This window comes from Camellia sinensis, chromosome 11, assembly GCF_055761805.1.
Source record: "Camellia sinensis isolate YWXY chromosome 11, ASM5576180v1, whole genome shotgun sequence".
Classification (NCBI taxonomy): Eukaryota; Viridiplantae; Streptophyta; class Magnoliopsida; order Ericales; family Theaceae; genus Camellia; species Camellia sinensis.
Window position 1 is genome coordinate 152515955 of NC_138971.1, and position 72089 is coordinate 152588043.

General features: G+C 40.1%; 3 protein-coding genes across 8 annotated transcripts; 2 read left to right on the plus strand and 1 right to left on the minus strand.

Annotated features, from left to right (window-relative positions):
* Positions 1 to 25205: 25205 nt before the first annotated feature.
* LOC114276877 (putative gamma-glutamylcyclotransferase At3g02910) lies at positions 25206 to 26000 on the plus strand. Its single transcript, XM_028218715.2, has one exon. The coding sequence runs from the start codon at positions 25288 to 25290 to the stop codon at positions 25834 to 25836; it is 549 nt and encodes a 182-aa protein (XP_028074516.2). The 5' UTR covers positions 25206 to 25287; the 3' UTR covers positions 25837 to 26000.
* A 979-nt stretch (positions 26001 to 26979) lies between these two features.
* On the minus strand, positions 26980 to 32378 carry LOC114276878 (uncharacterized). 6 transcript variants are annotated; one of them, XR_014344822.1, is made up of 5 exons: positions 31992 to 32378; positions 29182 to 31323; positions 28353 to 28988; positions 27581 to 27902; positions 26980 to 27384 (listed from the first exon to the last, which is right to left on the minus strand). XR_014344822.1 is itself a non-coding variant. In XM_082895908.1 (4 exons), exons 2-4 carry the CDS (start codon positions 30019 to 30021, stop codon positions 27858 to 27860), a joined length of 1167 nt encoding a protein of 388 aa, XP_082752034.1. In that variant the 5' UTR covers positions 30022 to 31323; positions 31992 to 32378; the 3' UTR covers positions 27507 to 27857. The 6 variants fall into 6 exon arrangements, 2 of the variants coding, with proteins under 2 accessions (XP_082752034.1, XP_028074518.2); XR_014344823.1 differs by lacking the exon at positions 28353 to 28988 and having other exon boundaries at positions 31192 to 31323; XR_014344820.1 differs by lacking the exon at positions 26980 to 27384 and having other exon boundaries at positions 27507 to 27902; positions 28503 to 28988.
* Positions 32379 to 52774: 20396 nt separating this feature from the next.
* On the plus strand, positions 52775 to 53795 carry LOC114276876 (uncharacterized). Its single transcript, XM_028218714.2, has one exon. The coding sequence runs from the start codon at positions 52781 to 52783 to the stop codon at positions 53612 to 53614; it is 834 nt and encodes a 277-aa protein (XP_028074515.2). The 5' UTR covers positions 52775 to 52780; the 3' UTR covers positions 53615 to 53795.
* The last annotated feature ends 18294 nt before the right edge of the window (positions 53796 to 72089 follow it).

The following is a 72089-nucleotide window of genomic DNA, read 5'->3' on the forward strand; positions in this document are numbered from 1 at the left end:
TAAATTTTATCTTTTATTTTTTGTGTCAACCATCTTAATTTGACATATACTTGTATGTCTTATTCAACACAGGATGAGTTTAATCGTCAACTCTTCATGCTACTTGAGGATTGCCAGACTTTAGAGGCTAGGAATGCCATTTTCCATGAGTTGATAGGTCATGATGGACATGGATATTGTTGCACTTACGGGAGAACTGTGCCTCGGAGCGCGGTGTATAAAGATGGTGCTGGGCCATCACGGTCAACACCCCAGCCATCGACTATTGTCCAGATCACCCAATAGGTTCGTGCGGAGCTAAAGGATGAGTTGATGGAGGAGATACGAGTAGAGTTTTCTACACATTTACAGCAGATGAGAGTTGATATGATGGCCTTTCTGTCACAGGAAGGCCGAGTATGGATCCCAACAGACAAGTTCGACATAAATTAAATTGTTTGATAGTTAAATTTTCACATAACATATATATACATATATATAATAAAATTCGAATATGATTAACATATTATGTATGGACTGTCATACGCTCCTGAAGCATCGAGTGGCCACCAGATATTTAGGGAATCTGCAGGAGATGAGACTCCATATACACCACCACCAAAAAATCAGGTATAAAATGTATCTTTGCATTCTAAGCTAAGAATAACCATACAATAACTATACACAACCTAAAATTATAGAGGCTAATTCCATAATTAGAAAGAAAGACAAAGGATTTTCCATTATTAGCACAAAACTTGGCATACACGACTGCCTAGGCATGAGAGACTAGTGAGAGAAGACAGGACTTGAATCAGGTTCCCAGTTTGGGAGTTAGAGCTAGATTTCACTCTAAACAAACTAGTTTCTTAAGAAACTTAGAATTCGAGCAGTTAACGCCCCAAAATCACCAAACGGCGTTGGCGTAGCATGAAACTTGGCACACACGACCGCCTAGGCAAGAGAGACTTGTGGGAGAAGACGGGACTCGAATCGGGTTCTCTATTTGGGAGTTAGAGCCGGATTTCACTCTAGACAAATTAGTTTCTTAAGAAACTTAGAATTCGAGGTGTTAACGCCCAAAAATCACCAAACGGCATTAGAGTAGCACGAAATTTGGTGCATACGACCACCTAGGCACGAGAGACTTGTGGGAGAAGACGAGAATCGAATTGGGTTCCCGGTTTGGGAGTTAGAGTCGGATTTTACTCTAGACAAACTAGTTTCTTAAGAAACTTAGAATTCAAGGTGTCAACGCCCCAAAATCACCAAACGGCTTCGGAGTAGCTTGAAACTTGGCACATACGACCGCCTAGGCACGAGAGACTTGTGGAGAAGATGGGACTCAAATTGGGTTCCCGGTTCGGGAGTTAGAGCCGGATTTCACTCAAGACAAATTAGTTCCTTAAGAAACTTAGAATTTGAGGTGTTGACTCTCCAAAATCACCAAACAGTGTCGGATTAGCACGAAACTTGGCACACACCACCTCTTAGGCATGAGAGACTTGTGGGAGAAGACGGGACTCGAATCAGGTTCCCAGTTTGGGAGTTAGAGCCGGATTTTACTCTAGGAAAACTAGTTTCTTAAAAACCTTAGAATTCGAGGTGTTAACGCCCCAAAATCACCAAACGGTGTCAGAGTAGCATGAAACTTGGCACACACGACCACCTAGGCATGAGAGACTTATGGGAGAAGACGGGACTCGAATTGGGTTCCTGGTTTGGGAGTTAGAATAGGATTTCACGCTAGGCAAACTAGTTCCTTAAGAAACTTAGAATTCGAGGTGTTGACATCCCAAAATCACCAAACAGTACCAGATTAGCACAAAACTTAGCACACACGACCGCCTAGGCACGAGAGACTTGTGGGAGAAGACGGGATTCGAATCGGGTTCCTGGTTTAGGAGTTAGAATCGGATTTTACGCTAGGCAAACTAGTTCCTTAAGAAACTTAGAATTCGAGGTGTTGACACCCCAAAATCGCCAAACAGCATCAGATTAGCACGAAACTTAGCACACACGGCCGCCTAGGCACGAAAGACTTGTGGGAGAAGACGGGACTCAAATCAAATTCCTGGTTTGGGAGTTAGAACCGGATTTCACTCTAGACAAATTAGTTTTTTAAAAAACTTAGAATTCGAGATGTTAATGCCCTAAAATCACCAAACAGTATCGGGGTAGCATGAAACTTAGCACACACGACCGCCTAGGCATGAGAGACTTGTGGGAGAAGACGGGACTCGAATCGAGTTCCCGGTTTAAGAGTTAGAGTCAATTTCACACTAGGCAAACTAGTTCCTTAAGAAACTTAGAATTCGAAGTGTTGATGCCCCAAAATCACCAAACGATGTCGAATTAACACGAAACCTAGCACACACGACTGCTTATGCACAAGAAACTTGTGGGAGAGGACGAGACTCGAATCGGGTTCCCGGTTTGGGAGTTAGAGTCGAATTTCACTCTAGACAAACTAGTTTTGTAAGAAACTTAGAATTTGAGGTGTTAACGCCCCAAAATCACCAAACGGCGTCGGAGTAGCACGAAACTTGGCACACACGACCACCTAGGCACAAGATACTTTTGGGAGAAGACAGGACTCGAATCGGATTCCTGGTTTGGGAGTTAAAGTTGGATTTCACTCTGGACAAATTAATTTCTTAAGAAACTTGGAATTCGAGGTGTTAACGCCCCAAAATCACCAAACGGCGTCGGAGTAACACGAAACTTGGCACACACGACCACCTAGGCACGAAAGACTTGTGGGAGAAGCATGACTCGAATCGGATTTCCGGTTTGGGAGTTAGAGCTAGATTTCACGCTAGTCAAACTAGTTCCTTAAAAAACTTAGAATTTGAGGTGTTGACGCCCCAAAATCACCGAACGGCATCGGATTATCACGAAACTTGGCATAGACGACCGCCTAGGCATGAGAGACTTATGGGAGAAGACGAGACTCTAATTGCGTTCAACTTAGAATTTGAGGTGTTGACGCCCCAAAATCACCGAACGACATCGGATTATCACAAAACTTGGCATAGACGGGCCTAGGCATGAGAGACTTGTGGGAGAAGACGAGACTCTAATCGCGTTCCTGGTTTGGGAGTTAGAGGCAAATTTCGCTCTAGTCAAAATTATTTACTTAATTATTTTTATAATTGTATAGTGGTTAAATTTTTATATTTTTTCGTAATTAACATATTAACACATAATTAATTATTTTTATTTTTTATTTTCAGATATTTCCCGAGTAAGAGTTTGCTTCTTGTGGAATGCATGCCTGGGAAATATGCGACTAACTTTTGTTTTTGTTACCCACGGAGAATGATGAGGAAAACTTTTAATTTTGGTTTATGTTATTTTGAATTATGAATAATATTATGTATTTAAACGTTATATATGTATTATAGAACAGTATGTAGTGTGTGGGTGAAAATCTGACCACACTGCCCGTTTAGTGATCAGCTGGAGAGCACAAGCAGAATAGATGACTTAAGCAACCTGAAACAGAAAGAAAAAAGCTCCGGCGGTGGTTCTTCCACCCGGGGGCACTTCGACGATCAAGTCAGTATATCTCTCAAAGATAATCAAGTACTAAACGGAATACTCAAAGTATAAATTGCATACCTTAGACCCACGGGGGTGCCTCTCTTTTATAATATACTCAATCCAAGTCCCACTAGAAGTATGACTTCTATGAACTCTAGTTCACTGCTTACTCTGGACTCTTTTAAGTGATAAAGATAAACTCCTTGAGAGTTTTATCCTTATCTTGGTTCAGTCCCCTTTGTGCCTTAGGACTCTTGCCCCTTATCTCGGATTCCGATATCTTCGGAGATGACCTCGGCTTCTCCGAGATTACCTCGGCTTAACTACCAGGGCACGTGGCACCTCGGCTGACACGTCGGCGTCACCATGCCACGTGTTGGTATTCAGAAAATACATCCCCACAACTGCCCCCTAGGTTCTATTACCTCGGCATTATGAGGTGATGGAATCTATTCCGATATTCTGCCACTTCTTTTCTGAGTAATGGTGCATAAACTGATTTGGCCAATATTATCCCCCTTTAGCCGATGTGTTCTCTTCGGAGAACAAGGCTTCGATCGTACTTTCCCACGCGCATGAGCTGTCACGCATATCTAACTGTTTCTTTTACGTGTTTCGTCTTTATTGGAGCGTGTCAGTGACGCGCCTGAAGCTGTCTGTTCATTTCGTCTGCGCCGTCTGACGCGTGCGTTACCCTAGGCGTAATGATTGCCCTAATTTTGCCGCCGTTTCACATTTTTGACAAAACTTTTCTTTTGCCTCTATCTTTTCTTTTACTTTTTCATTCCGTCTTCTTGCTCTTTCTCCTTCTGAAAGTTCATTCTTCTTCGAATCTGCCATTGCTTCATTCTTTCTTCTGGAACTGCTCTTAATCCTTCATTCTTGCAAAAGCCCTCTTTGCTGTTGCAATCAATTTCTGGGTTTCGGCGAGCACTGCCTCGGCTTCATTTGTCCTGGTAAGACCCTTTCCTTTAATTTTTTCATTCTCTTTATGTGCTTTTGTCTGTCTGTTGCCATTACTGATCTTGTTCGAGGTCTTGGTTTTATTTGTATCTTGAATTTGTGGCTATGCTTCGAACTTCTATGTTTTTTCATCATTCTCTTTGCCGCTGTTCTTGATTTGTTTCTGTATCTCTATTGTTTCTGAGAACTATACCTCTGTTCTTGAATCTGAAACTTCGTCTTTGTTTTCTCTTTTTTGTATCTGCCCCAGATCTGTGCCCTCGATCTTTACCTTCATAGTTCATAGATTTGGGATTTGTCTGTAGAACCCTTAATCTTTTAGGGAAACCTGAAAAACGCCCATTTCCTGAAACATATTCCTTTTAGTTTAAGCCGACATAATGGGTATGTGGGGGCATAGGGTAAATACCCCAACAAAACTTGAATACTTTAGGCAAGAATTCTCTATCCCAGCCGACGTTCATCTTAAGCTGGCTGGGGATAATGATACCATCGTGCCCACAGACCACACAATGCCTTTTCCAATAGTTGCTTTTACCGAATGTGGACTTCGGCTTCCACTTGATCCCCTTTTTCGTCAAGTTCTCCATTTCTATAAGCTGAACCCTATGCAACTTACTATCAATTCCTATAGGGTAATCAACGGTATTATTGCCTTAGCTAGGCAAGAAAACCTTAGAATCACCCTAGCCGACCTTCAATATTGTTATACCATGTGCCCTCTTGATCTGAAGGATAGGGGTTTTGTCTATTACCTTAAGCCGAGATCCACTCAGTACAAAATTATAGCCGACCTCCCAGACTCCAACAAGGGGGCTGGAGATGATTTCCTCATTGCTTCTGGAAATTGGGAATTTGGCCCAGATGAAGATGTCCACCTCTACCCTCTTCCTCGAACAATTACAGAGGGCAAGAGTAAGAGCCCTGAGTCAACACTTTAGTTGTTTTTATTTAAGACTTTAATATTTTTTGTTTCTGACGTCTGTTTCTTTGCAGATCTTCATCAGCCACCGAAAAATTTTCGCCAATCCTTTTTCCCAGGAACAGATCTGAAAACACTTCTTGGCCTTCCAATCCATAAACGAAAAGCCCCAGTATTACTAAACTTCATCCCTACATACAAATCCACCTTACCCGACGTCCCAAGAAAAAGGAAGAAGAGTCTTTCTCCACCCACAGCCACAACCTTAACTGCTTCTACATCCCGAACAGATCAAGAGTCCACATCTGACCCAGCCGATCTTCCATCAACTTCGGCCCCCTACTTAATACCAATTCCTGAACGTAAACGCCGACGAAAGCTCGTAAAGACTGCCGAAATGGTTCGTCCAAGGCCTGTCGTCCAAGACCTTCTCACCGACCTTCCAACTGACGCCGAAGCCGCACCAACGCAATCAATGCTTCCACCCAAACCAAAAAGAGTAAAAAAGGCTCAGCCTAAGGCCAAGGCTACAGATGCCGAGGCTGAGGATGCTTTGCCGATTTCGAAGCTAGCTGAAAGCAAAAAATCAGCCTCTACTTCAACCAAGAGGTCTGCTGAGGGCCAACCCTCAGGGTCTACACAAACAAAGAGGTCGAGATCATCGTCTGCGACGACCTCGGCTTCGAAGAAGCCCGACTTCCCCTGGGCCCCTGATCTATCCCTGGAGGATAGGCCCATTATGGCTAGTGAAAGTGCTGACGACATTAATGTTGCTGTCGCCCTTAGCACCGCTCTTCTTCTACCAAATGACTTGGAGCGAAATAGCAAGCTTAGTGAGTATGAAAATTACGCTCTTATGCTCCAACACTCTGCTCAAGTAAGTATTTCTGTTTGTACTTGTGATTTTTTCTTCCGTTCTTCACTGAGAGTACTGTCTCACATTTCTGTTTTTCTGCAGGCCATTCAGCATGCCCACTCATTTTCCATGCAATCCTTTGAAAATCGTCAAAGGTTGGTTGATATGAAAAGGGAAGCATCTTCTATGAAGAGAGAGATCAAGTCTCTTGAAGCAAAAATGAAAAAATTAGAGGATCAAGCCGAGGCTGCAACTAAAGTTCAAACTTTAGCTCTTGAGAAGGCCGAGGCTGCTGAAGCCGTTAAAAAAGTAGCTGAAGCCGAGAAAAGAGAGGCTGAGGTTAGGAAGGCCCAAGCGGAGAAAGAACTCCAGCAGGCTCTGGCCACCAAAGAGGCCGAAGTCAAAGAGGCCGATGAAAAGGCCTATGCTCAAGGTATGGCCGATGTTGCAGAAGACTACAAGCTTCAAGTTAGGCAGGCATGCAACAGGGGATTTCCCTTGGTTGGATGTCCTTGATAAAGAAGCTTGATCTTCCTGCTGACTCGCCATTGCGCCAGGCCGACGCTATTCCTTTACCATTTCCTCCACCTCCTCCTGAAGGTGAATCAGAGTCTGAGGCCGATGCTGTGGATGAAGATGAAGAAAAAGATGATGGTGACGCCTTGGTGAGAAAACCCAAGGGTGCTACCGAAGCCAAGTCCCCTTCTCCTGCTGAACAGGTTATGGATTTGACTTTAGATGAGTAGGGTGATGAGGTTGAGGGGGCACCCAAGGAGACTGCCCCTGGGCAGCTATCGTCCAATCTTCTCTTGGTAGAAAGAAGTGTTGAGTCAACAATCGCTGAGATTGATGCCTAGATAGAAGCGGAGAAAGTGGCCGATGAGGTACCACCAGAGTCGTCCGAGATCCCAGTCCCCGCAGTGGCTAATACTGAAGAATCTTGAAAAAATTGTCCTTTGTACTTTTTTCCTTCTTTTTTCTGTTTTTTTGCGCTTTGTACTTTTTTACTTTCTGGATTAATGCAAAACTCTTTCTTTTGGCCGACGTGGTTTCTTCAATATGTAACTGCAACAGTTCTTTCTCTAGATGTTTTGATCTTGTGATATTCTGTTGACTACTTCTGCATAGTCTTGTACTTAGAAAAAATCCTTTGTATGTTGCTTCCTTTGTGCAATCTTCTCGGGGTTACATACCTCGGGTATAACCATAAAACTTTTACTTCGACAAGAAACTGTCCTGCAATCTTTTCATAAATTTCAACAAGTATAGAACATATAATTCGGAATGTAAACTTTTGCAAGCTTCTTCTTAAGTTTCAACAAGTTTTAAACGGTTATCTTAGTCTTACCTACTTGTAAATTGCTACAAATTTCAACAAGTAATGAACAATATACTTAGCCTTTATTTTAACCTGTAACTTTCTGTGTACCTCAGCGGGTGATCGTATGTCGGCTTAACATAAACTTGTAAATTGCTACAAATTTCAACAAGTGTTAAGCATCTTCCCTTGGGTTTAAACAACCCACATATTGCTATGAAAACTTAATCAATAACCTCGGCCTATCTTCGACTTGTAAATTGCTACAAATTTCAACAAGTGAAGATAAGGAATCAGCTTAATTCCAACTTGTAAATTGCTACAAATTTCAACAAGTGTATTAAGGAATAACATCGGCTTAACTTCAACTTGTAAATTGCTACGAATTTCAACAAGTGAAGATAAGGAATCAGCTTAATTCCAACTTGTAAATTGCTACAAATTTCAACAAGTGAATTAAGGAATAACATCGGCTTAACTTCAACTTGTAAATTGCTACAAATTTCAACAAGTGAAGATAAGGAATCAGCTTAATTCCAACTTGTAAATTGCTACAAATTTCAACAAGTGAATTAAGGAATAACATCGGCTTAACTTCAACTTGTAAATTGCTACAAATTTCAACAAGTGAAGATAAGGAATCAGCTTAATTCCAACTTGTAAATTGCTACAAATTTCAACAAGCGAAGATAAGGAATCAGCTCGGCTTGGCTTTGCCTGAGTTTGATATGTCTTCAATATGCATAACTTTATCAATCAAACATGTTGAAAGGATTCTGAAAAATACTTTATTGATGATATCGGCCAAACATTGATGTTTTATCTAATGATAGAAAAATTTCAAATTACAAGTATTCCAAGGTCTGGGCAATGCTTTGCCCTCATTGTCCTCAAGCCGATATGCTCCATTGCCTAGTACTGAAGTAACTCTGTAGGGTCCTTCCTAGTTTGGGCCAAGCTTGCCCTCCCTGGGATCCTTCTTGTTCCCGACGACTTTTCTTAGGACTAGGTCGCCAACTTGAAAATCTCTTGGATTAACCTTCTTGTTGTAAGCTCTGGCAAGCTGTTGCTGGTATACTGCGAGCTGAATTGCAGCTTTCTCTCTTCGTTCTTCCAACAAATCCAGGTCTCGGGCTAAGAGTATGTCATTGGTGCCATTCTCTACTCCCTGGGTTCTGATCCCTGGGATGCCGATCTCTAATGGGATGACTGCTTCTGTGCCATAGGCCATGGCAAAGGGCGATTCTCCTGTTGATCTTCTTGGTGTAGTCCGATATGCCCAAAGTACGTTGGGCAATTCGTCCACCCACTTTCCTTTTGCTGCCTGCAGCCTCTTCTTTATTCCATCCAGGATTACTTTGTTGGATGCTTCTGCTTGCCCATTGCTTTGAGGAAAACTTGGTGTTGAGAAATAATTCTTGATCTTGAATTTTGCACAAAAGTTTTTGATGAGTTTGCTGTCGAACTGTGTCCCGTTGTCGGCAACAATTGCTCTTGGAATCCCAAATCTGGTGATTATGTTTCTCCAAATAAAATTCTTGACGTCCACATCTCGGATTTTGGCGAGAGGTTCTGCCTCTATCCATTTTGTAAAGTAGTCTGTTGCTACCAGCAAGTATTTTCTCTGCCCAGTTGCCTGGGGAAGTTGTCCAACCAGATCCTTGCCCCATTGGGCAAACGGCCAAGGGCTGGATACTGGGTTTAGGTCGGCAGCTGGCTGATGTATCAAAGGTGCAAACTTTTGACATTGTTCACACTTCTTTACATAGGCTTCGGCATCCTTTTGCATGTAGGGCCACCAATACCCCTGGGTAATGGCCCTGTGGGCTAACGATCTGCCCCCAGTATGGCTTCCACAGATTCCTTCATGAATCTCGTAAAGGAAATCTTCAACCTGCAAAGGGTGTACGCACCTTAAAAGTGGTCCAGTGAACGACCTCCTGTAGAGATGACCTTCCGCTGTTAGACTGAATCTGGCCGACTTCAGCCTTATTTTATGCGCTTCTTTATGGTCTTCTGGCAGCTTTCCCTCTTTTAGGAATGCAATGATTGCATCCATCCAGCTTGGTCCAAAGTCCACGCACATTGCTTCTTGTTCGGTGCTTTGTTTGTCTATGCTCGGGGCCGACATGTAGTCGATCATAATTGTCCTTGTTTTTCCCATTTGAATTGAGCTGGCCAGGTTGGCTAACGCGTCGGCGTGGGTGTTATCATCTCGGCTTACTTGGAGTAATCTGCAGTTCTGGAATAGGGCTGCCAGTCGGATGACTTCCTTTGCATATGCCGACATTCTTTCGTCTCTGGCTGCAAATTCTCCTGTTGACTGGTTAACAATCAGTTGTGAATCACAAAAAACAATTACCTCGTCTGCCTCTGCTGCTGCTGCTAGCTTTAGCCCTGCAATTAATGCTTCATATTCTGCTTCATTATTGGAGGCTTTGAACCCCAGACGGATGGACTGTTCTACGATTTCTCCATCTGGAGATATCAGCAGTACTCCTGCTCCTGCTCCCTGGCGGTTTGAACTTCCATCGACGAATAGTCTGAATGAATCGCCGATGTAGATGCTGCATGGTCTGAGCTTTTCTTTCTCTTGCTTTTTTGTCTTTGACTGGGATTCTTTTTGCTTGTCGGGGCAATGTTCCTCTTGGCTCGACGGAGCCTGAGGTGTGATGGCTTCAGGTGTGAGTTCTGCGACGAAGTCGGCCAAAACTTGGCCCTTTATTGCTGTTCTTGGCCTAAATTCTAAGTCAAACTGGCCTAGTGTTACTGCCCATTTTGCTATTCTTCCTGTTAAGTCTCCTTGATGTAATAAGGACTTCAGTGGGTGCTCTGTTAGAACCACAATCTTGTGTGCCTGAAAGTAATGGCTCAATTTCTTTGAAGCCATTACCAAGGCTAGCATTAATTTTTCCAGTGGTAGGTATCTTGTTTCTGCGTTAGCCAGAGTCTTACTTACATAGTAGACAGCCTTCTGCTCCCCTTTTTCCTCACGGATTAGCACTGCGCTGACTGCGTGCTCAGAGACTGCTAAGTACAAAAACAATTCCTCCCCTGGAATTGGGTTAGAAAGGACCGGGGTTGTGGTCAAGTATTTTTTTAGGTCGGCTAAGGCAGCTTCACATTCTTCTGTCCAACGGAAGTCTGTGGCTTTTTTTACCAGGTTAAAGAAGGGTCTGCACTTGTCTGAGCTTCTGCTGATGAATCGGTTTAGGGCTGCGGCCCTTCCAGTGAGCACTTGAACTTGCTTTGCCGATGTTGGACTCTGTAGTTCCAGGATGGCCTTGATTTGGTCTGGGCTGGCCTCAATGCCTTTTCTTGTTACCAGATATCCTAGAAATTTACCTGACCCAACTCCGAAGGCACACTTTGAGGCGTTGAGTCGGAGCCGATATCTTTTGAGTATGTCAAAGACCTCTTTTAGGTCGGCAAGATGACCTTCTGATTTCTTGGTCTTTACGACCATGTCATCGATGTAAACTTCTACCGTTTTACCAATTAGATGTTTAAACATCTTTGTCACTAACCTCTGATAGGTTGTTCCTGCGTTTTTCAGCCCAAAAGGCATTACCTTGTAACAGTACAGGCCTTTCGGGGTGATGAACGCAGTTTTCTCCTCATCTGGTGGGTACATAGCAATCTGGTGGTACCCTCTATATGCATCTAAAAAACTCATCCTTTCATGCCCCGAAGTGGCGTCTACCAGTTGGTCGATTTTGGGCAGAGGAAAGCTGTCTTTGGGGCAAGCTTTGTTGAGGCTGGTAAAGTCTACACAAACCCTCCACTTGCCATTCTTCTTTTTTACTACTACTGTGTTGGACAGCCATGTTGGGTACTGAACTTCTCGGATGGCTCTGGCTTCCAGGAGTCTGTCTACCTCTTCTTAGCGTCGGCCTTCTGGCTCGTTGAATTACAGGCTTTGCCGATCTGTCGACATTCAGACTGTGGCAGGTGACCTCGGGGTCAATGCCAGGCATTTCATAAGGTGTCCAGGCGAACACCTCTATGTTTGTCCTTAAAAAATCTTCCAGTTCTTTTTCTTCTTCTCTAGCTAAGCCTGAGCCGAGAAGAAAAAATCGTTCTTCGTCGCCCTCCTGGACGAGGATTTTCTTTAGCGCCTCTTCGCTTTTCTCGGTTGGTTCCTTCCCGACGTCTTCTAGGACTTCCATGTCCTCATCTTCAACTTCTGCTTTCTTTGGCTCCCGTATACTACAGGTGGATTTTATTGCTGCCATGGAGCAAGTTTTGGCTTGTAGTTGATCCCCTCTAACTTCTTCAATCCCATTCTCTGTTGGGAACCGGAGTAGTTGATGCAACGTCGAGGGAACTGCCCCCATTGCATGCAACCACGGCCTTCCCAAGATGATGTTGTATGGTGAGGGTGTGTCAATTACCAGGAATTCCGTCCTGATCTTCTTAGTGCCGGCTTGTACTTCTAAGCTTGTTGCACCCAGTGGCCATGTCGGTGTTCCGTTAAAGCCGACCATCGGGCCGCTTGATTGTTCTAGGTCATCGGGGTGAAGGCCTAGCTCTTTGTAACATCTGACATACATGATGTCACAGGAGCTGCCTTGATCTATTAGGATGCGTTTTACTTGGCACTCCCCAACCTGGAGGGATACTACCAAGGCATCATTATGCGGATGTTGGACCAGTTCTAGGTCGGCTTCAGTAAAGGCTATCATTGGCCCTTGGCATTCTTCTGGCCGATGTCTCTTTTCCCCGACTTGATAGATATGCTGTAAATGTCTTACCCTCTGGGTTTCTCCTCTGACTTCGTTTTCGTTGACCCTTGAGTGGATCACATTAACCACACTCGGTTCTCCTGCTTGTGGTAGCTGTACTGGGGGAGGGGGTGCCGCTGGTGCTTGAGGCAACCTTGCCTGTTCTTCCCTTGTTCTGGCCTCATCGACCAGGTCCCTCAGAAGGCCTTGTCTTACTAGGTCTTCCAAGTGTGCTTTTAAGGCTCTGCAACCTTGAGTTGGATGCCCTTCTTCATTGTGGTAGGCACAACGTCTACCAACGTTCCTTCCCATGAATTCCCCTGGTGCTCTTGCTGGAGCCCTGAAATAAGGTTGATTTCGAATCCGATCCAAGATTTTATGGATTGGGATCCGGAATACTGTGGTTACCGCCTGTTTGTTTCTTAATTCTATTTCTTGTTTGGTCGGCCCATTGTTGACTCGGCCTCGCTTTGGCGAGCCGTTTACCTTTTCTTGTTTCACCTCTTTGTTTCCCGATGTATCTTCTTCGGCCCTGGCGTATTTCTCAATTCTTGCCATGAGTTCTTCCATGCTTTTTGGCAATGTTTTTGCCAAAGACTTCCGTAGAGGGCAGTCATCTTTCAGGCCGTTCTTAAAGGACACGATTGCTACTTCCTGGTTGCATTCGGGTATTCGGTTGAACACCTCGTAGTATCTCTTCGCATAGGCCCTGAGGCCTTCTTCCTTGGTGATTCGTAGAGCCATCAAAGCATCAACCCTCAGGGGTTGCAGCTTGTTGGTCACGAATCTGGCCACAAACATCTCGGCCAAGCCTTCCCATGTCTTTATGCTTCCTTTTGGTAACTTGTGGAACCAATCAGATGCAATTTCCCCAAAGGATGAGGGGAATACCTTGCAGAGCAACGGCTCGTTCCCGCTATATAACGCCATTGAATTCAGGTATAGCCCAACGTGAAAGTTTGGATCTGACTTACCATCATAGATTTGAAACCTCAGCATACTGAATCTTTTGGGTGGTTCGAATTTGTCCAGTTCCACCGAGAAGGCCGTCTTCGGTTTTACTGGGGAGTTTACCTCGGCTTCTGCATTCTGCTGCCTCCTCTTGAGGTAGTCCCTTAAGTCTTCTTTGCTCCCCCCTGGAGCTCGGCTGTCTTTGGATTTTAGTCTTTTTGGTACACTGCTTTCGGCCTCGTGGTGGGGTCGTTTGGATCTTTCTTCATGGGTTGTGTCAAAATAGAGTACTTGCCCCTGAACATGTCGATGTTCTTTGGGGTCTGGATTCTCCACGTGGTGTGTCCTTCGGGACTCTTCTTGCCTCGGGTTTTCCCGTCCGACTTCCCTGGAAGGCCGGTGAGAATGCCTTCCGCTTCTGGTATGCTGAGGGACCTCGGGGATTGTTTTTCTTCCATTCTTCTGAGTGTTGTTTGCCGGCATCGGCGTATCTTGCAGCGGGTATGGTGGCTGCATAACATTATTCTGCATCATGAAGTTGACGACTGACTGGAGGTCCGCCAACTTGTTTGCTAGTTCTTTCACTTCTTCATCCCTCCATAGGCACCTGTCCCTCCATACCTGGAGGTTATCTTCATTGTAGTACTTTCCTTGGTTTGCTCTTTTTGACGTGTCGCCTTCTGGGATGACGTCGTTCTCTCTGTCCCTGGTCACGGGCTTCTGCATTGTGGTTATCTCCTTCGATGTCAAGGTCAATTGGTCTGCCACTCCCAGTGGGAGCGTCATCCCCAATATTTTCCTGCTGTCCGTTACTGGCCATCTATTCTTCCTTCGTTCCCACAGACGGCGCCAAATTGTGTGGGTGAAAATCTGACCACACTGCCCATTTAGTGATCAACTAGAGAGCACAAGCAGAATAGATGACTTAAGCAACCTGAAACAGAAAGAAAAAAGCTCCGGCGGTGGTTCTTCCACCCAGGGGCACTTCGACGATCAAGTCAGTATATCTCTCAAAGATAATCAAGTACTAAACGGAATACTCAAAGTATAAATTACATACCTTAGACCCACGGGGGTGCCTCTCTTTTATAATATACTCAATCCAAGTCCCACTAGAAGTATGACTTCTATGAACTCTAGTTCACTGCTTACTCTGGACTCTTTTAAGTGATAAAGATAAACTCCTTGAGAGTTTTATCCTTATCTTGGTTCAGTCCCCTTTGTGCCTTAGGACTCTTGCCCCTTATCTCGGATTCCGATATCTTCGGAGATGACCTCGGCTTCTTCGAGATTACCTCGGCTTAACTACCAGGGCACGTGGCACCTCGGCTGACACGTCGGCGTCACCATGCCACGTGTTGGTATTCAGAAAATACATCCCCACATGTAGTAGGGTAATTTTGTTGATGTGTAATTATGTATGTAAGAATATTTTTATTATAGAGAAATTGTTATTTCTATACATGAATTTTTATATTATTATGTAATTATTGGTTTCTTTTTCAATTATTTTTCATCTAATACAGGTAATTTTAATATTTTTAATAATTATATTGCAGTTTTTTTTTTTTTGCGACAGCACCACACCGTCGCAAAAAAAAAAAAAGAAGGTAATTTTAATATTTTTATTAGTATTATTGCAAGTTTTTTTTTTTTTTTTCGACGGCACAACACCTTCGCAAAAAAACATTATAACCATTGGCGACAATGGTCATACTGTTGCAAAAAAACACAATTCGCTACAGCATTTCTTGTCCTCTCAAATAAAACTTTTAGCGACGGTAAAACAGTGCTATCGCAAAAGGTCTCAATTTTTTACATATTATATACGACAGTAAAATGCCGTCGCAAAAAAGGGCGACGACATACTTTTTTGCAACGCCCTCTATTGTGACCTCGCCTTTGCCATCGTTAAAAGTCATTTGTCGTCGTTAAAAGTTTTTTCAGACAACATTAGGAGTATTAGCGATGACATTTTACCATTGCAAAAACTTGAAATTTTTGTAGTGTTATGCTTCTAAATACTAATGATAAAAAAGTTATATTATGTACTTATAAATCAATTACAGAATTAGACACGAAATATATATAAATAAAATTACTGAGTTCATTAGTTGGGTTGCTTTTGTAAAATCTTAGTTGTCCATATACATTTTGTGTTTGTTTCTATCACTACAAGAAAAGAGGGTATATAACATGAAAGCATTTGCGACGGCACCATTTGCCGTCGCAAAAAGTGATTTTTTGCGACGGCACCACTTGCCCGTCGCCAATAAATCGGATTTCAGCGACGACATCATTTCCTGTCGCAATGAACAAGTTTTTGCGACGGCAACAACGACAGTCGCAAATAATTCAAGTTTTTTGTGACGGCAACTCCTGATGTCACAAATAAAAATATTTTTGCGACAGTATGAAACTTGACGTCGCAAAAAAAAAAACCCCTAAAATCTGGGCTCAGCTATTTTTTTTTCCTCATTGGCGCTCGTTTTTCCCTCCTTAACCAAAAATCCCTAATTTTCCCCCCTTGAACCAAAAATCCCTAATCTTTCCCCATCTCTTCTTACGACTCTCTCTCTCTCTCTCTTGATGGCGAGCAGCGGCAGACGACGGCAAGCAGCGGTAGACGACGACAAACAGCAGTGTGCGACGGCGGCGAGCCAGGGACGACGGTGCGGTGTGTCTCTCTTCAACTCTCTCAGTCAGTCTCAATCTCTGAACCAGGTTAGCTCTTCTTCTTCTTCTTCTTCTTCATATTCTTTCTCTCTCTCTCTCTCTCTCTCTCTGGCCATCTGTGTGCTACCATTTTCCATAGCTTTGTTGTTTTTTGGAAACATAATGAATATTCTTGAGATTGAGGCACTTCTTTCAAGTAAAATTTTCTAGCCATTTTTTTATTTGTTTTATTTATTTTTAAATTTTTAGGGTTTTGTGTTATATCCCTCTCTCCTTACATTTATTTGATTTTTTTGTTTTTTGGGTGTGTGCATATTTTTTGGTACATTTCCACCTCATTCTAATTTTTCTAGGTCGTGTTGTTGGGGTTCAGGTAATTGGAGTTTGGAGTCCATGAAATTACTCCCAAAGATGCCTACCTTTCTAATTTTCAGTGTCTTTGCTTGATAGATGGGTTTGGCCTTGAATTTTTCTTTTGTTGAATCTATTACATAGAGTGGTGTGGGTTATTAGATATGAACCCTCACTGTATGAAATTCTGATTAAGGTTCCTTCTGCTTTCTTTGGGAGTAATTTGCTCTTTGAATTTACTGGCATATCCTTGTGCATTTTCCATTTTTGGCTTCTTCAAAATCTTTGTTCCCTTTCCAATTTGGCTATCTAGAATGTTTCTGCTATTAGGAATTTCTCTCTTTTCCTTTAGTTGTATCGTTGTTGGATGGTAGCTAACTTCATTATCTAATAGGGCTGTTTATGAGGAACTTGGGAAATATGGGGACCTAGAGAATCAGGTTTTATGCCGTGAGCATGTTGAGGAACTAGAACCAAGTATACGGTACTATCTACACAAACTTGGTGAGTCAAATTTACAAACTTCTGAACTCATGCACATTGGTGTAATGGAAGGACCTGCACTCGATCTTTTCAAAGCTAAACTAGAGGTAAGTTTAGTTGTTTCAGAGGTTAAGCTATGAATAATGTTGTATCCTGATCTATTTATGGTCATCTCCTTTTTAATAGTGGTTAGATTATATTTGCTTCTTCTCTGTAAAATTGGAAAAGAATTTCCAGACTTTTGTGACATTACTTGCCATTTATCTCGTGTCTCGCTTTATCTCGATTTGCAGGCTGTTATGGCTGAGGCAAGATCTCAGCAGGCTGCATCTATGATAGAATTTCATTGGCTTGGTCATAAATTTCCAATTTCTAATGCGAAGACACGTGTTTCCATATTGAAAGGTCAATAATCAATCTCTATTTATAATGATACAAATGGTCAGTATGGTCCAACAATCAACGGACTTGGAAAGTGTGTGCAAGGGTGTCTCTTAACTTTGTCATTTATCCTGCATAAACATAATGGTCAAGAGTTTGCAGTTGTCATTATCTGATGGCCTGTTGATACGTGAATTAGTGACTGTAACCCTCACACCCTTTGCTTTCCCATTCCGCAATGTGCATCATAATTTTGCTTGCTTGAGTTCTACACTTAATATTTTAGTAATTATAAGTTGTGAATACATGAACTAGGTGGGGATGTTAACGGCAATACTCTTAGGAAATATCATAACTTGTTTGTTATCCATTGAAAAATACAAAGTTGGTGTCAAGCCCAAAGGCAAGTGTAGTAATTGATCCAGCACAAGCACAAGCTTGCATGTTGTCTCACTTGAGTTGCTGGTTGAGATGGTTTAGCTTAGGCGCGAATGTATTCATTTTGGATGTTATATAGAAATGACATTTTTTACATTGTTTCATTTAGGAAAAGCCTGTAAGATGTGTGAAGTCTAGTCTACCCTATGTTACACAGACTCTTCAAAATAAATTATTATTTGGTTTATTAATTATGATTAAGGTTGCTTTCCGCTTTCTTTTTCCCTTGGTTTGTTGGTATTCATTGGTTTGCTTGGAAATTGTCTCTTGTTCTTTGTGAAGGATTAGGTATTCATCTCTCTCTCCTCCTTCTCTGTCTCTATTTTGTACCACATGGTGAATACTTATCTTGTGTTTGTTTTATGATTCATTCCAAACCCAATCAATCAGGTGAGGTCAGTTACTTGAATTATTTTTGCCATTATGCTTTGTCAAAGGGTACATGAATAAATAAATACTGAAAGCTATCACAATGATTCCAACCCATATAGTTGTGAGACCGCATATTTTATTTTCCTCTTTCCCCCCGTCTTCTTTGCAAGCAAGCAAATGGAGCATAACATGGGTTATGGAGAAAGTAGAAATTTGTAAGGAAAAAAACAAAGAGAACCTCGGTGGATGGAATGAATTTGTGCTTAACATTCATACTGATGCTGCTTTTGCTTTACTATATAAATATATTAGCATCCTCTACTTGTCAAACTAGACTCGAATATGTCCCAAAAAACAAAGCATTTATGTCCCAATATTCGTTTTATAAATCCCTACTGATATGTTTCATTCAAATCTTGTGAGTTATCATGGAATATGTTCCGTTTGTTATGCTTTCTCTCTATTCTGGTTGTTTTCCTTAAAAAGTGGCAACATTCAATATGCATTGCAACTTTGATTATTAAAATTTTCTGGTGTACTAACACTAGACCACATTCAGTTTCTCTTTTATTTTATTTCAGGTGTCTCTGGTACCAGTCTTCTCAATGCTGTCAATTTGATTGCTTATAATGTGTTCTACACTAGTATCCCTGTTTCAGTCAGTCTCGTGGACAAAGATCTTAGTGAAGGAACTGTGATGCAGCAACCACAGATTTTATATTACTGCCAAGTAGGGAAGTTAGGATTTTTCTGCACTTTATCCACATGATTCTTTTTCTTGCATGATTACAACGGAAGAGATGGCATGGACAGTGATATATTAGGACTTGCCTCTTTGAATATGTATCATCACTTTATTATATTTGATGCCTTCTTTATTGTTCCAACAATATGGTCCCACAATCTAAGGTGTTGGAGTCCACTAGCTACCTAATTTAAGAATCTGAAGCCCTTTTCTTATGAGTTGTTGAGATGTGCCATTTTCTAATTAGACTAGATCAATGGCAACTTGAAGATTTGGCACCGTTTCACCCATCAGAAACAATTGTCTTTCTATCTAAAAAGGTAACTTTAAACAAAATGTGAACACAAAATCCTTTTGTATTTAAAATATCTGTTTGTTTAATGTCTAATGTATGGTTTTAAATAATGCTATTGAGATTTGTGTCGGTAATAAGGTCATATATAGGACAATATCAAATGATATATGGGTGAATTTTGGTATCAAAAGTCTAAAATCTTGATACGTGTCTCTATCAATGATAAATTCATATATCAAATAATATACGGGTGCACAATAATTTTTTTTCAATATAGAAAATCATAACTCGAAATGTGAGTTAGTTTGGTAATCAACAACCCATAAAGATAATTAAATTAATTACAATAGCACCATAAATGAAATCAGACAAAAGTCTGGATTAGTTAAACATCAAGAAGACAAATAATAGGACAAACTGTGGAAGGCAATAGTAATACATAGATTAATAGTTTGGTGTTGCATCCACTTATTTAATTTAACTTGATTTTGTCCAATGTGGTTACTTAGTTCATGCAAAACAATGCTACAGTATTGTTAAGAATACGTCGTATAATAATTTTAGAAGGAAAATGTTATACAAATTGTTTTAATTTTTAATTTTCATCCGAACTGATATGACACATGTCATTTTATTGAAGTGAGTCACCTAATTTTTTATTAAAGTAGATCATATTTTAATATTTAAAATTTTATTATTGCATGACATTAACTACTAGAAAAATTTATAAATTTCTTTTGTTTACATAAAAATTTTGATCTATAGAGATAAATATACACAAGTAAGATTAAATCAATCGTTCATCTTGCTCAAATGTTCAGTGTCGCTTGTGATATTGATATAACAATGCCACAAACACATCTCCACTCTCAATTTTTTGTGAGATTGATGTGGATTCCATGTGAGTCTCACAGAAATTAGGAATAGAGATGTAGTTATGACATTACTTACACTGAATAATTTTGTATTTTACCTCAATCTCTATCAATTATTGAAATGTATCATTTCTGAATTAGAGCAGATAAGTGGGAGCTAGCCGTGAAGATTTGGACCGGATAAAAAAAAAACCCATGAAGATTTGGACCATTTCACCAATCAGAACCACTTTCTAAAAGGTCAAACAAAATGTAGGTAAGATAAAACATCAAGATGACAAATAATGGGACAAACTGTGGAAGGTAATAACAGTAACATCTAGGGATTACAAATTTATAATTACTAGTTTGGTCTTTGGAGTTATATCCACTTATTTGTGCATGTGTAATTAATTTAACAAGACTCTGTACAATGTGGTACTTTGTGCATGTAAAAGAAGCATGAGTGGTAATAATCATGAACTGTTAGTTAAAATTCTGGTTTTAGATCCTGAAATTGTGCAAGATTTTATAAAGGGATAAACAAAAATGAAAAATAAAGGGTATGTTTGGTTTGCATTTAGGAGATGAGTTTTAGAAAAAAATTTCTAAAAAATTGTTTGGTTTGAGTTTTTCTCAAAAATTTCCAAAATTACTTTCTCTCTCTTACACATCAATCAATCACTTTTTCTTTCTCCTCTCTCCTTCTCAATCACTTTTTCTCTCACACACATCTACTCAAATTCTCCCAAAATATAAAATCATTCCAAACTCTCAAAAAAACAACTCTCCCAAAATATACAACCAAACAAACCAAAAAAAATTCTAAACTCTCTCCCCAAAATTTTTTTCAAAAACAACTCTCCCAAAAATAAACCAAACAAAATCTTTACTTTATAAATTTTTTCTTGAGTAATGATAAGGACTAAAAACTCAAAAAATTGAAAAATACCAAGAAAAACAATGTTTTGTACAAGTTCAACTCTTGTTTAGTATAACTCACCATACATAACTTTTCTTGATGTTTTTCTAAATTCTTGATTCCTAGCATTACTATTTTTTTTTCACCTTTCTATTTTTTTTTTCTTCACAAATCTATAATCCGAACACAATATAAATAAATTGTAAAAGACATAAGCATTGTAGGGTCTCAAAGCCAAGCTTATCACAAATTGATCATATATCCACACTTTCATATAATTTGATTTCAATTATAGGAAATATTGCATTTCTTGGAACTTGGGAACTGGGTTCTTGCTGTCTGTTGCTCAGATTCTTGTTGTTGTCGTTAAACTAAATTTGGATCATTCTTGAAATAGGCTTCTTAATCCTTGCACATTTGCTGGATGGTTTGAGCGGTCTCTGTTCCATGTGAGTGCTGTTCATTTCTTCGTGTTTCATCAATCTATTTCTATTACTGTGTGAATTTCCTTTTTGAAGTTAAAAACATGTTAAACTGATTGAAACTCATCAAAATCAATCATTTTTTGTAATACGCATGTTATATCTTAAGTTCTGATAGATCTCAAGCTTCCATAATAGGGTTGGATTGCTGGAATAAGTGATGTTTTATCGAAATCTAGTTCCATGTGAGTGTTGTTCATTAGCTTCAAACGACTTCGGTTTAGCACGAAACTTGGCACACACGACTGCCTAGGCACGAGAGACTTGTGGGAGAAGACGGGACTCCAATTGGGTTCCCGGTTTGGGAGTTAAAGCCAGATATCGCTCTAGGCAAACTAGTTCCTTAAAAAACTTGAATTCGAGGTGTTGACACCCCAAAATCACCAAACGGCGTCGGTTTAGCACGAAACTTGGTAAACACGACCGTCTAGGTACGAGAGACTTGTGGGAAAAGACAGGACTCCAATCGGGTTCCTGGTTTGAGAGTTAGAGCCGGATTTCACTCTAGGCAAACTAGTTCTTTAAGAAACTTGAATTGGAGGTGTTGAGTCCTCAAAATCACCAAACGGCGTCGGTTTAGCACGAAACTTGGCACACACGACCATCTAGGCACGAGAGACTTGTGGGAGAAGACGGGACTCCAATCGGGTTCCCGGTTTGAGAGTTAGAGCCAGATTTCATTCTAGGCATACTAGTTCATTAAGAAATTTGAATTGGAGGTGTTGACGCCCCAAAATCTCCAAACGACGTTGGATTAGCACGAAACTTGGCACACACGACCGCCTAGGCACGAGAGACTTGTGGGAGAAGACGGGACTCCAATCGAGTTCCCGGTTTGGGAGTTAGAGATAGATTTTGATCTAGCCAAACTAGTTTATTAAGAAATTTGAATTGGAGGTGTTGATGCCCCAAAATCTCCAAACAGCGTCGGATTATTACGAAACTTGGCACACACGACCGCCTAGGCACGAGAGACTTGTAGGAGAAGACGAGACTCCAATCGGGTTCCCGGTTTGGGAGTTAGAGCCGAATTTTCGTTTAGCCAAAATTATTTACTTAATTATCTTTGTAATTATATAGTAGTTAATTTTTTTTATGTTTTTTTGTAATTAAAATATTAACACATAATTATATTGTCATTAATTATTTTTATTTTTTGTTTTCAAATATTTCCCGAATAGCAGTTTGCTTCTTGTGGAATACAGGCGTGTGAAGATTGTGATTTACTTTTATTTTTGTTACCCACGGAAGAATCATGAGGGAAACTTTTGTTTTTGATTTACGTTAGTTTGCATTGTGAACAACATTATGTATTTAAACATTGTATATGTATTATGCAATATTATGTAGTGGGATAATTTTGCTAATATGTTGTAATGAATGAATGCAATAATATTTTTATTATGGATGGATTGTTATTTTTATACTGAAATTTTTATATTATTATGTAATTATTAGTTTCTTTGTCAATTATTTTTCATTTAATACAGGTAATTTTCATATTTTTAATAATAATAATTATTATTATTATTATTTTGAGACGGCACCACATTGCCGTCGCAAATGATATTGGCAGAGTTGAGACAAAAGCCTTTTGCGACGGTACTCTTTGCCGTCGCAAATAATCTTTTAGCGACGGCATATCGTGCTGTCTCAAATATTTTTTTAGCGATGGCAGGTATCTCGTCACAATAAAAATTCTTTTGTGACGGCATTTTTGCCGTCGCAAATAACACCTTTAGCGACGGCAACACAGTGCCATCTCAAAAAATCATAGATTTTTTTCATATTAATGGCGACGGCAAAATTCCGTTGGAAAAAGGCAACTTTGCCGTCGCAAAAAAATGGCGACGGCAACGTGCCGACGCTAAAACCTTTTTGCAACCCCCTTTGTTGCGACCCCCACTTGCCGTCGCTAAAAATCATCTGCCGTCGCAAAAAATCTTTTGAGACAGCAATTTGAGTATTTGCGATGACAAAACCGTCGCAAAAGGTCAAATTTGTTTGTAGTGTATAACGAAAGTCTATTTCTTGTAAACTTAATTTAGAGTAATACTAAGAACACAGAGACCGAACATAGAATGAGACACAAATGCCTTACGAGGAGTGAGTGAAATCTTATCTCATTCTATATTTGATCTCCTGTGCACTTAGACATATCGCTTAATTTATAATAAATACACCACAGTATCTTTTCACATGAGGTTGCGCTCTAATAATTGTGGGTTTACACATCTTTGCAAAAATGTATAACTTTTACTATGTTTTTTTTTTTTTTTTTTATACAGGAAAGAGTTTTACCTCCATATGTTTATAATTATCAATTACCCTAATTTATAATTGCCTCTTAAAAGAAAGAGGAATAATTAGTTTTCGTCCACTCTTAAAGTAAAAATGAATTAAAAAGTTGTATATAACAAACCACATGTTTAACAGTAAATATCTTCTACAACATCGGTGTAAGAGATTCGGTTGGATTGAGTTTGAAAAAAAATTTAACACTTTCGATTTGTTGATTAAGAAATCGAAACTAGACATATGTTACAATTCAGATTAGTACAAAGAAAGGATTCATATGAGTCTTTACATATTTTATAGAAACATGTAAATCTCACATTAGGAGTAAATGAAACGTAAATGTGAAGCCTCTCTAACTTATTGATCACTTTTATATTTATTTCAATAATACTCAAAGAATCAAAATATGAAAATATTTAACTATGATATTTCGTCACACTTCAAGAAAAATGGCCTTATCCAAGTTTTGAAAAGTTAAAATCTTCAATAATAAATATTTTATTTTATTTATTTATTTATTTAATTTTTTCTTTTTTGGGGGGCATGTCTTAAGCTATCGTCGCTTAAGTGACTTGATAGTATTTTGTCTTAAAAGCTATATATAAAAAATAAAAAAATTAATTATTTACCGGTCTTGCTATAACGATTTGTGTACCATTAAATTCTATAAATATTTGTATAGACAAAAAAATCTTAACAGTTAGACTTAAATTTTTTTTTGATGATTTTATGAATTTATTGTTAAAAACTAACAATTAGTTATTTCATTAAAAATTAACAATTAGTGACATTTTTCTGTAATGATTTTCTAAATTTATGGTTAAAAATGACAATTAGTGATTTTTTGTGATGAATTTTTTAACTACTGTTAAAAATTAATAATTAGTACCTACCTAAAAATACGGCTAACAAAAAACTATGTGATAACAATCAAAAGTGAACACAATTTTTTAATGCACCAAAATATCAAGAGATTTATTGGCGCATCCGTTTTCCTAATAAGACTTTTCAATCCGGTCCCCCCCAAAAAGGTAAATTATAAATGTTCCTTAAATTTTTTTTAAAATTGTCCCTATAGTTTTAGAAATTATATTTCATCTCTTCAAGTTTATGTTTATATAACAAATGACTCATTTTATTAATAAATAATTAAATTAATTAATAATTTTTAACGATATTATAAATATATTTCACTTGACAATTAAAATAATTTTATTGCTATATAAAAGAGTGGTTAAAAATTTTATTTTTATGTTAATTTAGGTAAATAAAAAACTCTATAAAGGGCATTTATAATTTTCAAAATAATAGATAACAATTGATATTAGTAAAATATGCACATTTTAACTATAGAAGAAAATAATATAATTTTATATTTTTTGAGTCGTAATAAAAATAAAAATAAAAATAAAAATTCATAACCAAACATAAAAAGTTGTAACTAAAATATTTCAAAATAATATTATAACTTAAAAAATAACATAACTAAAAATATAATGTGATGCGTGATATGTATAATAAATTTTTTTTTAATTATTACATAAATATAAATACATCATTAATTCACGTAACTGTAAATAGTGATTCTCTTTCTTCGTTATTATATTGGAAGCCAATTTCAAGGAATTACCCAAAAAGCAAACAAAAAAAAAAAAAACTGCCTCATCACTCCTCCCTCCCTCTCTGGATACAGTTGGTTATAACTGAAATCAGAAATAGAGATACAGAGAGATGTCAGAGAGAGAAGAAGAAGAAACTGAACAAAAACAAACCCTAATATTCTTGTACGGCACTCTGAAACGAGGCTTCCCTAACCATCGTCTCATGCAAGACCTAATCTCCTCCAACGACGCCTACTTCGTCGGCGACTACCACTCCCTCCATCCCCTCCCCCTCATCTGCGGCCCCCACGGTGTCCCCTTCCTCCTCAACCTCCCCTCCTCCACCGCCGCCCGCCACCGCGTCCACGGCGAGCTCTACTCCATCTCCCCACGCGCCCTCCTCCCCCTCGACCACCTCGAAGGCATCTCCCTCGGCCACTACGAGCGCCTCCCTATTCAACTCCTCCCTGCCAACGACGGCGGAGGAGCGGTGGTGGAGGCGGAGGCTTATTATGCCCATCGGAGCTACGCGGAGGAGATGTGGAGGAGGAATGGGATGGTAGGGTTTAGAGTTTATTCGGAGAAAGAGGCAAAAGATTACGTGAGAAGAGATCTGAGGCCCAAGGATAGGACTTTTCTCGAGGACATCCAACTGTTTGTGTCATCTTCTTCGTCGTGAGGGAATTGCAATGAATTTGTTGATTACGTTTTTAAATATTGTCTATACATATCTGTTCATCTGAATTGTTTCGATTTGGTTGCCATTGCCAAAGTCTTTTATTTGTGACATTGTGAATTAAAAATAAAAAAATAAATTAAAAACAAAGAAAAAAAAATTGAATCGGATTATGCATTGATTTTTCTTTTTAGTTAATACAAACAAAAGGATCGTCAATTTAATTTCTAAACTTTACAGTTTTGTTGTTTTGAATCGATTTTATGAATGATTTTTTTTTTTCCCTTTTCCTGTACAACATTTTCCTTTTATGTTCATTGAATATTATTATGCATCTTGTTAATTAAATTATGTCCCAAGTAGGAAATTTGAACATCATTGACGTCGTCAAAACTTATTCTCTGCACTATGATGAACTAGAAGGTGTGCACACCCGATGGGTGTGCTATGAAATAATAGATTGATCTTTTACTGATTGACCCAAAAAAATGTAGATGATGAGAAAAGAAAACTGGAGAAGTTATAAAAAAAATTGAAATTTAAAAATTAAAAAATGAGGGAGTTGCAGGTCAATTTGGGAATGAATAAATTGTGACGAAGCTTCACTGAGGGAGTTGCAGGTCAATTTGGGATAGAATAGATGATATTAGTTTTTTAGTCCCTATCCACTCTGAATCGGACAAGTTGCAGGGTACAAGTGCTCCTTTCTGGCTTGAGCCATAGCCAGACCGATTAGGAGTTGGGACACTTCCTCGTATGTGCTCCCAAGTTGGACTGACCCATTATTGTTTAATCCCAAACGAGCCAATAAACGTTAAGTTTTCTTAGTTTCTATATCTAATGCTAGCAAAAATTTTGGTGTCATGACCACACCAACTTGATGTTTGTTCAATTGCTGGACTATTTCTATTGTGATCTCGCAGTTGTACAAACAAGCCACTTCTCTCATTTACCAAACAACACATATCCCTCCATATTTAGCAACATTAAACCAGTGACATGCATATAGACATAATCAAGTACAGCAAATAATCACACTTCAGGCAGCTTACTAGCCCTCTATGATGCACAGAAATGGATACGGATACGGACACAACACGGACACACAAATTTTTAAACAATGGGGGATAACACACACTGGGGACATGTTTAATATATATAATTTTATTTATTTATTAATTATATGTCCAAAATTTAAAAATATATATATCATTAGTTTCTATACAATTACAATAATAGTAAAATTAATATACACATTTCTTAAATTTTTTTAATAAAAATTGATTTTTTTAAATAAAAATAATTTATTTTATGAATTTTAGGTTTAACAAAAATAAGGATAAAAAAATAAAAAGACGAAGGACAGAGAAGACGAAGAAGAATACCTCAAGTTAGGGCTTCTTCGATTGATCTCTTTTGAACAGGTTAGGGCTTCTTCCTTCAATCAATCTCTCTCTCTATCTCTTTCTCTCTTTCTCTCCAACGGGTTAGGGTTCTTCGATCCACCTCGCGTGTGTCCGAAAAGTGTCACCGTGTCCACCCCGTGTCTGACTGGAAAAATTCAAAAAAAAAAAAAAAAGAGGACGCGTTAGAGAGTGTCGGACACGTGTCCACAGCGTGTCCGACGCATGTCCATGTCCGACACCCGTACCTAGGCCTTGGGGATGTGTCGGTGCTTCATAGCTAGCCCTTTATTTAAAAAACACACATATATTACATGCACATATGAGTTCTTTTTACAAGTGACCTTAGTAACAGAGTTGGTGAGACAAATTCCTTGACAAGAACCAGCCAGGTGTTGACATCAAACACATTATAGTTAAATGTATGCTACATTTTCGGATGGTCCACACTCCACAGATCATGCAGATGCCAACTTCACTGCATTTGTTTCATCAATCAAGCATGTGCAACCTTCACCACATTGGAGAAAGGTTGCGCCTGCATCTGGGCCTTTGGTCTTGGTGATGGTACATGTCCACCCTTCGCCACACTTGATGAAGACCTTGCTTTCTGTAGAACTTTCAAGAGTTTTCTGCTGGTTTGATGCCTGACCTGCACTTGCATCCCTGCAAGATAAATTAATAGCTTAGTTCAAATCGCTATTTGATGCCTTCTGAAATTAGAAGGTACGCCCGTGTATTGTACATGTTACTCTAAGAACTCCTAATCAGGACCCTGGTTTCATTTTTTGTTCTTTGTATTTTCCATGGTTACATTCACATTTTTGTCTTCACATCATCGCCATTGTAAGTGGTATCTTTTGTTCTTTCTTTCTGTTTGAAAGTGGCTTGAGCAAAATTTGGGGTGTAAGAGAGTGACAGGATAGGACTCTTCGACTGTTTTTTTTTTTTTTTTGATCGGCAAAAAGAAGACTTTATTGATGAAATATAAGAATAAGTAGATTAATAAAGAGGAGCTTGGAGCTATACCAAGCTCCAACCTCCTAGTTGGTGAGAGACCAACACAAAAAAAACCAAGCAAATAAAACCAGAAAAACCAGAAAGATAAGGCATTACAGCATTGCCATGAATAAAAACCAGATAAGACACTTCAGCAGCCCTTCCAAGCACCAAAACAGAACAGGCAGAGAAGACAATCAGCCCTTCAGGCAGAGAATCCAAAACAGAACAAAAATGCCATGAATTACTATAACCCAGCAATCATACCTAGCACACTGCCTTGAACTACAGCAGCCCTGGATGATTAGGTGTTTGCTAAAAAATCTGATTATTGATCTCCTAAGCACCAAGCAATAACTGGATGATAAGGTGTTTGCTAAAGAATCTGTGTATGTTCCCCTAAGCACCAAGCAATAATTGCAGCAAGAAGCACAGAGCAACAACCAGAAAATAGCTATTTGCAGACCTTACCATATCAGATGCAACAAACCAGCAACAAACCAGCCATACCAGCCATGCTATTTGCAGACCATACCAGGAAATAGCTCTATGCCACCATAACAGATGCAAACCACCAAAAAGCACCCAGCAACCAGAGCATATCATACCACCATTCTTGAAAACAGCACTAATGAAATCAATACAGCCAAAAAGATGCAGAAAGCTTTTGACAATCTGTGCTTTCATTAGGCAGCCACCAAGACAGACAGCTTTCCCAAACAATTCAGCCCTTAAACCATTAGCATTCCAGATCTGATCAGAACAACAAATCAGTCTACCCATATAAGAAACCAGCAGAGCAGATCATTAACAGAGAAGCAGATCATAACTGGCAGGAAGCAGATGATCAATGACAGCCCCTAATTTGCCTCTAATTCAGAACTATATCATTAACAGAGTAGGGGAAGTCCTTAAGGGAGGCTTTAAGCCAAAAAGCTAATCTAACCTTGATGAGGTCCCACAGGTCAGCTGAGTTAGGAGGGACATCAGAGAAGATACACTCGTTTCTATGTTTCCAAAGAGACCAGAGGACATCTAGGGGAGTGGCTCTCCAAAATTGCCTGAGAAAGGACTTAAAATTCACCCCCATCCACCAGGAGAACAGATCTGAAACAGATAGAGGAATGCACCATTGGAGACCCCAATCCTGAAGCACAGAGGACCAAATGGCCCAAGAGAAGGAGCAATGTAGCAGAATATGCTGGGCAGACTTTGGAGCAGATTTGCAGAAGATGCAAGAGGAGGAAATGTTGTTGTCTAGGATGCCAAGGTTGTGCAAGAATTCAGAAGTTTTAATTTTGTTTTTCCATGCCAACCAACCAAACAATAGGACTTTGGGGGGTAAGATGTGGTTCCAAATAAACTTGCTTAGAACTAGTGGAAGCCCAAGAAGAGATGTACTGAAGGAGTATAAGGAGGACACAGTGAACATACCAGAACCAGCAGCTGCAGCAGACCAAGACAGACTATCAACACACTCAGGTCTTAGAGAAGGAGCAGAGGATAACAAATCGAACAGTCTAGCTTCATCCGCCAACTCCCAAGCATATAATGGTCTTATGTATAGGAGATTCCAACCATTGGGGCTAGATTTCATAGCATAAAAAAAGTGAAGGGAACCAGACTTGGCAGAGGAGAGGGTGAAAAGAGTAGGAAACTTGTTCTTGAGGGAGGTGGCACCACACCACTTTTCATGCCAGAATTTGATCCTTCGGCCATCACCCACCTGAATTAGGCAATTATCCAAGTAGTTAAAAATGATTCTACTCTGAACCCCTATGAACATGATATCCTTCCACACCCTAGAAAGTTTATAGGAAGGTTTCACTGGAGGAAGCCAACAGTCAACCTCTACCTTATATTTACTGCATATAACTTGCCTCCAAAGAGCATTAGATTGAGTACCAAATTTCCACCACCATTTGAGGAGCAGGCAAGAGTTAACATCCCTAATCCTCCTAATGGCTAGACCCCCTTGAGGAACGCTTTTTGTTACTTCCAGCCATTTGACCAAATGAATTTTCTTTTTTAATTCAGAACCACCCCACAGGAATGCAGCCTCTAGTTTTCAAAGTCACGAGCCACACCTTCAGGCATCCTAAAGAGAGAGAGATAGAACACGGGTAGGCTTGAAAGAACGGACTTAATCAGAGTTAATCTTCCAGCGAAGGACAGTGTTTTCCTCGCCCATCCTGAAAGTCTAGCTCTGACAGAGTCAAGTACAGGTTTCCAAGTAGATTTCCTACCAGGGTTAGCACCTAGAGGCAGCCCCAAAAATTTCAAAGGTAAGTCGAGCACCTTGCAATTCAAGTGGTGAGCAAAAGAGTGTAGTGACTCATCCACCATACCAACTCCACAAACAACACTTTTGTGATAGTTGATCTTAAGACCGGATAGAACTTCAAAGCACCTGAGGATTCTTTTGATTATAACCACCTGTTCCAAATCTGCTTCACAAATCTTCAAAGCACCTGAACATTCAGTTTGTATAGGACTCTTCGACTGTAATGCAGACAACTTTATGAATTTAAATTACACCACTTGGAAAACTAGCACTGGTGGGTGATAATCCTCTTGCACACAGAAGTGTAAAGGGACTTCCAAATATTAAGAATTTCATTAACTTTTTAGACAATAGCCAGAGATATCTTGAGAATCTTGATGCTGGCATCTTCTGCCTATTGAAATGTGTTATCTCAATGTTTCTTTTCTTCAGAAAATAATATTTATGTTGATTTTTACCTTCAGTTTCAGTGAAAATTTTCATCATACTGAAATGCATCATATGGCTATATGCCTAAATTTCACCATTCTTGTGTATTTTATTTGCGAAGACATGAGATAGAAAGAAATTAAGTCTTCTTTCAACAAATTGCAATACTGCTAGGCTACTGAAAGCTAGCTAGTCTTATGACCTTAATTTGATAGAAGTAAATTTAAAGGATGTTAGATATACGTGATACAGGTGCAGCTGTTTCCACAATTAGAGAAGGGTTTGCCCACTTTAGACGCCTCTGTCTTGCTGAACTCGCATGCCCACCCTTCAGCGCACTTGCAGAATGTCTTGCCCTCCTCCATTGTTACACACCTGCTCAATTAAGAGGCTTTAGTATTTATTATGGCACGTAGTAACCATGTCCATATAGTTTTTACTTGTCAATAACAAGACATTAAAGAGAACAAAACATTATTAGACATCTATGGTAATTCAGTATATTTGCTTGCTTGTTCACTATTTTATTGATCATAATTGTTTTGTGAAACTATATCTGCTGTCTTTTCTTGACTGTGGTTACTCTGATTCGTCATGACAGTACTGGAACTTTTTCTGGCAATATGACAGACCTTTCACATGATTTACACATTTGATAAGAGATTTCTCATTTAAATTTCTTCCCCGATTTTCTTCTACTGTGAATCTGACATATTTCTAATGTCAATCAGTAAACCTAGCTCTTTTCATCAATTCTTTTTTAATCAGTCAAGGTTTTTTGATAACCAGATTCTAGTTATGTTAATGCATTTTTGCATGCCTTCAGCTTTTATACTTCTGGTGAATTTTTGCCTCAATTTTTTAGAAAGCCCAGAGGCAATAATTTTTTATTTCTATATCACTTTTTGATTTATATTTTGGAGAATTTTTAACTCTTTAAGAATGAAAAGTAACACACACACACTCACACACACACACACATATAGGTATGTATGCATGTATGTTTTTGCATATAACTACTTCTAGGATGAGAGAAGTGAAACCTGAGAGACTGTTGGGCAGTGCTTGAAGCCTCCATATTCTTGCAGCCTCCTACTTTCCCTTCCTTTTATTGCAGCTCTCCTTTTATGAGAGTTCTAGGGGCTGATTTTTTTTGTGGGCACTGTCTTTCAGCGCAGGACCAAAATGTCAAAAATACACCCATAGGGACAAGTATCAGCGCAGGGATAACATCGTCTTTAGCAAATCCTATTGAGCCTAAAACTTAAAAATAATAAGAAGAATGAAGATCATCTTATTTGTGTGGTTGTCTTAGGCTTGAGGTCACTTCGTAGACCCAGATACAGATCAATCATTTAGAATGAAGATAATGTTATTTGTGTGGTTGTCTAAGGCTTAAGTTCACTTTGTAGACCCAGATATAAATCATTAATTTTTGTATTTTTCGTGACTACGTGTGGTAAATGAAATAGAAATCATCAAAATCTGACTACATTTATTATTATTGTTATTAAGATCACGTTTGGAATAGGCTAATTTAGTAATTTTTTAACTATTTAGTTAAAATATGAACGAAAAAAAATTAGTATGTTTGGGATAACTTTTTGAATTTTTACGAAAAGATGTGTAAAAAGTAGAGAGAAAAGAGAATCTTTAATTTTTTGGTATGAGTTATTGACTTTTTGACTAATTTAATAACTTTTTGACTTTTTGACTAAAAGGGAGGGTTCCCAAACGAGGCCTAAGAGTAACTATGGCCGTATTTATTATTATTATTATTTTTAAGAGTAACTATGGTCACATTATTTATTATTATTATTATTTGTTTTGTTATGGTTAGCACATAATCAATTGGGCTTTAGATGATGGAGGCAATGTGAGGCATTTTGGCCCTCTTTGGTATAGCTGTGGGAAAGTGCTTATAGCTTATGTCTTAATAGTTTATAGTTTAGAACTATGAACATAAGCTGATTTCTGACTTATAAATTAAGCATCTCCTGTCCCACTCAAAAAATAAGTTGATTTCTGACTTACAAAAAGTTATAAACTGCATTGTTAAATTAAACCAAACACATCAAAATAGTTTAAATTAAGCTGAAAGCTGAAATAAGCAGCTTTTAAGCTGCACCAAACATGCACATTGTTGGGGATGTGGACTGACTTTTTTCATGAAGTGGCCAAATGAATGGAAAACTGCTTCCTGCCGAATAAGAAACTGTCGATTGTAACCCTACAAATAGGTTGAAGACAGATTGGAGATGGATATCAACAAACATCAACACATCTTCTAGTTATGATAGAACTTCAATTTTAGGAGTTGGAGTAGGAGTAGTTGTAAGGTAATTTACTTAAAATTGTACATCTTTCGTCTCATTTGTTTTTCTTGACAATTATTCGATTGTTGATTGATTGCTTAGTGAAATTTATGTTGAGATCCTGTCGATTGAGAGCTTAACAAATATTTTGCTAACACCACCCCTACCATAATAAAACTTTTACCCTCTATAAACAATATGATTAAGGCTTTGATTGGGAACATATTTTTTTAGTAACTTTTTACCTTTTTGACTAAAATATTATGTAAAAAATTTAGTATGCTTAAGATGACTTTTTGATTTTTTACGAAAAGATGTGCAAAAAGTAGAGACAAAAAAGAATCTTTGACTTTTTAGTATAAGTTATTGATTTTTTTATTTTTTGATTTTTTTAGTGACTTTTTGACTTTTAGGTTAAAAAGTAATGTTGTCAAACGAGGCTTAAATTTAGATATTATATTTTAGATATAATATTATATGTCATCCATGTATTAATTTAATAAATTTTACATTTTATGTTTTACATCAATTTTGTTGATACAGTTTATCCTAGTGAATGGAGCGAACTGGTCCAAGCTCCTCAAGACCAAGCCCAAATGATCGAGCCCACCAGATAACCTGCAAACAAGTTCAGCGGGGAACGGGGTAGTCCCCCAGTGAACCCTCCGACGAGCAAGTTAAGAAGAGAAGTAGAGTATATGGGGAGAGATTAGAGATAGAAAGCTTAACCTTTTTCTTGTCTTCAACGTTCGCTTATATCCTTTGGCAATCATTTCGCTGTCCCTTCCGACCTGCTCTCATCGCCGAAAGCCTATGATGTAGCTTACCTTGCTCAAGGTAAGGGGGTCCTGTGCCAGCGGAGAGATGTTGTCGTAATAAATGTTGTGATGGGCTGCATTAATGGTGATGTGCAGTGGCAATAACTTTGCAGATCTTTGTCTGTTGATGTGGCTCGTCCTTCTCTTGCCGTGTGTCTGAATGTCATTGGCTCTTTATGCCATGTTCGACTCCAACTGTCTTGGACCTTACCAGTTGGGTTATGCACTGGGCTTCAAGTGATGGGCCATTGGTGATTCGTGGCCTTTATGGGCTTATACATGTCAGTAGTCCCCCATTCCCGAGTGCAGCTTTAGTCCAACGAAGGGAATATTAGTGACATAGATGAGTGTTTTAGGGATTGACAGGATGGAGGTCGACCGGAAGGGGTGATCCAGGGGGGGTAAACCGACCGGGAGGTGGTCCGACTGCGCAGGGCGACCAAGTGGAAGGACTGATCACGGAGAGAACCGACCGCGGGGTTGGCCGAGCGGGAGGGCCGACCATGAGGAGGGCCGATCGCGGTGTTGGCCGAGTGGGAGGGCTGACCACGAGGAGGGCCGACCGCGGCGTTTGGCCGAGCGGGAGGGCTGACCGCGAGGAGGGCCGACCGCGGTGTTGGCTGAGTGTTATGGTCGGCAGCAGAGAGGGCCGACCGTGAAGGGTGAGGTGGAGGGGCGTGGGGCTCGAGACGCGGCGTGTCACGTGGTGAGTTGAAGTGGAAAAGACAAGGTAAGGGGAGGAGACAGGGGATCGTGGACGTACATGTGGCAACATCCTGTAGGGGGGAAGATTAGGCGTTGGATCAGAAATGAAATGGTAAGTCATTATGGGTGTTGAAGAGACAGTTTTGGCGGATGATTTTGAAAAGTTTTCAAACTGGCGAAAATTAATTGGGATCCTTAGAAAACGGGCAAACCGTGGGCTTTTGGCATTATTCGATTCACCTACCTGTTTACGAAAAATCAAAATATTCCAAGTGTGAATTCCTTTGTTGCTCAAAATATACCTTTGCAACATTTTTTCGATTTCCTTGTACCTGCTGCCGAAGCAATTCGCAAACATACCACAGAAATGGCCCAAGAAGGAAATGCGATTGTCAGGGTGGACCCACTTGGAGATGATGATGCTGTGGAGCTAGCGGCGCAGTATAGGACAGAGAGGGTGGGGGAGTCGGCAGTACGATCCCATGGTTCCACCATGATAGCAACTCCAAAGCCAATCAGCCAGGCGGAACCAGATCATTGGCACATGAAGGCTGACAAATCCACGATTACTGCGGCGGAATTGGAGGCTATCCGCGAAAAATACCAGATCCCTGGAGAAGTGGAGTTATTGCTGCCGACATCAACGGAAAGGCCGTCTGACGCCAGGCCAGGAGATTTTTCCCTTTATAAGGAAGCTCTGAAGGGTGGACTGAGGTTGCCACTGCCGCAAGTGGCGGTGGATGTGCTCAACCGTCTAGAGGTAACACCGGGGCAACTAATGCCCAATGCGTGGAAGATCCTGCTGGCTTGCGTAAGTACGTGGCCGAAAGCGAATGGATGGAAGGCTATGACAGTAGACGAATTGTTTACATGTTATAAGGCCTCGGGGCAGCAGAAGACGTGGGTCACTCTGCAGGCAGTAGTGGGGAGAGGGTTGGTGGCGGGGCTGCCGTCGTCGATCAAGGGGTGGCGACTACGATGGTTCTACGTGTCTGCCAATGGGGGGCTTGGAGTGCGCACCATTTGGAAAGTACCCATCAGGTCTATGGAGCCGAAGCTGGGAGCAGCCGCGGAGGGGAGGGTGAAGAGGGTGAAGGAGTGGAGGGAGAAAGAAGGGCCAAATGGGACGAGCTCGTTCAGCCGTCTGCATTGTTTGAGGCAGGGTTGGGTCCAAAGCCAAGTAGTGGGGACTTCGACCGAGCGAAGTTGGAGGCGAGGATAAGGGCTCAAGAGGCGGAGGATCAGGCCATCCTAGCTAAAGCCCCAAAATTCAAAAAGTCCCAGGCCGACCGACCACCAAAACCGGTTGCGAGGGAGAGGATTCGACCTCGCCCCAAACCCTTAGGAGAGAAAAACTTAGGTAATTTTGTGCCACGGCCGCCCCCAACAGACCCTTTGAAGGAGAGGTCGTTGAAGGAGATGGAGGCGTTGGGCGTGGAGAAGAAGAAGAAGAGGGTGAGGCAGAGTGAGGAGGTGCCTGCCCAGAAGAGGAGGAGGGAGACAAGTGTGAAGGAAACCAGTGCTGCCAAGGGGGCTGAGGGGGGAGAAGTGGAGGGGACCCCAGGAAGGGTAGGTGGCCCAGAAGCGGTGGATGTTGCTTTAGAGGGCATGGAGGTGGTGCCAATGGTGGCGGCGATCGCCGCGGGGGTTGCGAGGGCTGTCCCTGAAGGGCAAGGAGAAGATGGGGCAAGCGACCCTAGCTCAAGAAGAGAAGAGTAGCCCCAGGGGGGCCCTACACCCCAAGGAGAGAGAGTTGGTCTGACCACAGCGATCTACCACGCTCGCGTGGTGGCTGGGCGGCAGAAGGGAGAAGAAGGCCCAGCTAGGGCAGGGGCAGACCGCCTGGTGGGCATCGTAGAAGAGGCAGCCCTGCGCTCGGCATCCAGATTCAACGAGGCTGAACTGCTGAGGGGGTTATGCTCCGCCCAAATGGAGGTAACCACCTTAGCAGGGGCTCTGTTGAGGAAAGCGGGGGCTACCAAACTCAAGGCAGATGAGGCCAAGGCCCAGCTTGCGAAGTTGGAGAGGGAGAGGGCGAGTTGGAAAGCTACCCATGCTGATCTGCAAGCAATTGAGATGGAGCTGGAGAGCACACGCCGCCAGGTTGTGTCGCTCGAGTTTCAACTTGCTGGTGAGCAGAAGAAGTTGGAGGAAGCCTAAAGAGCCTGCGCCGTTGCGGTCAAGCGACATGAAGAGGCCATGAGCAGTAATGAAGAGCTGGTCAGGCAAAAAGATGAGGCCGATGGCAAAGTGGGCAATCCCCAGAAGGAACTGGAGGGCAAGCGTGCCAAGGCAATAGAGGAGAAGGGGAGGCTTCAGAAGGAGTTGGAAACAGAGAGAGCGCAGGCGACGACGGAAAAGGAGAGCCTGAAGAAGGAATTTGAGGCGAAAAAGGCGAAAGTTGCGTTGGAAAGGGCGACCTTGCAGAAAGAACTGGACGAAGAGAGGGCGAAGGCAACCTCTGAAAGGGCGGCTTATCCCGATCTGTGCGTCGCAGCAGTGGAGCAATTCAAAGGGTCTGTCGAATTTCAGATGGCGATTGATGCCGCGGTCGCGAGCAGCCTGACTAGGCAAGAATCTGGGGGGGCGGGCCTATCGAGGACGACTGCTGGAGGAAGAACTGAAGCAGAAGTTATTGAAAGCTTCTAGCAGTTAGACTTTTATAAGCACGAAATGGCTGAGTACTAGGACAGTGGCTGGAAGACGTTCAAACGTAGAGCTGAAGAGCTGCTCCCAGACTTAGACCTTAGTAGTGTAACGATTGGCGAAGACGATGTGGCCCAAACCCCCCTGGATAAGGGCATTGAAGAAGAAGACCTCCTCTCCAGTGAAGAGGAGTAACTGGGGAGGAAGGAGAAGGAGACTGTGCATCGACATTGTTTTTGTTGCTGTTTTTTTTTTTTTTTTTTGAATTGCTGTAGTGTTTTTTTGTATAAAGTTGTGGATAAATAAAATTTCAGTTGTGTTGTGCATTTCACTGTTTTTGCTTGTGCGTCTGAAATGGATAAAAACATGCGATAAAAACTTGTGGTGAACTTGTGATAAAAGCTGCATTTAGAAATTCCTCAAGACAGAGTGGGATTGAAATTGTAATAAGGACTGGGTAGACTCCTTAAGGCAGAGCGAAATTGGACTTGTAATAAAAACTCAATGTAGAGTAAAGTTAAACTTGTGATAAAAACTCAATGCAGAGTAAAGTTAAACTTGTAATCAAAACTCAATGCAGAGTAAAGTTAAACTTGTAAAATGTAGTAAAATTACAAGTGTGTGTTTGCTACGTTGCTCAAGTAAGTTGGTGGTTTATGGAGGGAGGCGTGGTTTGTGAGGAGGAGAGAGCTAACTTGTGAGGGTTTGATTGAGGAGAAAATAACCTGTGTCTGACCCTGGGGCTGTGGCGCTCGGTCTGGCTAAGACTTGTTAGGCAGGCCGAGTGCCTCTTGCTCGGTCTGGCAAAGGCTCTTACTGCTCGATTTGGGCGAGGTTCTTAGTGCTCAGTCAGACCGAGGTTTTTGATGCTCAGACTAGTTGAGGCTCTTGTGCGCAGCCTTGCTGAAGCTTTGGATGCTCAATCTGGCTGAGGCTTTTGATGCTCAAGTGCACATTTGAAATACACTCGGTCTTGCTGAAGCTTTTGATGCTTAGTCTGGCTGAGGCTTTTAGTGCTCAGTCTTGTTGAAGCTTTGGGTGCTTAGTCTGGCTGAGGCTTTTTTGTGCTCAGTTTGGTTGAGGCTTTTGATGCTCAGTCTGGCTGAGGCTTTTGGTGCTCAGTCTGGCTGAGGCTTTTAGTGCTCAGTCTGGCTGAGGCTTTTTCGTGCTCAGTCTGGCTGAGGCTTTTAGTGCTCAGTCTTGCTGAAGCTTTGGGTGCTCAGTTTGGCTGAGGCTTTTTCGTGCTCAGTCTGGCTGAGGCTTTTGATGCTCAGTCTAGCTGAGGCTTTTAGTGCTCAGTCTGGCTGAGGCTCTTAGTGCCCAGTTTGGCTGGGGCTGTTGACGGTCGGTCTGGCTGAGACCTGTAATAAGTGCTGCAAATGAGAATATTATTGAGACAACAAATAGATAGCCAAGGTATAGAATTGTTGTCATGATCAGTGTAATTCAGTCGATACAAGTTTCCATTATGTAACAAAACAAAAAGAAAATACAACAACTGAGCAATACAACAGTAGGGACTTATTGAAAGTAGCGCTTCCAGGGGTGGGGGAGATCTCGACCTTCCATGTCTTGAAGTCGGTAAGTGCCCGGACGCGGTCGGGCCTTTACAACGTAAGGTCCCTTCCATTTGGGTGCCAGTTTACCCTCGGTCGGATTTTTGGTGGCAAGGGTTACTTTTCTCAAGACAAGGTCTTTTATAGCGAACTCCCTTGGTCAGACTTTGCGGTTGTAGTGTGTTCTCATTTTCTGTTGGTATGAGGCCAGTCTGACAGCAGTGGTTTCTCCGAGTTCTTCAATTAGGTCCAAGTTTGCCCGACGGAGCTCTTCCGTTAGTGTTGGATCCGGATGTAAAACTCTAGGGGTAGGCAGACCGACTTCTATCGGAATAACTGCCTCAGCGCTGTATGTTAAGCGAAAAGGAGTTTCCCCAGTGGGAGTCCGTGCTGTAGTTCGGTAAGCCCAAAGTACATTTGGTAGTTCCTCGGCCCAGAGCCCCTTGGCAGCTTCTAGTTTGGTTTTGATGATCTTCAGAAGAGAACGGTTGGTGACCTCAACTTGGCCATTGGCTTGGGGATGTCCGGGGGAAGAAAAACATGGTTGAATTTGGAGGTCCGCACAGAACTTCTTGTACTTGGCGTTGTCGAATTGTTTATCGTTGTCGGAAACAATGGCCTGGGAAATGCCAAATCTGCAAACGATCGACTGCCAAATAAACTTGGTTGTGTTCCGCTCGGTAATAGTGGCAAGGGGTTTTGCCTCTACCCACTTAGTAAAATAATCAATGGTGACAATGACAAATTTGGTCTGGCCTCGGCCGGTGGGTAAGGGGCCAACTAGGTCAATCCCCTACTTGGCGAACGGGTAGGGGCTGCAAAGTGTGATCAATTCAGTAGGAGGGGCACGGGGGATACTGGCAGAACGCTGACACTTATCACATTTGAGCACGAAGTCAGCCGCATCTTGGTTGAGAGTAGGCCAGAAATATCCAGTGCGAAGTATCTTATGGGCCAGGGACCTGCCGCCCGAGTGATTGCCGCAGATACCCTCATGAATTTCTTGCATCACATAAGTTGCTTGAGTCGGGTTGAGGCACCGCAGGTAAGGGCGTGAGAAACCACGTTTGTACAAAATGTCGCTGACAAGGATGTAATTGGACGACCGGGCCCTGACTTTGGCGGCTTACTGTTGGTCGTCTGGAAGTTCCCCGGTTGTTAGAAATAAAAAGATGTCCGACGCCTAAGGGATGAGCTCATTTTAGAGGAACTGTATTTCATGCTGGTCGGGGGAAATAGAGAGGTGGGTTAGGTATTCGAGGCAGACACCACTGCTGAGGTCGGGCTGGTCTGCGGAAGCCAACTGGGCCATCTCATCTGCCTTAGAGTTCTCCGCCCGAGGGATGTGCTTGATGTGGAAGGTATTGAAGAGGCGAACAAGGAGAAGTGCAAGATCCCTGTAAGCCCGCATTGTGTCCTTCTTGGCATCGAATTCTCTCGTGATCTGTCCGACGATGAGTTGGGAGTCACTGAGCACTCGAATGTGGCTGACACCAATGTCCCTGGCTAGGCGAAGGCCTGTTATCAGTGCCTCATATTCGGCCTCATTGTTACTGGCCTCAAACAAGAAACGGAGTGCACATTTGAAATAACCACCCTCAGGGGCGGTGAGGATGAGGCCCGCCCCACTACCTTGCCTGCGGGATGATCCGTCGACGTTGAGAGTCCAAGAGTGAGGGTCTTCTGGCTCGTTGGGAGCTGGTAGGGGTGGAGAGGCAGTGGCTGGGGTAAGATTAGTGAATTCTAGGATGAAGTCGGCTATAGCCTGCCCCTTAATTGCTGTCCGGGGTCGGTAAGAGATGTCAAACTGGCTGAGTTCCATTGGCCATTGCATGAGTCTGCCGGAAAGTTCTGGTTGCTGCATGACCTTCTTCAAGGGTTGGTCGGTGAGGACCACTATGGGAGGGGCTTGGAAGTAAGGACGGAGTCGTCTGGAGGCGGTGACCAAGGCCAAGGACAATTTTTCTAACAGTGGGTAGTTCTGTTCCACTCCCCTGAGGGCTCGACTGATGTAGTAGACCGGTCGTTGGACAGAGCCGTCTTCCCTGATAAGTGCTGCACTGACAGCGGTGTTTGACACGGCTAAGTAGAGGAAGAGGGGCTCGACCACGATTGCTTGTGAAAGGAGGAGAGGGTTGGCCATGCACTGTTTCAACTGTTGAAAAGCCTCTTCGGATTCAGATGTCCATTCAAAAGTTTGCCGAAGAACTTTAAAGAATGGTAGGCACTTATCTGTGGCGCGGGAAATAAAACGATTGAGGGCTGCAACTCGGCCAGTGAGTCTTTGGACCTCTTTGATCGTTCTGGGTGACTGCATCTTGACCAAGGCCTTGATCTTTTCAGGGTTAGCTTCAATGCCCCGCTGACTGACCATAAAACCCAGAAACTTCCTGAATCCTACGCCGAAGGTGCACTTCTCTGGGTTGAGCTTCATTTGGTACTTGCGTAGGGTGGCGAATGTCTCCCGCAGGTCGGTCAGATGATCAGTGGAGAGTTTGCTCTTGACTAGCATGTCGTCGACATATACTTCCATATTCTGACCTATTTGGTGATGGAAGACGGCATTGACCAACCGTTGGTAGGTGGCCCCAGCGTTCTTCAATCCGAATGGCATTACTTGGTAATGGTAGGTACCTCGGTCGGTGATGAAGGATGTATGTTCCCGATCGGACGGGTGCATCAGGATTTGGTTGTGACCAGAGAAAGCATCCATGAAGCTGAGCATTTGATGACCGGCCATGGCGTTGATCAGCAAATCTATGCGGGGCAAAGGATAGCTGTCTTTGGGGCAAGCTCGGTTCAGGTCAGAGTAATCGACGCAAAGTCGTCATTTGCCATTGTTCTTGCGGACGAGGACCACGTTTGACAACCATTTAGGGTAGTCGACATTTTTGATGAATTGGGCCTCAAGGAGCTTGTCGACCTCTGCGGCTATAAGAGTATTGCGCTCCAGATGAAAGATGCGCTCCTTCTAGCGGTAAGGTCGGAAATGAGGTTCAATACTAAGGCGATGAGTTATGAAAGAAGGGTCAATGCCTGGCATATCTGAATGAGTCCAGGCAAATACATCATTGTGCTCGGTCAGAAGGGCAGTAAGCTCGGCCTTAGCTTGGGGAGATAGCTGGTTGCCGATCTTAGTAGTTTTCATTGGGTTGGTGGGATCGATGGGAATCTCAACGAGCTCCTCCACCGGTTCGCCTCTGACTAGCTCGTCCTCACCTCGGGCGTCAAGTTCTTCAATGATCATGGCCTCCTTCAGCTTGACTTCCTTGAGTGAGGCGACATAACATTCCCTAGCTGTGGTCTGCTCTCCCCGTACTGTCCCGACGCCTTGGTCGGTGGGAAACTTTATGGCGAGGTGGTAGGTTGAAGTGATAACTTGGAAAGCATTGAGGGCGGTGCGACCGAGGATGATGTTGTAGGCAGAGGGGCAATCGACCACAAGGAAAGTGAGCAACTTGGTAGTCTGCCGTGGGTATTCGCCGATGGTGATGGGGAGATCGATGGAGCCAATGGAGGTCACCCGGTCACTGGTGAAACCGACCAAAGGGGTTTGGAGGGGAGATAAACTTTCCTCTCCAATTTTGAGCTGGTGGAAACAGCTGAGGAATATGATGTCTGACGAACTGCCGTTGTCGATGAGAACCCGTCTGACCTTATAGTTGGAAAGAAGGGCAGAAATGACGAGAGGGTCATCATGAGGATAACGGATGCCAGTACAGTCGGCGTCCGTGAAAGTGATGGGCTCTGTCCACTGCTTGGGCTGTTTGGAGGGTCGGTCTACCGTGTCCACTGCTCTGTCCGAGCCTTGCCTTATCTTCTTAAGCTCTGCCCTCTGAGCGGAGCGGGATGGTCCGCTACAAGCAAGGCCACCAGAAATGACTCGGATTTCACCAACTGGCGGAGGGGGATTACCTGGGGACCGAGGCTGTTGTGGGGGGCGGTCATGGCCTTGGTTAGGTTGGGCTGGTTGCCGGGGTGGGGTACGCCGACGGTTGTTTCTGAGGGGCTCGGTTCTTTGTCTCTGTTGTGGGCGGGTGTCTGTGAACTGGCTGAGACGCCCTTGACGAATGAGGGTCTTGACCTGATCCTTGAGGTTGATGCAGTCATCAGTGTTGTGGCCATGGTCCTGGTGGAAACGACAATATTTGGACTGGTCTTTCCAGTTTGAAGGGCTCCGTGAGGGCAGGGGCCATTTGAGGGGGTAATCCCATTGCATCTGGTGGAGGACTTGTTCCATGGGAGAATTAAGGGGCGTGTACCGCTCGAACCGACTGGGCGGTCGGACCGGTGCCGACCGGTCAGTGCGAGGAGGTCGGTTGGTATATTGGGGTGTTTGGCTGTTATACTGGGTGTTTCTGGGTTCCGAGTCTTTTCTCTTTTCTCTAGAGGTCGGGTTTTTGGATATTGGATCCTGCCGAGCGGCTAGTGAATCTTCGGCATTCATATATTTCTGGGCTTTGGATAATAGGGCTGCCATGGAAGTCGGGGGGTTTTTGGAGAGGGAGAAGAGGAAATCGGACGATTATAGCCCGGCTATGAAAGCCGTGAGGATGACCTTATCGTCACTCTCCGCTACTTGTAGGGCTTCGGTGTTGAAGCGGGTAACGAAGCTGCGCAGCGACTCCCCCTCGGTCTGACGGATGTTGAGGAGTTGGGTTGCAGGGCGGCGTTGGCGCTAGGCTCCAATCAAATGGCTGAGGAAGGAGTCGCTGAGATGCTGGAAAGTGGAGACAGAGTCCGCTAGTAACTGACTGAACCACAGTCGAGCTGACCCTTTCAGTGTCACGGGGAAAGCCTAACACATGATCTCGTCAGGGAAGGCATGGAGGATCATGAGGGTACGGTAGGTCTCCAGATGGTCGACTGGGTCCGTCGTACCGTCAAAGGAGTCAATGGTGGGCATCTTGAACTTGGCGGGCAAAGGTTTGTCCCGGATAGAGGCAACAAATGGTGAATTTGCTGTGGTAGAAGGTTTATGCTGAATATTCTGCATGACCCCTTGGAGTTGGAGCTTCATTGCTTGGAGCTTAGCGTCCCAGAGGGGAACGTGGTCACCATGGTCAGTCAATGGAGGCTGGACGCTGCTGGCCTCCCCTTCAGGGACTGGTGCTACGACCGACGGGTGTGGAGGTGGTGGTGGTGGATTTATATGTGGGTGGGGAGGTTGCAAACCTTCCAAGTTGGGTGGATGGAGTTGTGGAGCAGTATGGCTCGGGGCTCTTTCTTGGTTGGGGGAATATATGAAGGTGGTGGAGGAGGCATCGGAAGGTTTCTTTGGAGTAAAACATTTATCAAGGCCTGGTTTTGCTCGGCCATGCGGTTAATGCTGTTGGTAAGCTCGATAAAATATTGTGGTGGGTTGTTTGGATTGGGGGGGTCGGCTTGATGGTCGGCAGCATTATTGTGAGAAGCCATGGATCTAGTTGTGACCATGCACTTTGACGGGTAGGAGAAAGAGGTTGTTGGAATGGGGTCTCCGGCGACAGTGAACACAACTGGCGCGAGGAGCAAAGCGTTCCCACAGACGGCGCCAACTGTTGATACAGTTTATCCCAGTGAATGGAGTGAACTGGTCCAAGCTCCTCAAGCCCAAGCCTAAATGATCGAGCCCACCGGATAACCTGCAAACAAGTTCAGCGGGGAACGGGGTAATCCCCCAGTGAACCCTCCGACGAGCAAGTTAGGAAAAGAAGTAGAGTATATGGGGAGAGATTAGAGATAGAAATCTTAACATCTTTCTTGTCTTCAACGTTTGCTTATATCCTTTGGCAATCATTTCGCTGTCCCTTCCGACCTGCTCTCCTCGCCGAAAGCCTATGCTGTAGCTTACCTTGCTCAAGGTAAGGGGGTCCTGTTCCGGTGGAGAGGTGTTGTCGTAATAAATGCTGTGATGGGCTGCATTAATGGTGATGTGCAGTGGCAATAACTTTGCAGATCTTTGTCTGCTGATGTGGCTCGTCCTTCTCTTGCCGTGTGTCTGAATGTCATTGGCTCTTTATGCCATGTTCGACTCCAGCTGTCCTGGACCTCACCAGCTGGGTTATGCACTGGGTTTCAAGTGATGGGCCATAGGTGATTCGTGGCCTTTATGGGCTTATACATGTCAAATTTATTTGTGATATTTTAAATAATATTTATATTTAATCAATCATAATATTACTGCTCTATAAAATCATGCAACTTGCACATTCTTAAAGCGTCTTTTCAATTCCCCTCATTTACAGCTTTAGGCCTCGTTTGGAAACAAATTTTTTTAGTAATTTTTTTGAATTTTTAGCTAAAATATGATGTAAAAAAATTAATATGTTTAGGATGACTTTTTGATTTTTTACAAAAAGATGTGCAAAAAGTAGAGAGAAAAAGAAATCTTTGACTTTTTGGTATAGATTGTTGGCTTTTTGATTTTTTTAGCAATTTTTTGACTTTTTGACTAAAAAAATCACTTGCCAAACGAGGTCTTAATTAAAAAACATATTGTAGAAATTAGCTTGGTCACTCATAGAATTTCTTTTTGGTTTAATATAATCTCTTTTTTTTAAATGTTATTTTAAAATACAAGACCTGTAAAAGACCTATCTTTTTTTTTTTTTTTTTTTGGGTACATCGGAGAGTAAGAAGAGACAAACAGGGACTAAATCCCAGAGCCCTCCATAAAGAGGTGAACAATGTCCTCGACTAACAAAGGCCGAAGTTCCACAGCTGGGTCTTGAACAATAAGCAGCTCCGTTGGTTGATATTCACCTAGCTTAGCCATTGCATCAGCACAAATGTTGGCTTCCCTTCTAATATGCTGGATGGTGCAGTCACAACTGCGCATGATAATACGAGCATCTTCCACAATGCCCCGAAAAGGGCACCTCTCTCCTAAATCTTCACTCAACAGTTGAACCACTTGTTCCGTATCCGTTTCCAAAATCACTTGATTGAATCCTCTTTGGAGTATGATGGTAAATCCTTTGTAGACAGCCCAAAGTTCGACTTCAAGGCTAGTGCATATCTCAAGTCTGTCGTAATAACCACTAATCCATGACCCTGTTTCATCACGGAATACTCCACCAAATCCACCACCACCTCCAAGCCTGTGAGTGCTACCGTCAGCGTTAAGCTTGAGTTTTCTTGCATTTGGGCAAGACCACATAGTTAGACTCTTAGCTTTAATATGTGCTGTGATATCTAGATTAAAAGCATGAAAAATCTTTTTGCTATAATCTAAAATAGATTTCACGCTCTCATAAATGTTCGTAAATTTATGTTCAAAAACCCTTTTGTTACGGTTCTTCCAAATAGTCCACAATGAAATAAGGAATAAGTTAGGATTTTTGTGCTCCCCTTTCATATTTCGAATGATCCACTCTTTCCAAGGTAGAGATAGCATGTTGGAATGCCATTCCCTGCTGAAGACTTGGTACCATATCTGTATAGCTTGAGAGCAGAGCCTAAGCAAGTGTTCAATGTCTTCCATATTCACACAGTATGGGCATTTGGGATCATTTGTGAGACCCCTCATGGTTCTCTTATGGTTAGTGAGGAGCTTTCCATGGAGAACAAGCCACAAGAAGCTCTTAAGTTTCGAAGGAACCTTAAGTTTCCAAATCTAGCCCCAATCCCCACTTGATTTTGTTGATCAACAATTAATTCATACGCACTTGATGTAGAGAACTCTCCATCAGAGGATTTCATCCATCTGGGAGTGTCTTCTCCAACATTAGTTTAGGGGGGTTGTAATTTTAAAATTTTTACAACCATATTCAAAGGTAAAGAGGTGTGCATAGGATTTAAATCCCATTCACCATTTTCATCAAGAAGGGAATCCACAGTGATAGCCTCAAAATTTGGAATTTGATTGGTGGGTGAGTGCAAATCCTTTTCAAGTGCCCCATCACCACACCACAAATCTTTCCAAACTCTTACTTTAGATCCTCTTCCCAACTTCCATCTAATTCCCTTAACCAGGAGATCCCTAGTATTCAAAATACCTTTCCAGGTATGTGATATTCTCTTGCGTTTCCTCTTGGATAGAAAGGACTGTTGGCCTAAATACTTAGTTTTGAGCACTTCCACCCAAAGAGTATTATCCTCATTTAACACTTTCCACCCAGTTTAGATAGAAGGGCTAGATTGTGATCTCTAGCCTTTCGGAGCCCAAGACCACCATCTTTTTTCATCTTACAAACCTGGTCCCAATTTACAAGATGCACTTTCCTTTTCTCTAGGGTATCACCCCAAAGAAAGTTTCTATTAATTTTATTAATCTCATCACAAACTTTCCTTAGGAGTTCCATAGTGTGCATGGCATAAGCTAGCATAGCACTAGTAACAGATTGTATCAAAGTTGCCCTCCCAGCCAGGGACAACATTCCAGATTTCCACCCGGTTAGTTTATTCTTAAGCTTTTCCAAAATATTCAGAAAATCACTTCTGCTGACTCTATCATGAAGTAAAGGAACCCCAAGGTACTTTCCCAAATTTTGAGTTAAGGGGATAGTACTCATATTGCTCAGTTGCATAGCTCTCCTCCTATTAATATTAGGAGACACAAATAGATGGGATTTATGTAAATTAACCTTCAAGCCAGAAATGACACTAAACTCAGTCAAGACTTGCAAAATGATGTGACAATTACGATCATTTGCTTTAGCAAATAAAATCAAATCATCCGTAAAAAATAAGTGTGATATAGTAGGACCACTCTTAGCCAAGCAAAGCCCAGCCCATTCTTTTTCTTGCACTTTTTGCGTAATCATGGCAGAAAGTCTTTCCATGCATAACACAAAAACATACGGGGATAGAGGGTCCCCTTGACGTAAACCTTTAGCAGGTTTGAACTTATCAAGGGGTTCACCATTCCATAAGATAGCCGTACTCACACTTGTGACACAATTCATAATCATAGCCACCAATTTCTCATCAAAGTGAAAGTCCAACAGAGTTTGCCGTAGGAGATTCCAAGAAATATTATCATATGTCTTTTCAAGATCAACTTTAAGAATCATGAATCCAATCTTCCATTTTTTCTTATTCAAAGTATGGATTGCTTCTTGAGTGATGATGATATTATCGTGTGTAGATCTACCCAGAATAAAGCTACTTTGGTTATGTCTAATGATATCATTCAAAATAGGACAAATTCTATTGACAAGGATTTTGAATATGATTTTATAAGTCACATTACACAGGCTGATTGGGCGGAACTGCTTCACATTTATCATTCCATGTTGGCATGAGATTGAAAATTTAAGAACACAAGGTCGTTGTGTAGCATTTAGTAAACACTGATTTAGGGTCTTTTTGGGAAGGAGGTAAAAAGTTAACTTTTAACTTTTTATTCATTTTGGGTCACATTATTTTTCATATTTTTTACCCATAAAAAGATAAAATAAATTTAAAGAGCCAAAAAACTAACTTTGGTTTTAGCAATCTAAGTCAAAATTATGGGCAATAAATAATTTTTGAAATCGAATCCTTAGAAATAATTGACTGAAAATTGTCTAATTATCAATCATTGATAATTGATTTTTTTACTTACGCTGTGTTTGGTTGGGAAATTTAGGAAGGAATTTGAAAAAAAAGAGGAAAAAAGTGTGTGAAACTATGTGAAATATAGGTATATTTTATTTATATTTTACATATATTTTTCTTTTTTCTTTCCAAATCTCTTTCCAAATCCTTCAACCAAATACAATATTATAGTGTTAGTAAAATGGGCCTTTTTTGGTTTTTATTTTATTTTTGTTTTTAGCTTTTTTTTAATACTATGCAATTAATAAATTTTATTAAAAAAAAATTCTTACAAGTTGCCCCTATCATATTATTCAGTTAGACCATGTTTTAAATTTCGAAGTTTCATCCTTCCTTACATGTCATATCAATTATATATATATATATATATATATATATTTTTTTTTTAATTTATTAATTTTTATATCATTTTTCCGACTCAGACGTAGAACATAACTTGGTCATATAGGTCTACATTTTTTGGGCCTAAAGCCTTGGGTTGATTGTCTATTGGGCCTACGATGGTTTCAAGCTTGACCTACCCAAATTATGCACTTTTATTCTGTCTTATCTCCTTTGGATTGCAAAGATCCTTTGCTTTTAAATTAGGGAAAATTACCCAGAATTTGAGAAACTTATTACATATGTATGAAAAAGTTATAATTATAATTATAATTATTAATATTGATAAAGTTTACTATTAATTTGTAATTATTTTTTAAATTTTATGCTGATTTGAAATTTTCCCTTTAAATTATAGTGGAGACAACCAACTAAAAAAAAGGGGCTTGGAGGAACTTAGCTAAGCTCAGCTCATTGCATAGGAACCTTTCAACTACCTATAATTTTTATTAGAAAATGGTTTGCAAATTGAATTTTAATACATATAATTTAACAGAATGATGTGGTTGTTTTGAATTATAAGATAGAATAATAGGTGTTTTAACTTGAAATAAACGGATTAAAAATAGCACATCATTTTGTTTAAAATTTTTATACAATGATTATGTTTGTATAACATTACCCTTATTTATTTTTGAGCTCACATGGCTTTAGTATGTGAGGTATATGAGTACATTATGAGAAATTCTATTTCTATATACTTAATTATCTTAGTGTACGTACTTAATGAAATATTATTTTAATGACAATTATATTCTAAATTAGAATAGCCATAATGGACATCTACCAACACCTATAATATTATATGAAAATATATGTACACATCTTTTTAAAGATAAAATGTCCATGGAAAGAATAAAATGATGTAAAATTATCCGCAAACATAATATGGCCACATAAACTGCTCTGCTGGGCAACATATCAGAAAAGAGCAGAAGCTGCATCAAAATTTTAGAGAAAATGTAAATGTATAGTTATGTAATATTTGTACATACAGATAATCAAAAGGAGCCACATTACTATTTTTTGGCTCTCCGAAAAACAGTTATTTAATCTTCCAGCACCGATCAACTTGTGTAATTGATCAGGCAACAAACCAATGAACATTCTACACTAAAATGTAACAAAAACAAATGATTTTTATGTGAAATTTTCTGCTAAGAAAATGCTATCAACAAACTTTATTTCCCTGTGTTTATGCAGTGGGGTTTGTACAAAAGAATTTTAAACAAGCATTGAGACTTTGCTGCACCTCGAGAGCATTTTTTGCGGCCGGATTTGCTAAGAGCACAAACACAAATCTCTAGAAGTGCATAGTCTTCCTCCCAGAATAAAAGAGAAGCCATCTCTGAATTTTCCAAAAGCATTTTTGAAGTCAGGTACCCAGCAATTGACCACGTTTGGTAAAATCAAGCTTGCTTTCTTATAAATTTTCCATTTCTTGTGTGGAAAGAATAAGATGTCCATGGAAAGAATGTCTTACCTTCAACAATATTTTGAAATGGAGGTTGAATATGGTCTTCAATGGAGGTCTTCAATGGAGGAAAACTGTTTAAATGTAGACCAAAGTCTTCAATAGGTGTTCATGTGGGTGGGTCTACACTTGTGGACATAAGGTCAAACAAACAAGTGTATGGAAAGAAATGTCTGGGGTGTGTACAATGGTCATGAGTAAATGGTGTAATTATAATTTTTAGTGTGTGAATTAAGAAGATTAATTAATAATCAAATTAATAAGTGTATGTACTGAAAAAAGATATACAAGGTAATTAAGTGTGTAGAAATAGAATTTCCCGTACATTACATACTTAAAAAAGTTTAAACCATTAATTATGCGTTTGGATTTTGAATTATAAATTCAAATAAAAGAATTTAAAATAAATAAATAAAAGCTACTTTTTTATAATATTTTTTTCTTTAATTATAAACTTGAGCCATCTTTGATAATAAAAGCTAAAATTAAGTGGTTTTGCTTCAATTTTAAACTTGGACTGTATGATTGCCACAAGAAAAAGAACAGTGGAGGATCTCGAACCCCTTTTATTGTCCTCTTAAATTTTATTAATTTATGAAATTATATAAATGTATAAAAAATAATTTCACAAACCAATAAAACTTAAGTAACCAAAAAAGGAAAAAGGGAGGAGACAAGTGATTTGAATTTAAAGAATATCAACTTATCAAAACGTGGAGATTAAAGAAGGATCCACTAGCCAAAGCAAAACCAGATGGTTAGGTCCCCCCACTAATAATTTAGGTGAGAAGAAGAATTGTGCTTTGCTCTAGCAATAGCATGATATCAAGTTTGACCCTCTAGTCAAATTCCTGCTCTATCCCCCCCCACTTAGGACCAATTAATTTCACATATTCAAACATGTAAACTCCAAGTTCTAGAACTACAAGAAATGTCACTTTTGGCTACCAAAATATTTAAATAGATCTGTATAATGAACTGCTTAGAGACGAGACCCAGATTTGGATATGGGGCTACTATGGAAATCTGGGTAACTTTCTTTAAATAAAATAAAAAAGAAAAAAAGAAGGAAGAAGATAAATCTCAATGCAACTATATCATTATATATACAAATTATGTGTACTTTTCTACTTATATATTAGTACTTATAGCGCAATCGTGTGCACATACTTTTATTTTCCTTCGCTATCTCATCAGCAACCATAGTGAACATTAGATATAATTTTTTATTTCAAAATTTAATTTACCATGAGGATAGTATTAAAAATGTGGCACCATATAGTCATTTTAAATTTCATGCCTATAGTGGTAAGTGGGCCATTGATCAGCAACTTAGTTCTTGTTTACTGTTAATTTATTTTTGAAATCTACGCAAGTTCTTATCCATAAAGATTAATAATGAAACCTTTGTAGGAGTTTGTGAAAATAACATATCTGAAAACATCACCTTCCAACTATGGTATTTTATTCTTTTCTCCACTCTGAATTTGAAGAGCCAAATCTGCATACTTCATTGATCACTTAATCTATGAAAATATATTAACAGATCTAGATTAGCGGGTCCGGATATCTAATTATCATATATATATATATATATATATATATATATATATATATATATTACAATTGACAATTAAAATTATCTCTAATATCAAAACCCAAAAACAGAAAATAAATAAATCAGATTACATCAGCATCAAATTAACTTAAACAATAAATACTATGTACTCAAAATAAATATTTTAGAAAATTATTCATAATTTAAAATGAGAAGATAAGATTCATTTGAAAGTAACTCACACCATATATAATTTAAATTTATATCTTATATTCAAATTTTGAACACGTAATTTTTTTTTTCGGGGGGGGGGGGGGGGGGGGGAGGGTTTATATAATTAGTCTCCAAAGATATCAATAGTTTGAAAAGGGATTGAAGGAGCCTAATATATCCATCAAGCATTGCCTATACAATACTCTCAAAAATGACAAATCATAAAATGCACTAGGTCGGTTATAACTTATATCTTATCACTATTATTCTATTCGTAATTTTTTTTTATTATATCATTAATTAAAATAAAAAAAACACGTCAACATTTATATATAATACTTTGAAACTACTCAGTATTAAATTCTAATTCTCTCCATTTCATATTTCTAATAGAAGATTTTCATTATAAATTCAAATTTTATATATATGTAGGAAATGACCATGAAATGTGGACGACAGCAAAAGCACACTATAGTGGGTATACTAGTGTAAGTGAAAGCATACTTGAGAGGTGTATGACTTGTGTAGTGTGTGTGCACTGGATCACATTGTTTGTAGTCCCCAAAATTCTCTCTTTGCATGTGCTTCAACCACTCCCCTCACTTTGGACCCCCCTTTACATGCCTATAAATAGCCACCATTTCATGCATTTGGGAGTCAAGGTTGTGGGTTTAAAACACATTAATATGGCTTCCCACAAAATTATGAGTGTTATTTTCCTTGTGTTATTAGGGTTGGGTATATGTTCTGCCAATAGAGCCCTCCTCACCCTTCAAGGAGGTGTTGGCTATGGCTCAGGCCATGGTGGTGGAGGCGGCAGTGGCTATAGTGCTGTAGGCGAACATGAAACTATTGCCTATGGAGGTGGTAGTGGAAGCGGTGCTGGTGCTGGTGCTGGTGCTGGTGCTGGTGCTGGAGCTAGTGGAGAACACGGTGCTGGTGGAGGTGGTGGTGGTGGCAGTGGCGGTGGAGGAGGCTCTGGTGGTGTCGTCGGAGAGCACGGTGCTGGATATGGAAGTGGAAGTGGAAGTGGTGAAGGAGCCGGTGCTGGCTATGGTGCTGGAGGTGAACATGGAAGTGGTGGTGGTGGTGGTGGTGGAGGAAGTGGTGGTGGAGGGGGAGGTGGTGCTGCGTATGGTGCAGGTGGAGCCCACGGAGGTGGTTATGGTGAAGGAGGTGGCAGCGGTGCTGGCTATGGTGCAGGTGGAGAGCGTGGTGCAGGTGGTGGTGGGGGTGGTGGTAGTGGTGGTGGTGGTGGAGCAGGATATGCAGGAGGAGCAGGAGGTAGTGGATACGGTAGTGGTGGAGGAGAAGGAGGGGGTGTAGGAGGTGGTGCAAGCGGATCTGGCGGTGGTGGTGGCGGTGGCGGTGGCTCTGGTGGTGGAGGTGGTTATGGTGCCGGAGGGGAACATGGAAGCGGATATGGAGGAGGAAGTGGGAGTGGAGAAGGTGGTGGTCATGGTGGATACATCCCTTGAGAATACCTCATTGGCTCATTCTCCTCAAAGGGGACATGTCCTTACTTATTACTATTGTAATGGTGCAAAATAAGTTTAATTTTGGCAACAGGATGCTTAGGTCATGAAGTTATATATATTCTATGAAATCCAAAAACGGATGCCTACAAGATTTGTATGAAAAAGTGTGTTGCTTCTTTTATGACTTCCTAAATTTAAGACATGGTGCAATTTCATCCACAAAAGTCCCATGATAATCCTAAATTAACCAATGGGTTTGGCTCCTATATTTGTGGACATGCATTAAATTCTGGGAAACTCATAGGTTGATGTCACTAACTTTGGCAAAATCTTCTACACCTAAATTCATCTGTCCCAATCTCAATGTATACTTAATCATATGATCACATTTTTAACGGCTTCGCAAGTGCTAATTTTTAATTTTTAAATGTAAGAATGAGTTTATTCATATATAGCAGAGTAACTTACCAAAGTGATTTTTTATTATACTATAAAGTGGTAATTATTATTACTTATATGACTTGATCGATACTTTAGATTCATTTTTAAAATTCGACAACTTATTGTGAAAGTACATGATGGGTATGGTTGATTGGAAGGATTAAAACATGTGATTGAGATTATTAATCCGTCGGCCCAATTATCTTATGTTTGTTTTGACATTTTGGTTTCGGATTATTAATCTAATGGATAATTAATCTAACAAATTTGTAGGATTATTAGTAATGGGGTATGAGTGGGATAGTGAATATCACACTAATCTAATAGAATTATTAATACCTTACTAATAGTCTTGTAAATCAAACATGACCAATATATACTTTTCTAGGGAATGGCAAAATAAAATTTCTAAAAAATAACAAATTAACAACTATTCATGTTTGGTATATTGAGGCAGAAGGAGCAACATAACAAACCCATCTGAAGTAATGCAAGGATATCTTGCTAGATATAATAATAAAAATAAAAATAAATAAATAAATAAAAGCTTTAGCTTGAGATGTATTTATATAACTTGAAATGTGGGATACAGGGCAAAAGCTCCCTAGTGGCAGTGGGGTGTACTGGTGCAATTGACAGCGTACTGGAATCTGGAGTGCATCGTCTCAATAATGATTGGTACTCTTTTTTTTAAAATAATTTTTTTTGAATTTCAATTATTGATGGTATGAATTTCATAGTAAGTCTAACGTATATATCAATGGTTGAGATTTAAAAAGGTTATGTAAATTTTTAAAGAAGGGAATCTCAAGCATTTTTCTTTGTGTATTGGATCACATTGTCGGAGACTTTCAACCAATTTATGTGGGACTCACATAATTTCATATAAATTAAAATAATAAATTGAAGTATATATAGAACTAAAAGCTGGTTTGACATAGACTATATAATCTATCTTTTTATCTTTTATCTTTTTTTTATATCACATCATCTCTTTACTTTTCTGCACATCTTTTCATAAAAAGACAAAAAATATATTTTTTTAGAACACCCCAAACCAATCCTAAATATAAAATGAGATACAAATTGTCATAAATGATGAGTCACACATATGGGTCTTACATGATGTAAGCCTCATATCTTGTGAGATATTTGTGTTTAGTCTCTATATTTTTAATATAAATGAAATTAAAATTTTGAATGTATTTATGGTATTATCACAAGTCATAAAATTTTCGCTTTTGAACCCCTTGACAAGGGAAAATTATTTTGTCAAGTCATTAAATTTGAAATTTGTAATTTCATATTTGATTCTGATCAATCATGATTGACTATAAATCTCATTTAGCACATAGGCTTACGATGGAGCAATTACAATTGTATGTATACAAAAATAGCTCAAGCATAATTGATTGTCTAAAATCCATCAAAACAATTTCAAGAATTTTTTTTACCAAAGTCCCCAATTTAAACCTAACAAGGGTTCGTTTGCAATGTGTGTTAGTTTTTTAGCTTTTTGATTTTTTGGTTATTTTATCCTAAGGTTAAAAAGTCTCGTTTAGAATAGACTTTTTGACTTTTTTTATTTTTGTGAGAGAAAAAATAAAAATGATTATTGTTTGAATGTGGCATTTTGTTTTATTGAGTTAAAAAATCTATTTTGTCGACTATTTTAGCCCAAAAAAATTCATTTTAACTTATTCCAAACGAAGGCAAAGATAATGTGTGATTTTGAATTGCTATTTGCTACTCCTAAAATCTTATTTACATACTTTGTTCTTATCTTATTTTTATAAAATCAAAAACATATCCTCATGCTCTATATGCTTTAGTAGAAAATATCACCACTTATATAATTATTAGTATATTAATTTTAAGAATGTCACCAAAATATAAGAAAATTTATTTTTACGAAAAAATGTTTTCAACGGGAACAACGGAGCATTACATGTATAGATAATTAAAAGAATCTAAAAACGTTTTCGAGGCAATTCCTACGGAGGAGTCTCTAAAATTAAGGATTTCGGATTTTGTTTAAAAACTTTTCAAATATATATATATATATATATATTATCTTCTTCCTTATCTTAGAAGATTTAAAAGTACCAATTAATAGAATTATTGAATATTATTTTCTTACGAATGCTAACATATTTTCATCCACACAATACTGTTTGGGAGTTTTTTTGATAAATTCATTTTCTAAGAGCTTTATTCCATCCAATCCATATTCTTTTTGCCTATTCCATTAGGTCCAAAATTTGAGATAAGAAGACCAAAATACCTTTTCATCTACTTATGTTCTATTTAGTTCACATTATTTTCTTATGTTTCAATAGGTCCTATGGGTGATATAATTACCAAAATACCCTTAATATGAACGTTCACACCGTCAATATAAATGTTTATATCATCAATGTGTAGGGGCCCGGCTCATGTCGATCCTTGTGGGTGCCCGGAAAAATTCAAGTCGGGCCGGGTCGGCCCACAAGCCAAAAAAATAGGCCCGACCCGGCCCGTTGATAATATGAATATTCACATTTACAAGTTAACATTCACATTGATAGGAGTGTAAAATTGGCCTACGGCCCATGGGCGGCCCGAAACCAGCCCGTCGCCCAGGGCGGGCCTGGGCCGGCCCGTTCACAATATGAATATTCACATTGACATATTAACATTAACATTAACATTGACAAGAGTGTAAAATTGGCCCATGACCCGTGGGCAGCCCGAAGCCTGGGCTCGGGCCCGGGTCGGGGCGGGCCTGGTCCGGCCCGTTGACAATGTAAATATTCACATTGACATGTTAACATTCACATTGATAGGAGTGTAAAATTAGCTTGCGGCTTGTGGCCGGCCCGAAACCCGCTTGCGGCTCGTGGGCTGCCCTGGGCGGGCCCGGCCCGACCCGTTGATAATGCAAATATTCACATTGACATGTTAACATTCACAATGATAAGAGTATAAAAATAGCCCGCGCCCCGTGGCTGCCCGAAACTAGCCCACAGCCCGTGGGTGACCCGGGGCGGGCCGACCCGGCCCGTTGACAATGTGAATATTCACATTGACATATTAACATTCACATTGATAAGAGTGTAAAATTGACTCGCGTCCCATGGGCGGCCCGGGGAGAGCCCGGTCCGACCCGTTGACAATGTGAATATTCACATTGACATATTAACATTCACATTGATAGGAGTGTAAATTTGGCCCGTGGCCCGTGGGCGGGCCCGGCTCGGCTCGTTGACAATGTGAATATTCACATTGACATATTAACATTAACATTGATAAGAGTGTAAAATTAGTCCGTGACCCGTGGGCAGCCCGAAGCCCGGCCCCGGGCCGACGAGGGCCCGACCCGTTGGCAACGTGAATATTCACATTGATAAGAGTGTAACATTAGCCCGTGCCCCGTAGCTGCCCGAAACACGCCCACGGCCCGTGGGCGGCCCGAGGCGGGCCCGGTCCGGCCAGTTGACAATGTGAATATTCACATTGACATGTTAACATTCACATTGATAAGAGTGCAAAATTGACTCGCGTCCCATGGACGGCTCAGGGTGGCCCGGGTTTGGGTTCGAGCCTACCTCGGGCCGCGGGCGAACTTCGGGCAGCGGGCAAGTTTTACACTCCTATCAATGTTAATGTTAACATGTCAATGTGAATATTCACATTGTCACGGGTCGGACCAAGCCCGTCTCGGGTTGCGATCGGGCTTCGGGCCGCCCACGGGCTATGGGCCAATTTTACACTCTTATCAATGTGAATGTTAACATGTCAATGTGAATATTCACATTGCCAGCGGACCAAGCCCGCCCTAGCCCGAGGTCGGGCTTCGGGCTGCCCACGGGTCATGGGCCAATTGTATACTCTTATCAATTTGAATGTTAACATGTCAATGTGAATATTCACATTGTCAACAGGCTGGGCCAGGCCCGCTCCGGGCCACCCATGGGCCGTGGACGGGTTTCGGGCAGCCACGGGGCGCGGGCTAATTTTACACTCCTATCAATGTGTATGTTAACATGTCAATATGAATATTCACATTGTCACGGGTCGGGCCAAGCCCGCCTCGGGCTGCGGTCGGGCTTCGGGCAGCCCACGGGCTGCGGGCCAAATTTATACTCTTATCAATGTGAATGTTAACATGTCAATGTGAATATTCACATTGTCAACGGGCCGGGGCGGGCCCGCCTCGGGCCGCGGGCGGGCTTTTGGTCGTCCATGGACCGCGGGCCAATTTTATACTCTTATCAATGTGAATGTTGACATGTCAATGTGAATATTCACATTGTCAACGGGCCGGACCAGACCCGCCCCGGGCCGCTCATGGGCCGCGGGCGGGTTTCGCGCCGCCACGGGACATGGGCCAATTTTACACTCCTATTAATGTGAATGTTAACATGTCAATGTGAATATTCACATTGTCAACGGGCCGGGCTGGGCCGAGTCGGGCCCGCCCGGGGCTGCTGTCTAATTTTATACTCTTATCAATGTGAATGTTAACATGTCAATGTGAACATACACATTGTCAACAGGCCGGGCCAGGTCCGCCCACGGGCCGTGGGCGGGTTTCGGGCAGCTACGAGGCGCGGGCTAATTTTACACTCCTATCAATGTGAATGTTAACATGTCAATGTGAATATTCACATTGTCAACGGGCCGGGCCGGGCCGGCCCCGGGCTACGGGCAGGCTTTTGGTTGCCCATGGGCCGCGACCCAATTTTATACTTTTATCAATGTGAATGTTAACATGTCAATGTGAATATTCACATTGTCAACGGGTCAAACCGGGCCCGCCCCAGGCCGCCCATGGGCTACGGGCGGGTTTCGCGCCGCCACGGGACGGGGGCCAATTTTACACTCCTATTAATGTGAATTTTAACATGTCAATGTGAATATTCACATTGTCAACGGGCCGGGCCCGCCCTGGCTCTCGGGCGAGTTTCGGGCCACCCACGGGCCAATTTACATTCCTACAAATGTGTATTTTAAAATATGAATGTTCACATCATTAAATTGATAATCGTTGAAAAAATATTTATAAGGGTATCAAAATTAAATATAAGGGTATAAGTGTCCAAGAAAATAGTGTAAATCAAGAAAATGGACTTTATGGAATAAAACTATACATACATGGGACTAAATGGGTTAAAAAATTCCTTCATGGACTTCTTGAGTTAAAACACTTCTAAATTGGACTTATCAATAAAAATTCCCTAAAAGGGAATATTATATAATATCAACTGTTAAAGAGGCCTCAGTGTTAGAATTTTAAAATCGGCACTGCTACGTAGCTCGAAAATCAAATGGCTCGAAATCCCAAAACGACGTCGTTTTAGGGTGTTTTTTGATTCTCTTACTGGTAAGATAATATTTTCGAGCCATTCGAGCTCTACACATTCGAGCTCTCACGCATTTTCCTTTTAAAATTCAATTTTAATTTAAGAATCACAACAGAAAATAATAAACCAACTTTTTTAAATACTAGCCATAAAGACATGTAAGATAAACACCAAAAAATACAAAAGGGAAAATGCATTTAATTTTTCAAATATTCTTCAATTATTACTCAATCTGAAGTCACTCATTAACAAGAAACTTCCATTAATTAGGCAATCTAGTAAGTTGGCACATAATGTGAAAGGTTTTGCATTAATGAGATATCTATCAAATAGTGATAGGTCTAGTTCAAGGGATGGGCACGCATGATCCATTTCAGTAATTTAAATTGTTTCTAAAAATTATTAAATAGATTATTTATGTAAAAAAAAATTAAATTAATCGAATATAAACAATTGTATGATTGCAATATATTTGTTTAAAAAAAATAAACAAAAAAAATATTTTTTATATGAATAATCTACTTAATAAGCTTACAAAATGAACAATCCCTTCAACTAAATTCTTTGATCCAATTAATGGATAATCCCTTCAAAATGAACAATCCCTGCAACACACATTAAGTCGGGATTATATGCTAACTACTTAATAAAAGTGTATGTTCTTTTTTTTTGATTCAAACTTAATAAAAGGGTATGTGATTGCTCGAAATTCTTTATTTATTTATTAAATGATAACATCACCCAACCTCCGACTCCTATATATAGCCCACTTCTGTCACATGTCCAATTTGGGGATGCTGCTGCTGTGCGCGGAAATAGGCTCATTTTGAGACTCATTTTGATAATTCGAATCGTTCACATTTTAAAATACACCAAGTAGAACATGCCTATAAAAAATCAAGTTAATCAGATATCATTTACCTATTTATTCACTGACATTTCTATCTACAAAAATAAATAATAATTGTGATTAAAAGTATTAAAATGAATACAAATGTGAGTGGATGAATAGGTAAACGATATCCAATTAACTTGATTTTTTACAAACATATTTTATTTGATATATTCTAAAATGTGAACGATTTAAATTATCAAAATAAGCCTCAAAATAAGCCCATTTCCGCGCACAACAGATGCTGCTGCACACCCCGTGCAGCAGCAGCATCCCCGAACTTATATGGTTGTGATGAGATCAAAAAAGCATTCTTGTCATGGCTTCTAACAAAGTTCTTAGTGTTGTTCTCTTTTGTTTTTGAGGTTATTAGTCATATGTTGTTATGCAACAAGGGCAGGACACCATTGCAAGTTTGGGTGTGCAAAAATCCAAATTACCCGCAGACCTGCCCGACCCGTTATTACTACGGACAGTTTCGACCACTTCAACGGTCAGCTACGGTTTTCTTTGAAAATTTTCATCTATTTTTTTGATCGGTGATGAGACGTAAAAAAAATAAAAATAAAAATAAAAAATTATACCTGACTGACCGAATTATATACAAATGTATATATACACTTTCATTATTATAATGTCAGAACATTGATAACTTAAACGGCTAAACTACCACTTTATCTAAACTCAGCCCCCACCACTCAAAATATAAATATTTTAAATTACACTTCTTCCAAGTGCAGAGACATTGACATCTCACCTAGCCCATTTTGAGGAAAAAAAAAAAAAAAAGGTTAATTTTTAATTTTTTATTCATTTTAAGTCATGTTACTTCTCACAATTTTTATCCATAAAAAGACAATAGACTAAAAAAGTAAAAAAAAATTAACTTTTTACTAACTTTTTAAAACACCACTCTATCTCTCTCTCTCCTAAAGACCGTAAAACATTAATTATTTCATCTCTTTCTCTCTCTCTCTCTCTCACCGGCTGATGTCCCCCTCTCGCTTCTCAAACAAAGGCTCTCTCTCTCTCTCTCTCCCCTCAAGTTTCTTTTGTCTTCATCCTCTCCCTCAACTCTCGTCTCTCTCTCTCTCACTTGCTCTCTCTCTCTCTCTCTCTCTCTCTCTCTCACACACACACATCTTTTCGTTTCGTTTCGTTTCGTTTCGTTTCTTTCTTTCTTTCCATCTCTCTTCGATTTACCTGATTAAACACTAAAATCCTCATCTTCAACTTATAAATCTATCGAATCTAAAACCCTTCTCTCAAAACAACTACGATTGAAGAGATGCACAGCAGGTAAGGACGATGGTGGCATTGTGCCATGGTAGAAAGGTAAGTATTTCCTCTCTATTTTCAATTTTGTCCATTGTCTTTTATCATGCTTAGTGTGTATGTAAGAGAGACTGATTTGTATAGTATGTGCTGTGATTTTGTTTTGTGTATATTTGTTCGGTATTGGTTTTGTAGGCGAGAGGAATAGAAGCCATAAAACTGAAATGGTGAACGAAAATCACTTGATTGAAAACCCCCCGTCAAACCAAATACTCGATGTGCACAATTTTGATCATTACCTCGATCGAGATCAAATGAACATTTCTCTATCCGGAGTAGGTCGGTTCGAGTGACAATTCTATGATAAAATCGAGCCGACTCAACCCATACACACCTCTAATTGCAGATGAGTATGCTGTTGGGTATAGCAGTGGAGGTGATGAAGGCTACGGTAGTGGAGGGTGGCCTAGCAGTGGATGTTGCGGTGGAGGTGGTGGAAGCAATGGTGTTGGCGGGTATGGTGGAAATAGTGAAGGAACCAGACTTATTTTTGGCAACAGTGAAGGAAGTTATGGCGGTCAAGGCTACAGTGTTGGTGGTGGACCAAATGGTGGAGGATATGGTGGCGGGGGTGGGACTGGTGACAGTGGTGGCGGAGGTGGAGGACCAGGGGGAGGATATGAAGGAGGTGCAAGGAAAGGTGGAGGGTTTCGTGGCGGTTCAGGAAGGCCAGGTGGCAGCGGTGTAAATAATTTTATGGTGTTATGTATATAACAACGTTCATAATCTAAAATCGTGAACTATCATGATTTTCACAAATAATAACATAATGCGAAAAATAGATAGCATGCCCGAATCAGTTATGCGAAACCTTCGAGTGATCCATAATTGATTGAACATAAACTTAATATCAATATTAGTGGAAAAATATTTCTCTCTCTTAACCCTCTTTAGAATACATTGAATTCAAAATCATTTGATGGGTAGTCTGAATGTCCTTTTATAGGTAGAGAGAGCACCAGTTTCTTTATTCAACAATCACTACAAGAAAAAACACTTTTCGTGACCAACATTTTGGTCGCAAAAAGTACCATATTTGGTCGCTAAAACCTTTTTGCGACCAAAATATGTTGGTCGCGAGTTGGTCCCTAAAGCCTCGTCACAGATAGTTTTCTGCGACCAAAAAAACCTTTGGTCCCTAAAATCGTGAACTATCATGATTTTCACAAATAATAACATAATGCGAAAAATAGATAACATGCCCGAATCAGTTATGCGAAACCTTCGAGTGATCCATAATTGATTGAACATAAACTTAATATCAATATTAGTGGAAAAATATTTCTCTCTCTTAACCCTCTTTAGAATACATTGAATTCAAAATCATTTGATGGGTAGTCTGAATGTCCTTTTATAGGTAGAGAGAGCACTAGTTTCTTTATTCAACAATCACTACAAGAAAAAACACTTTTCGTGACCAACATTTTGGTCGCGAAAAGTACCATATTTGGTCGCTAAAACCTTTTTGCGACCAAAATATGTTGGTCGCGAGTTGATCCCTAAAACCTCGTCACAGATAGTTTTCTGCGACCAAAAAAATCTTTGGTCACTAAAAGTGACCATTCGCGACTAACTTTTTTGGTCGCGAAAAGTCCAATTCATATTATCCTAAATGGAACTTTTAACGACCAAAAAAAGTGACCATTGGCGACCAACTTTTTTGGTCGCGGAAAGTCCAATTCATATTACCCAAAAGTAAACTTTTAGCGACCAAAGATAAGTTGGTTGCCAAAAGTCAGTGCCTTGACCAAAAAAAAATAATTCTTTTGTGCTGCCTGGGACTTGAACTCCTAACCAAAGACTCACCATGCACTCAATCTACTCTGCCAATAACATGCTTCTTGTCCATATTCGGCAAAAAAATATATAACCCATAAATATTGGGTTATATATTATTTTATAAAACTTTTAATGCCTAAACAGAAAAATAGCATGTAATTACAGCAGTATCCTTTTTTTTTTAAATTTATCCCGCCATAACTTTCCGCGACCAACTTTTTTTTGTGGTCGCTAAAGGGTAATCTTCCACGACCAAAAAAGCCTTTGGTCGCCAATAGTATACTTTCCGCGACCAACTTTATTTTTTGGTCGCGAAAGGGTGATCTTCCGCGACCAAAAAAGCCTTTGGTCACCGATAGTGTACTTTCCGTGACCAACTTTTTTTTTCGGTCGCCAAAAGGTGATCTTCCGCGACCAAAAAAGCCTTTCGTCGCCAATAGTATACTTTTCGCGACCAACTTGTTTTTTTGGTCGCCAAAAGGTGATATTCCGCAACCAAAAAAGCCTTTCGTCGCCAATAGTATACTTTTCGCGACCAACTTTTTTTTTTTGTTGCCAAAGGGTAATCTTCCGCGACCAAAAAAGTCTTTGGTTGCCAATAGGTATACTTTCCGGTACCAACTTTTTTTTTGATCGCCAAAAGGTGATTTTCTACGACCAAAAACTTGTGGTCGCCAAAAGTTAAATTTTAGTCGCAGAAAGTGGACTATTTGTGACCAAAAAAAAATAGGTGGTCGCCAAAAGTGTTTTTTCTTGTAATGAATGATTCCTGTCACCCAAAAGACATCCTAAAAGGGGGGGGGGTGAATTAGGTTTTTACAAATAAAAATAATAATACCCTAATAAAAATTATGATAGCACAATAGATAAATATAGTTAATGAAATAAAAATAATTAAAACAAGTGTTCTAACAACTATGTCAGTTAATGATTTTAGCACAGTAAAAATGTAAAATATAGTTATGGCAATTTAAATAAAATAAAGAGATAAGGGAGAGAGAGGCAAGCAAATTTATAGTGGTTCAGCTTCAACTCGGCCTACATCTACTTCTCAAGCTTCACTTGAGATTTTTCATTATACTCTAGCTTCAGAGGGTGCTAGCAACCTTTTTATAGATGGAGCAATCCTCCACAGATTTTACACAGACTTTCTAAGTCAAGAACACTGAGTGTACTACACTGTTACAAGATTGAAAAAAATATGTTTTTGCTTTCACAGAAAGCTACAAGAATTATCTCTCAAAGATAGATATAAAAATGAAGCTCTGATTTTTCTACAAACCTCACACAGGAAAGATGGGTTTAAAGCTATACGTCTTAGTGTATAATTTCTGAAAGAGGATGTAAACAAAAATTGAAGAACATTTCTCAGAGAATTTTTCAGAGAATAGATATGAGTGATTATAAATCAAAGAATATTTTCTGATTTTTTTTTTGTAACTTGTTTACATTAGAGGCTTTAGTATATATAATGAAACTTATAGTCGTTTATAGCCGTTGTATTCATTTGAATATCTTCCACTCCATCATCTTCAAGTGATTACATTAAACATAAAAACAAACACAACTCAAAATATACATATTTACATAATAATAAAAAAAACAAAAAATTCCCTTCATTTTTCTAGCCATTAGCCGACCTCACTCACTCGCCTCTTCCACCGCACTCTTTTTCTTTTTATCACCTTGGGCGACGCTTGACGTCCCTGCCCTCTTGCTTTCGTCAAGAGCGAGTACTCCCTGCCGACTATCAAAAGCTAAGAGCGACGTTGCTCCAAATCGGGCCATGGAGGTGGTCTTCCGTTTAAGCTCTTTATTTTCGGCCTTCAGTACGCAAATCTCTGCTCACGCATCCTTGTACATGCGCTGGAGCAGCGAGAGTTGGGCGTTGACCTAGTGGAGCTCACTCGTCATGTTTTGCAGTTGGTGAGCCAATTTTGTGACTACGGTCACTGTCTCCATACAGGACGTCAGTGTGAAATGATTGGCTTTAATGTCTGATTAAGCTACCATTATTTGCCCAATCAACATCATAGGAAGGTTGGGAAGAGTAGGAGCCGGGGAACTCGGCCCAGCAACGCTTACGGGATCATTTAGGTCCAAAAAGAGAGTAAGGGGACAGGACGAGGCGATGAAGTCGAAGAGAGAGATGTAATCGACAAGAGGGTCATTTTTGGTAGCCTTTCTGCTCTGCTCAGTCTCTCTGTTTTATCTCTCTCACGTAGAAGAAGAGAGAGCTGGAAGCAAACGAGAAAGAAGAAGGAGAAGAAAGTGATTAAGAAGAAAACAGAGGAGAAGAAGACAAGAGGGAGAGAGAGTCGAGACCGTTGATTGACCCGTCTCGCTTTTGTCGGTCGGCTGACGCAAAAGCGAGGATCCGTGTTCAACGCACTTTTCGACGGAAAAGAGAGAGGCGCGTGAATCATATATATATGTTTTGAATTGTATTGATGCCATTTATCACTATCATTTTCCTCATCCTTCTCCAGATTCTAACCCATGATTTCCTTTTAATAATGTCACAGGGGGAGAAATTATATGATGTTATGTATTATGGTATTATTTTGTTATGATGGTATGTATTATGGTATTATTTTCAAATTATGGTATTATTTGAAAACTAATCTGATGATTATGTATTTATAGTTTGATATCTTAGTCTCATATCATGTCTCTAATTAAAGCTTATTTATTACACATGTGCTAACCTATGCATTTAGAAATGAATTCAGGAAGTATGACTTTAGGGGGAACTTTTCTTACTCTCAAATCAAATCAAAACATCATTGTGTGCCATCATCAAAAAGGGGGAGATTGTTAGACTTATTTATTTTGATGATTTATTTAATTATGTTTTAATTTATTTGAAAGAGAAAAATAGAATCCAAAATTTATTTTGATGATTTATTTAAATTATGTTTTAATTTATTTAAAAGAGAAAAATAGAATCAAAATGTATTTTGTCCCATTATTTTTCATCTAAACTTTTATCCTAAATATTGTTTGAATGTATTTAATATTTGCTTAAATCAGGAGTTCATTTCAACCTGAAAATAATGCCTAAACCAAAGGTTCAAACAACCCAAAAACAGAGGTTCAAATAGCCCAGCACAGCAGCAGTTCAAAAGGTTCAAATGGAAGATATTCAATTTTGTAATGATGGAGTGGAAGATATTCAAATTAGTAATGATGGAGTGGAAGATATTCAAATGAATACAACGGTTATAAACGGTTATAAGTTTCATTATATATACCAAAGCCTCTAATGTAAATAAGTTACAAAAAAAAAAAAAAAATCAGAAAATATTCTTTGATCTATAATCACTCACATCTATTCTCTGAAAAATTCTCTAAAAAGTGTTCTTCAATTTTTGTTTACATCCTCTTTCAGAAATTATACACTGAGACGTATAGCTCTAAGCCCATCTTTCCTGTGTGAGGTTTACAGAAAAACCAGAGCTTTATTTTTATATCTATCTTTGAGAGATAATTCTTGTAGCTTTCTGTGAAAGTAAAAACACATTCTTTTCAACTTTGTAAGAGTATAGTACACTCAGTGTTCTTGACTTAGAAAGTCTATGTAAAATCTGTGGAGGATTGCTCCTTCTGTGAAAAGGTTGCTAACACCCTGTGAAGCTAGACTATAGTGGAAAATCTCAAGTGAAACTTGAAGAGTGGACGTAAGCCAAATTGAAACTGAATCACGATAAATTTGTTTGTCTCTCCCTCACTAATCTCTTTATTTTATTTAAATTGCCATAGCTATATTTTATATTTTTACTGTACTAAAATCATTATTTGCCATAGTTGTTAGAACACTTGTTTTAATTATTTTTATTTTATTAACTATATTTATCTATTGCGCTAGTCATAATTTTTATTAGGGTATTATTATTTTTATTTGTAAAAACCTAATTCACCCCCCTTTTAGATTGTCTTTTGGGTAGCAATTGGTATTAGAGCCTAGACTCTTGTTTTAGATTTAACCATTTGAGAGTTATGATCCATGGCAACTTTAGCTGAAGGACAAGCCACAAATAGGCCACCATTGTTTGACGGAAACAACTATAGTCATTGGAAGGATAAGATGACTCTATACCTACAAGCCACTGATTATACCATGTGGTTTATTGTCACCAAAGGTCCAAAAATTCCTACCAAATTAGTAGACATTATTAGTGTACCTAAAACTAAAGATGAAATGTGATGGGAGAGATCATAAATTATTGCAAGCCAATGCTAAAGCCAAACTCACCCTTGTTTGTAGATTAGACTCTAAGGAGTATAATAAAATTTTAAGTTGTGATTTGGCAAAAGAAATTTGGGACAAACTTGAGGTAACGTATGAAGGTACAAACTAAGTGAAGGAATCTCGTATTGATATACTTGTTCATAGTTATGAATTGTTTAAAATGAACTCTGATGAATCTATTTCAAGTATGTTTACTAGATTTACTGAAATTGTAAACTCTTTGAAATCTCTTGGCAAAACTTATACTAACAGTGAGTTGGTCAGAAAAATTCTTAGGTGTTTACAAAAGAATTGGGAAGCAAATGTAATGACTATTATAGAAGCCAAAAATCTCTCCACACTTGGATTGGATGAGCTTATGGGTTCCCTTATGATTCATGAGATCACCATGAAAGGACATGAGGATGTTGAAAACAAAAAGAAAAGTGGAATTGCATTCAAAGCCTCATCAAATGAAGAAGAATATGAAAACTCCAGTGAGGATGAAAACTATGCCATGTTTAGTAGAAATCTCAAAAAGCACTTCAAGAAAAACAATTATGGATGAAGAAGACATTTCAAGAAAGAGTGCAACAAAGATAACAAGAAAGGGCCTATTATTTGCTATGAGTACAAAAATCCTAGACATATGAAGATGAATTGTTCAAAATTGAAGAATCATGGAAATGACTACTGTAGACGTCCCCGAACGCCCCTGGAGGATGAGTCCCGTTCTGTTCGTTTTGGGCTCACTACAGTTCGGACTCTAATTGTCACGGTTCTTAATCTGAACCAAAGAGTTCAAATCTGGCAAATCGTTTTGAAAAACAGATTTTTGTAAAGAAGTGCAAAACATGGACTGCTTTGCCAGATACAGAGTCGCCACCTAAATATTTTATTTTGGGAGAATTTAGGAAACCCTGACTCGTTTGCCTAAGGCCACGTGCCCGTCATCACCAGAGATGCCTCGGCTCGGGAACTTGGATACGATTGGGGAAGGTCAGCTATGAGCACCCCCTCTCGCCCGATCCGAAGATCGGCCTCTACTAACCATGATATCTTGTTTTGAAAACATTATGCGTTCTTATTCCGGTTATTATCCTAGATTTACTATGTGATGCGCACATCATACAAGTATAGACTGAATCGCCTGAGTTAGAACAAAACATTTCATGTTTGTTTTTTTTAAAGCAGTTTGCTATTCGTAAGTGGGCTAAAATACAGGTTTTGCCACCCTCAAGTGGGCTTTAGAAAAGATGGTTTTTGCCACTATCAAGTGGGCTTAAAACTCACGATTTTAATGCATTATTCCAAATCAGGTAATTCAACCTCTATCCACAGGTATTCAAGCAGTTATATCACATAAGCAAATAGCCTCATGGTAATCATGCTGTCATGGCAACACTCACACGCATGCAAGGATGCTAAAGCATAAAAGCTTACCGAGTACTCCAAGCCAAAACAAAAGCTATGTTAGAAATCCATGCATGATCTTAACTATACAGAAATGCCTAATGCAACACATGCAAGAATGCGAATACAATAGGCTCGGGTATTCTAAAATGACATGCGAAATGCTACAACTAACACGTATTCAATTTGGAATTGAAACACAAATGCAGTTAGTATGATGCGCCGAGCTTGATGCATGCAAGACAAATGTATGAATGCACGCATGCATAACATAAAGTATGCTAATTTAAATATGTCCTAATACTAACCATCGAAAGCTGGTAAATAAAAGGGAAGAAAGAAGTGGGGTTGGAAGACATACACATACTCACACACACTTATTACACAATTGCCCTCGCTCGGAGGGTCCAAAAGAATAATATAGTCCGAATAATGAATCAACTATCCTAGCTAATTAATTATTACAGACCCTCTTAAGTAATTAACAAATTAATCACAAAAATAATTTAAATGTGAAGCTAAAGAGACTGCCACAGCCTTGCCTCGGAATGCGCGAATGATGCATGCTTGACTCGTCTCACCCGGAAACCCGTACCATGCCATTGTTGCCTCTGTTTACACTGCCCTGCTCCTTTGAAAATTTGTACAAGTCCCAAGGATACTTCTCTGAACACTGGGGAGCATCACCGACCAAGTGGGAACACCACCGGCTGAAGAGAATGGTCATCGACCATTGGTTGAGCCACCGGCTAATTGTATTTGGTCGGTCAGCACTCCAAGTAGCTGGCCGGCTATTTCTTCCTGCAGAATCCTACAGTTGACAATAGCAGAGGGAAAGCAGTGTATGGCATGGAATTTTCAAGCAAATGTGAGCATGGCTACACTCCCTATCATGCAATGGACTCAAGGGAGCATGACCCTCGGCCCTCGGGCCATCAATTATGCATTTTGATGCATGATGGCCTAAGAGGCCAAGTTTGCCATTCAATGTAAAATGCATGCAACAAAAGAGATGAATGCCAACACCCTATCATATTGAGATCAAGGGCGTCGGCGACCGAGGATTGAGACGTGTTACGTCACTTGGAGTACGAACACTCTCAATCCTCATGCTTGGCTTGACACCCCAAACCAAGCAATGCAATACATGTATACAAACATGGCTCAAGAATGCAACATGAGGCTAAGATGCAAAACATGCCAAATGCAATGCAATCTATTATGCAAGCATGCAATGTGCTAATCATGCAAGAGGCAATACAATACAATTTAACCTGTGATGCAAACATGGTATAATGCAAGCATACAACGAGAGGCAACAAGTCAAACATAAAACTATGTACAAGAATGGACTTAGACTGAATGGGAGGCCTCAGTCACACCTTAAAACAGTGGCCAAAAGGGTCAAAAATGGCACAACTTATGCATGCAAGCATGCATACACCAAGACCTATCATCTAAGCATGGAAGGAGACAACTCTAAGCATACTTAAAGGCAATATGCTTGGACATTAAACACTCATATTAAACTCTGAAAAACATACAAAAGATGACACCAAGACATGCTAGGGAATGGATGCAAAATAGAAGGTATTCAAGGCCACAAAAGAGAGCATTGCTCAACACCTAACCCAAGCAAACATGGCATGAACTAAGCAACCCAAAACAGAGTTTTTATGCATCAAAATATGCCCCAAAACCCACTGATATGGCAACCTCAAAAACTTAAATACATAAGCATGCATAATGCTCATTTCAAGGCACAAAAGGACACCTTTTCAAGGCATGAAAAGGGTGATAGATACAAGCATAGGAACATGGATTACAGACTGAAATGGCATGTGAAATGACTCCAAATCATTGAAACAACCCAACTAAAACATGCTCATGACTCACACCCTCAAGGCTCACAAGCCAAAATACAAAGGGGCTATACCAAACATGGTAAATATGATCAAATAAACTCCCAACAGACCTTAAGCATGGTAAGACATGGCTAAGAACTTCACAAAGTTAGGCCAAAACATGAGAGCATAGTAGGTTAAATGCATGATGCACTTCTAGGCATAACGGGGGAATACAAAACAAGTATATTATGCATGCAAGGGACCTTTAATCCGACCAAAAATAGAGGCATAATATGACCCAATAACACCCAAAAATCTCTGGAATGAAGCCAAGAACAACTAATCATACATGCTACCCTTATGGGCCAAAAATGCAAACAAAAGAGAGACCAAGGGAGAGGGGTGTCCCTCCCCTATGCAATACTTCAAAACCCCTTCTTCACCACTGAAAATCCATTGGATTTCAGTGGTGAGAAGGCTACACAAAAGTCCCCGAAGCTTATCAAAGAGAGCACAAAAAGGGCCAAAAAAGGCCTAAGAGGGGGAGATCGACCCTAAACAACAAAATGACCTTAATGAAGTATCTTAAGCATGCAAATACAAGACTTTTTTCATTTATACACGAAGCTCAAATTAGTATGCAAAGCAGGTCAAAAGATAGTGCAAGATTGGGGAATCTAAAACAAAAGTGTTACCCTTGAAGAACACCTCAAGAACAGCAAGTCCAACCACCTTCTTCTGATCAAAACTAGCTCAAAACCTCAAGAATAAACCCTCAACACCTCCCAAAGTCGAAGTATGGTGTAATGGTGTGTGTTTTAGTGCAAAAGTAGGAACAAATCACCCTTTTAGGCCCTCAAACACACACAAATGAAGAGAGAGAGAGAGATATAGAGAGAGAAGATGTATATCGGATATGTATATGTATTTTGCTCTGGTTTTTCTCAACCTCTACAAAGGAGGAGGATGGGGCTCTTATATAGACCAACAAAAGTGTTAAGCTTTCAAGTGAAGCTAACAAAAAGGACCAAGGCTTCTTAAAGAAGCCAAGGCAAAGGGGCCAAGGCTTCCTGAGGAAGCTGGGACAGGGTTCAAGCTTCTTGAGGAAGCTAAGACAAAGGTCCAAACTTCCTCAAGAAGCTAGACCAAAAAGGTGCAAAAGGGGCAAAACAGTCACACTTGTGCATGGGGA

What these genes read in the sequence shown, in the direction of transcription:
- LOC114276877 (XM_028218715.2), top strand. Translation starts at nt 25,288, where the DNA reads ATGTCAGAGAGAGAAGAAGAAGAAACTGAACAAAAACAAACCCTAATA.
- LOC114276878 (XM_082895908.1), bottom strand. Translation starts at nt 30,021, where the DNA reads ATGTTCATAGGGGTTCAGAGTAGAATCATTTTTAACTACTTGGATAAT. An exon ending in ACCTGTGGGACCTCATCAAG is followed by an intron (nt 28,989 to 29,181) that starts GTTAGATTAGCT and finishes TGTTCTGATCAG; the next exon opens with ATCTGGAATGCTAATGGTTT. An exon ending in GGTTTGTTGCATCTGATATG is followed by an intron (nt 27,903 to 28,706) that starts GTAAGGTCTGCA and finishes TTTATCTTGCAG; the next exon opens with GGATGCAAGTGCAGGTCAGG.
- LOC114276876 (XM_028218714.2), top strand. Translation starts at nt 52,781, where the DNA reads ATGCATTTGGGAGTCAAGGTTGTGGGTTTAAAACACATTAATATGGCT.